Raw genomic sequence first — 60,948 nt, 5'->3', positions numbered from 1 at the left:
TTTACTTTGGTCCACACACACACTTGCCTAAATTCAGTGCTCCCACACACAGGTTTATGAAATTTAGGGAGGGAAGGAGTTAGGTTAGCCCCAACGATAATAGGAGCACAAACAGGTTGTGCCTCGTTTAGCTTGACCAATTATTGAGGGGGTTTTTAAGCATACAAAACCTTTTAGTTTGGTGATATTTTAGTTTAAATATCCTATTCTTTAGTCAAAAAAGTTAAGCTTTGCAAACCCCACCACACACATACTTAAGAAGAGCATAGCAGACACCCCCAGAGTCAAAGTGTCCCACTCCATAAATCTGTGGAGTCATTCTGGGAAGGCCAGAGATATTCCACTGCAACCACAAAAATGTTTTAAAAATACCAAGATCACCAGCACTCACTCACTCAGATCGTCTCCTGCCTTTCTCCCTATGCTACAGTCCAAGGAGCTCTCTTCCTGCGCTGCAGCAGCCCTCCCCTTGCTGTTAACCCCCACATCTTTCCTCTTTGCCCTTCAGGCTTCTCTCCACATGAAAGTCTTACCAGACTCACTTTCCCTTCTCCCCTCCTCCCCCAAACTCTTGCAGTACCGTCTCCTACACACACCCTCTCCAACCCCATTTCCTCTCAGTCCGAGCTCCCAGTCTTGCTTCCTTCTCTGTGAAGTCCTGCCAGTTTCTCTTCCCCTTCCCCAATTCCCCTTCATACTGACCTCATGCCCTCCTCCCGCATTACTGACCCTTAAGTGTGTGAAGGAGGGGGAGGGAGGAAAAGATGCTGCTGCCTCAGCCACTATTGTTTCCTCATGTCCCACCCAGGTCCTTCCAGCTCAGCAAACCCTTAAAGCTGGGGTGGGAGGAACTATGCAAGGTGAATGTGAGCTAACCCCACAGATCTCCTGCCTCCCCACCAGAAAGTCACAGATACCCCTGCTGACAGGAGACTACATTAGTCTCTGACTCCTGCACTTCAAGTTTATTATCTAAACAGTTCATCAGGGGCAGGAAGAGAAAGCATGTGCTGATCAGTTCAGCTCCAAGAAAACCCAGGCTCTCTTCTCAACACTATTGTCTGCCTCCCTTCCAAGCTGGGGGAGGGAACAGCACCCCCAGGTTGAAAGTTGGCTGGGGGAAGACATTCCCTGTCTTCCCACTAACTGTGTAAGGAGGGAAATGGTCCTGCTATTGTGGGGAACTTTCCTGTCTTATACACTACCCTGGTGAAGTGGGCTAGCAAAAGGATCTGAGTCCTCGCTCCCATTTCCTTTACCCAGAGGCCTCCCTGACCTCAAGGGCTCCCCTTCTACTCTTCTGTGTGGCAGAGTCCTCGTAACCCCGACAAGATTGGGCCCAGGATTCCTGGGGGGCTCAACCCCCAACCCTGCTGTGGTCACTTAGGGCAGGGGCTAGGGAATCCCCACTCCAGAGTGCTCTCCCTGCCCTGGATGCTTCCCTGACCCACTGATCATTACATACAGTTCAAAGCAAATACAATTTATTAAACAGCAATCAATTTAAAAAAAATAAGAAAAAAAATGGGAAAGGTTCAAAGGAAAACACGTCACCCCGCTCTGTGGTACAGGGACATCACAGCCAGCCTCTCTGGAATGTCAGGGAAGTTTAGTCTGATCCTCACACGTCCCAGACCCCTTCTCAGACTCTGGCTGTCCTGCAGGGATGCTGCGCGTCAGATACTTGCTCTGATGGTGGCCACATGCCCTCAGGCTCTAGATAGCAGGACCCTTCTTCCCAGCGTCACCCCCGCCTCGGAGTTAAGATCCCCCTCCAAATCTGGCCTGCAGGGCCTCTTGGCTGGGGGCGTCTCCCTGCGCTGGGCCCACTGTCCAGCGTCCCCCTCGTTCTCCCCAGCTGCTCACCACACCCGGCTTCGGACTGCTCCAGCTCCACTCTGCCTCATCACAGCTGCTGCTCTGCCACCAGCTCCCTGGGCTTCTTCTCTGGCCCCTCTGGCTCTGGTTGCTGCAACTCTCCTCCCAGGACAGGTCTGCTCTGTGGGCTGCTTCTGTGACTCTGCTCCCAGGACTGCTTTTCTGGCCCCTCTGGATCTGGTACACCTCTGCTCCCCAGCTCAGCTTGGGACCCTGCTCTCTCCTTAGCTCGGCCCCACTCTGTCCGACCTAAGCAATTCCAGCTCACAGGGAGGACAGCCCCCCCCCCCCCCCCCCCGGCTTCCTGACTCTCTAATTAGCCTGCCCCCCATCAATCAGACTGACTTGGAGCATTGGCCTCTCCCCATTGTTCCCGGGGGGCTGTCAGTCTCAGGGTCCTGATTTCCCATCAACCCTTCCCCTTTCTTTTGGTATAGGGAGCTAGCCAACCAAAACACCTCCACTGAGTTTGGGTAAGGGGACAACAGTCCCCTTACGCTGCATCCATGTTTATGGAGCACTAGTAGAGAAGGCATTTCAGTTGTAACCTACCAACCCATCCAGCCGTTGCTGTTGCAGACTTTCCATCTTCATTTTACATTGACACTGTGGACAGTGTGTTGTCTCTGGATCACGCCCCCTCATGGCACAACATGGTACTTAATGCACCACTCCCAGTTCCCTCTTGCTTTTCCAGAATAACTTGTTCACAGCCCAAATAATTTAACATAACATTCCTTCTTACTGGGGGCCAATTTATTAAGTATTGATAAATATACAGCTTCCCTTGATTCCCTCAGCCCCAAATCCTTTGAGCAGGTTAAGAAACTCCACATTCCTCCCTTCTGAGGCCATGCAGTGGTTAAGGCCAGCTTCCACAGCCTACAAGTCGCCAGGTTCCAGGCCTGCTTCACATAGCCTCTCTTCTCACCTGCCCTTTGATTCAGGGCGCCCCCCCAGCCTCCTTCTCACACAAACAAACATTCTCCTTTCCAAGCTAGCTACCCTCTCTCCCCAGACTCATCTCACAGCTGGGTTTTTACCCTGCTCAGAAGGGAGCTCCCTGATTACCATTCACCAGCTTGTCTGGTGCTCCCTTAAACATCTGTTTCTTTAAGAAGCCAAATCATGGAACAGGGTGGGCTGGCCCCAACCTCCCTTCCTTCCTAAAAGAGCCAGACTACCTCGTTGCATGCTGCCTCTAATGCGCTGCCTGCTCTTCCCAGACTTTCATACGCTCAAGTTGAAGTGCTCACACAAGGTTACCTTGAGGGTTCTTGTAGCCCCTCGCTCCAAAGCATGGCTCTCATTTTCTGGCTCCTGCTCACCATTCCGTTACCATTGCTCTCTTTACAGCTGCACCTGCTGCAACTTTCCTGCTCATTTATGCCCTGTGCATCCAGCTCCAATTCCCCAGATCCACCCTGACAACTTTCCCAGCAGATCTTTCTGTTCTCCTCCTCAGTCCCAGCTGCAACTATGGTAGATGCACCCAACTGTGCCTGGTGAAGCCATTCAGATGGTTTTCATTCTTGACTACTGCAGAGCCCTTTTCCCTGCTGAATTTTGTGTGGCTGCTCTGCTCATGATCCCACTGATACAACAACTCTGTCAGCTTTGAGATTGTGCAATCAGATGACTATCCAGCAGCTTCTACTGAAGCCAATGGGAGCTGCTGACTTGTCGACACTTAGCGTGAGGTGGAGGTCTCAAGATATATTATACAGTCAGTGGTGCAAGTAAAATCCATGTCTTACCAGTGGAGGGGGAGGGGAAGCACCAGCTAAGGGGGGCATGTGAACTTCCCATGTGACCCTCCATGTGACTCCTCACCGCCCCAGCCTGGGGCCCCCACGCTCTCCCCATCCCATCCCCACATCCATCCCGTGTTACCTGAGGAGGAGGGCGGGGGCTCTGTCCTGCTGCTGCTGGGCTGGAGACAGGGCTCGGAGGGGGTGAGGCGGGGGCGGGTGGTAGGTACAGCCACCAGAGGAGCTGCTGGCGTTCTGCTCCTTTCCCGGCTGCTGCCTCTCCCAGCGGGGAAAGGAGCAGAACTCCCAGTCGCCCTCTCCCCCGCCCTCTTCTCCAGCGGGGCTGATACTGTGGTACACAGATGGAGACACAGCTATTTGTAGACTGGAGTATATAGAAAGTGGCTCCTCCAGCTCCCATTCATATCAACATGAGTCTTTCCATTTATGTGACTGGATTTTGGATCGGGGCTGTCGAGCCTCCATAGATTATTCAAATACACAGTACCAAACTGTTAATGCAGGGCCACCTAAAGGCAGCTATCTGTTCAGAGATTCAAAGGCCAGAAAGGTCCATTGTGATAATCTAGTGTGACCTCCTACATACCACATACCATCGAACCTCCCCAAAATAACTCCTAGAGCATCCAGTCTTGATTTAAAAATTGTTAGTGATGAAGAATCCACCATGACCCTTGGTAAATTGTTCCAATGATTGTTACCAATGCCAGAAGGAGACATTAGTAGACTGCAGTAGGAGGTTACGCTTCATAATCCCTATTTGTAATTGGAAGTTCGCCACTTCCTTTTTCTATCATGTACTCCTTCACTCAAAAGCAATTTATAACATATTAACGGTTGACAGTTCAAGATCTGTTAATTGTTTGAATTTCCTACATGCTTGTTTCTCTAATAGGTTTCCTGCATTCAACTTGAAATTAAAGGCGACTTGGACAGAAATAAAAACATCCAATCTTGAGTTAAAAAATTGTCGGTGATGAAGAATTCACAGTAACTCTTGGCAAGTTGCTCCAATGGTTAATTACTTGCATTGTTAAAAAAGTATGCCTTATTTTCAGTCTGAATTTGTCTAGCTTCAGCTTCCAGCCATTGGATCATATTATGCCTTTGTCTGCTAGACTGAAGAGCCCATTTTTTCCCCAGGTAGGTTCTTATAGACTGTAATCAAGTCACCACTTAACCTTCTCTTTGTTAAGCTAAACAGATCGAGCTCCTTGAGTCTATCACTAAGGCCTTGTCTACACTGGCACTTTACAGCACTTCAACTTTCTTGCTCAGGGGTGTGAAAAAAACACTCCTGAGCACCGCAAGTTGCGGCGCTGAAAAGCGCCAGTGTAGCCGCACTCCCAGCGCTGGTAGCTATTCCCCTTGTGGAGGTGCGTTTTTTATAGCACTGGGAGAGAGCACTTTAACATTGCTAGTGAAGACATATCCTAAGGCATGTTTTCTAATCCTTTAACTATCTCGTGGCTCTTTGAACCCTCTCCAGTTTATCAACAACCCACTTGAATGAACAAGACACCCAAACTGGACACAGTATTTCAGCCAGTGCCAAATGCAGATGTAAAATATCCTCTCTACTCCTACTTGAGATTCCCGTGTATGCATCCAAGGATTGCATTAGCCATTTTGGCAGCAGCATTGCACTAGGAGCCCACGTTCATCTGGTTATCCACTTCACCCTCAAATCTTTTTCAGAGTCACTGCTTCCTAGGATAGTATTCCCCAATCCTGCAACTATACATTTAGCCATATTAAATGCATATTTGTTTGCTTGCGCCCAGTTTACTAAACAATCCAGACTGGTCTGTAAAAAGGAAGCTGGAGACTTTGAGAACCTCATTATTTATAGGAGGCCAGAATGTTCCTGTGCATAATATTTACACTGGTTTAGTTCCATTTTCATTTGGACTGCTGCATTTTCACTGGTGATAATTTTTTTCTGTAGCAATTTCATGACCTCTCAAGAGAACGTTATTTTTTGTGCGTGCAGCTGTAGATGCAAGGAATTGTTTCTCACACCAAGGATGTTATTTATATTTTCACAGAATATAGTTTTAAGATTTATAGGGGTTTTTTTCCCCCCCATGAAAAGAAATGTACAGTAAAGTTGCCAACATAAACAGGGAAAGCATTTAAATTAAGAAACACCAAAACTGCTTTTAAATACAGTTATTCTATTATTCACTGTGCCATAGGTAAGATGCAGCAAGATAATACAGCTAATGCAACACCATTTTGATTCAATAGACCTGTAGGTTATTTAGTTTGAAGCTGCTATTTATTTTCTGTAAATTTAGATGTGCTAATGCACAACGAGAGCTTTGAGAACATCACCACATATATACTTTTAAAACTGGATGAAAAAAAAACAGCTGAGGAAAAACTGTCAGTACTTTCCTCTATCTGAACGTCTATCCTTGAACTCCTTTATCTGAATGGCTGAATGCCTTGAACATGGTACCGAATACACCACTCCCAGTTCCCTCTTGCTTTTCTAGAATAACTTGTTCACAGCTCAAATTATTTAACATAACATTCCTTTAAAAATAGTCTTGGAAGTAACTATTGAACCAGGAACAAAGGAAAAATTCTGACCTCTACCTACTTGTGCCTTTCAACATTTCTGTAATTCATTAATTGACTGCTTCTTGCACTGTTCTTTATTTTTCTATCAGGAATAGGATAAAAGTATTTTGTGTATGTAATGCTTAGTGCTTACTTATAAGAATGCACATTGAATCCATCAGTACATTATAAAACAGGACTTACAAGAATCTCTTGTCTAAGCCACTGTACCAAATAGAAGCTATTAATAAAAAATTGAAAAGAATGTATCATTCTTTTGGAAAATCCAACCTTGAATATTAATTTCTAGCCACCATACTGGTTTCTTGAGCAAGAACAGTTGGGTTTTTTGTGTGTGCAGGGAATCAGTGAAATGAGGACGCACAGTGGGGCTTTTAAAGAAGTGGGATATTAAATCAGCTCTTGCCACAGAACAGTAGGGTGGTGCAATTTGCCATAATACAAATCAGACTGACATTTTTCCTGACATTATGAAACCAGCTAATATACAATGCATTTGGGGAAAACGAGCTGTAAAAACGTGAATCATGCTATCACCAAGAGGTCTAATCGAAGTGACACTGCCCAACAGGATAATCTTTCGTACAGTGCAGTGGTGCGCAAGCAGCACGGTGCCTCAACATGCACTACTCCTTGGGCAGAGCGGTTTTGCCTATGGGCAGGCTAGTGCATGCTCTTGCCACTAAGAAAGCCTGCTCTGATCAAGATGGAGACATGCAGGTCAGGACACATCCTCTTCATGAGCTGCAGCAGGGCTCAAGAGGCAGCTGCAGGTTGTACTTTGGACATGCCTACTTCAGTGCTTTTCCAGCTAGTTCTTAAGAATGGACTAGATCACATTACTTTTGTTCAGGACTGGGACGTCAATAGGAAATTGTGATGTTCTGTACCCACAGGCTCTAAGATGGGGGAGCAATGCCCATCTTGCATAGACAGTGGCAAGCAGCAGTACAGACTAGCTGTGCTAAGTTCATACCCCTTGATTTCAGGTGGATTTTGTACTGAGGGCAGCTAGCCCACACTACCACTTGCCTCAGCCATGCTACCATGGCTATCCTACTACAATGACAGCTAGACCAAGTAGGTCTATGTGAGCTGGGAATCATATCCCTTAGTTCACAATGTAGACGTAGCCTAAGTTTGTCTAGAAACCCCAGCGTAACCTGCTTTAGTTAGGAGAGAAGCTGGTATTTTCTCTCAAAATTTTTTCCTTGCTCCCAGCTGTAGGTTTCCTTTATCATCTCCTTCACTCTCCCCTTCCTTCCTTCCTGCTGTTCTTCATTTTTCATTTCTTGTTGCTCCACAGACCACCACATCTTCCACTCAAGCCCCAAGGAAACTGCTGTTGAAAAATATTTAAACCACACAAGCTGACACTATGCTGCACAGATTCCAGATGGCACGCAGGAGACCACAGTCTGAGCCTGTGCATGTGCTCAAGGGCCAAGTCAAACTGACATTACTATAACAATTTTGCTGGAGCAGGACTGTTTCAAGTTTGTGTACATACTCCTTACATGCTCTGGTTTGTGTACTTTGTGTTTACTTTGTAGCTCTCAAGGTTTCCTTACAAATAGGATCAGAAGCATCTCATTGGTTCATTAGGTCATCTAATCTGGTCTCCTGTATATCACAGATCATTAAATGTACTGAGCCCAATAACTTGTTTCGTTAAGGTTTATCTTCCTGAAAGATAACCACTCTTGGTTTGAAGATGTCAAGAGATGGAGAATACACTGCTACCCTTAGTTTATCACCCTCATGCTTAAAAATGTGTGCCTCATTTGAACTTGTTTACCTTCTGCTTCCAGCCATTGATTTTTGCTTCACCCTGCTCCACTAAAGAGCTCTTTAGTACCTACTATTTTCAGTGTATCATCGTTGTATGCTCTTAAATCTATATATTTAGTATGCTCTGCTCTGGGGAAGCAAGGAGACATGAAGAGAATCCAAATCATAATGAACCTTTAAAACAAGAGACTCCTGTGCCAAAGGGGGAGAGTAGCAAAGAATGCTAAATGAGGTCTTATTACTGCAGAAAACGGGATTCTGCCACTGTAGAGGAGTTGTTTAATGGGTGCAGACGGAATAAAATGGCTCATCCCTGGAACTGAAACAGAAGTAACTGTTCAGATGAGATTCCTGTTTAATTTTATGGAGTAGCCTGTGCAAGAGGACAGGGAAAGAGAGGGGGAAAGAAGAGCAAGCCAGAAGAGATAAGTGACTTGGCTTTCTTCAGTTACCTATTCCAAGCACCCACTCCCTCCTCTTATAGTAAGAATCAACTCAATATCCAGTGCCACTATTTATTAGTCAGGTGATATACATAACAGTCCAGTATTATACTCCCTTGGTGAGAAATGCACAGGATTAGATGCATAGAAAAAATAAGTCAAGGTGATAGCGACACAATCCATTAACAAAGACTAATTGCTTTCTGCATTAAAAAATGGATTTTTTTTTTAAAATGGGAAGGATAATCTTGAAGACTTAGTACAACTGTGCATACTGCACTGAATCAAATGGGTTGCAGGCCTCAGGAGAAATGTCCAAAGTTTTGTATCTTTTCGATAAGGTTGACTTTAATAAACATGGAAAAAAAAGCACAGGAACAGAGCTGTGCAGACTTCTGAATGTTTATTCATGGCAGGAAGAAGTCGAAGTACTATATGTATACTGCTCCACACGGCAGGTCTAGAATGGTGTAGCAGACAGTAATATTACCATCATTTCACTCATTTTGACAAAGTTAGATACTTCGCTCTTAAAAGGCAGTTCTACTCTGTAGTCTTTAGTTTTAAAGATAAGGCGTTTTAGTCCCACGTACTCAGATGTTAACTTGAAATGTTGGTCTTAAGTAGTTTTTTAAAAATGAATCTCCACCTGGGTTAACAAAACGTAATCGGGGATAAGTAACTGAGTCTTATTCGACGTGAGGTGTAACTTCATTTTATACTTAACCAGATCCATTCCCATTTCTGTTACGTTGTTTAAAACTCCAAGGTGTCGGCATCCAATTCAGAGTAAGTAAACAACAATGTGTAAGCCTTTCAAAAACAGACAAAACAGATATTGTAGAGCAGCCATATACAGACATCACAAATTTTTAGAAAGTCAAGATTTATATTTTTACAGAACAGAAGAACACAACTGACCCTTCCAAAAATATTTTTAAACAGCACTTTAAAAATAACATCTTCAGGTTTTTTTTCTACCTAAAGTGTTTTGAGTTATCCAAGATCACTATAAACTCATCCAGAGAAACAAAACATTGCTCTTTTTGTTTACTTTGTGCATTAGACCGCATTACATGTAATCAGCCAATCCCACAGGCAGTCAGTCAATTTCCTGTTTGTGTAGGTTTTTCCACACACCAATGGGAGAGAGAAAAGCCATCTAAAAATATTCACCAGATGAATGCAACCGTAAAACAAAGAAAAATTGCCAAGGAGACCTAAAGGTGGGTGTAGTTTCTTTTAACCCATTTTCTGAAGGTAACTAGATTAAGTTTTTGAGAGATGTCAGTGGCAAAGTGAACTAGTCATTTAATCTTTAGAAAACCTATTGCCAAACCTCAACTAGATCACAAGTGAAATTATTTTGTTTGATCATTCTAATTTGTTCACATCCTTTGGAGAGTGTGGACTTTCTGTATTTCTATTAATATTATCTCTGTTTACCTGCTTGATATTATTCTGTATAACTGCATGGAGTTAAGTGAAAGGAGTTTACGGGTTTACAAAAAGGACACTAAACACTGACAGATGTAAGACACCTCCAGAGAGAATACCAAGGATCCTCAACAGAACTACAGAGATATTGAATGGGAAAGACCTGGCTCCAAAAGAGAAATCCACCAAAAGAGAAGGTTCTTGCAAGGGAGCCAAACCAAACTAGCCCTGCTAAATAAGCCATAGTGAGAAAACAGAGGTGTTGAAGCCTAGGGACGCAGCCTACAAGAGATAGGAGGACTCCTTGTGCCACATAGACGTCCAGGGCCTATCACTAACAAGGTGCATTCTTGAGACTGCAGAAGGCATCACATGCTCTGTGCTCCATGAAGCATCTCAAGTCCCCATGACTGAGAACCTGATGCAGAGGCCTAGGATGGAAATAGCAGAGGTACTGCAAACAAGCCAAGATATTATAAGTTGTCAAAAAATTGTTAGGAAGCTTGAATGGCATCTACTTCCACTTTTCAAGTATCAAGATAGGTTGGTCTGACTTTCATGAGCACTAGTCATTTAAAAAAAAAATTAGCAAAGAAGTTTTCCTGATCCACATTTGCTGCTCTTAGTATTTATTTCAAGTCTTTGCTGTTGTTCACATAAACACCTGAAAGGTGCACATTTCAAGGACCTGGCGCTTTCAAAGGAGCATTTTGTTAAAACCAAGCAAAATATAAAGAAACGTTAACTAAACAACAAAATAAATAAATAATAAATACCCTAGTTCTTACATAGTGCTTTGTAGCAGGAGCTGTCCAAGCACTTTACAAAGGTTAGTATGACTATCCTCATTTTACAGATGGTGTAAATAAACTGGAACTTACACTTCTAGGTAAAGTGTATATTTTAAAAGACAAACGGACCCTTGATTCAATTGTGCAACTGCTTTACCGCTATGCTCCTCTTCACTGTACACTCAAATTTATATTTCTCTGGCAGAAGTTCGGTACTTGTTTATATTCTCACATTATATCAACTTATTTGTTATTAATATCAAACTAATTAATTATGCAGATATTACTTAAATTGATCCTACAGCGCTTTCTACACTGTGCACCTGAATTTGGATTATTCTGTGTATGCTCTCTAGCAATCTTAGAGGTATGTGCGCCACTAATCTATGCATAATTTTAAAGGATGTCACGTATAAGTATAACCAGGGGTAGAGATTAAGGCCCAGATCCACAAAGGTATTTTAGGCTCCTAACTTCCACTGAGTTCAATGCAAAATGGGAGACTAAACACCTTTAGGATCTGGGCCTAAGACACCAAGACAGAGCGGTCTTCATTTAAAAAAAGATTCCTGAACTGCAACAGATTTCAGTATTAAAACTAAAACCCTCCTATCAAGTTCTCTTTAAACAGAGTAGTGAAACCAGAGGCACATTGCTAGCATGACCCACAAGAGGACTGATCATTCTGCCCCATTGTCTCAAGGCACAGATTGAGGTACTTCCCCTGAGCCAAATCTTCCTTTGGATACCAACACAACGGAAGGGGGAATAAAAAGGGTACTTTTTTATTGGTGTGAGACAATGGGGCAGAAACCTTCAAGAAGTTTCCAAGAACATTTTAGGTCCCCAGGTTCAGGACAAGATGCCTCGGATTGTCAATAGAATGTTGGTGCTGGTCTCTCTCAAACATCTTAATCTGTATCCGTTTTATCAGAGAGCTAGGAGACTTAATACAGAGAATCTCCAAAAGGTCAGACTAGATAATCACAATGGTACCTTCTGGAAGATGGCCCGTAAAACGGATTACCACACGGATCAGCACAGCCAAGGAGTCAGTATGTCACTGGGATAAAGAAAGTCTTCAGATGTTCCTCGGAGAGGCTGGAAGTGCCGAAGTTACAAACCATAAGTAACATTATTAGTGATTCTCTTCCAAGGCATAAAGTTCCTATTGTTAGACAATCACAAAAGAAAAGAATCTGGATACTGGGAAGTCAAGGCAGTCTGAGACACCTTAACCCACTTGGTAAGAATCAACTCAGCAGCTTTCTGGACAAAACAATTTACAACTATGAATCAGTGTTTATGATCAACTTCTTAATAATGTAGGCCAGAGAAGTTGCAATTCAAAAACCGCCCCTACTGAACTGTAAATAATGGACAACATGAGAGTTTTAGAACCATCAGATTTTACTTCTGGAAAATCTAATAACTTTCCAAAAATGTATTAATTTCTAATATTAACACAAAACAATTTCTAACATTGTTCTTTAACTCTTCCAGAGCCTCAAAGTTTTGTATTTAAGTTACAGTACTGCAAGGCACATACAGAACCTCCTCCTTTCAAATACAGAGCAGATATACTTCCTGAAATAATTTAGAAATCCCCAAAACAATTAGAAATACTACAAATTTAGTTCAGTTAAAAACTTTGTTCCTACGAGACCATGCACGTTTCTTGAAAATGATTTAGCAAACGTGTATAAATGACTCTTTACATTTGTACTCAAAATGAAAATATAATGAATCTGAATAACTCCTACCCTGGAAAGTACTGTAGCAGGTCATGTTTTAAAATTTAAGTTATTGCCTTCGTTATAAAGGTTCATCCTCTCTGCCACCATTAAGATTTCCAGACTTATGAAGGAAAAAATGTGTATGCAATTATGCCCACCTGAAAGCATTCCACTATTGAATAACCATCTCTCTTTTAGAAGAATATGAATGAACTCTCTCCTCTTCCTTTATTCAGTGGATTGAGATGGTACAAACTGATTTAATTGCATTTATTAAATGTTATGCAGCATCATTAGGGATTACATACAAATCTTTTCTTCCCCACTCTTCTCTTTTTTAGCCAAGCACATCTTGCTATTAAAACAATAGGATTTAAGAGGTAGTTTTCTCCATGATGTACTTATTTATTTCAAATAAAACCAAAACAAACAAAATTAACATTTGTTTTCTGAACAAGGATTAGGTCTCAAAAACAAAAGCTTGGTATGATATTTGAAGCAGTTCAGTGGTTTAACAGTCTTAAACAGCCGGGGGAACTGTTTTGGAACCAATGTATTCTAGGTCTTCCTCAAAACACTAGTCTACCAATAGTACTGAATCCTCCTCCACCCCCGCCACCTGTGGGTCCACAGCTTCCTGGGGGATCATTGTCATCAAATCCATTGGGTCGAAAAGAGCATGAGGCCGAGGCTGCTTGTAATGCTTGTGTTCGAGCACTAAGTTCTTGCTCCTGAAATTAAAGAATACAGGCAGTTAAAAACTCCAAAATTGAAACTTATTTCATTTATCTAAACTTGTTTTAAGCACTACTTCAGTAAGAACCAGGTACATCACAAACTAGGAAAAATAAGAAAACTACAAACCATACAATGGATTCTCTATTAAATTGTTTTACTTTTTTGTTTTCAACTTGCAGTGGGACAGTATCCAGGGTCTATTTCAGAAAGCGAACCATTACTGAAGATGAGCAAGGATATCAGAATCTGGCCCTAACTAACTAACAAACATGACTGAAGACAGAGACAGTCTCACCAGGATTTGAGTTTAGAAATACGGTACAGAGCCTATCTTGTCACAGAACCTCTCATGTTCAAAAGATGAATGAAACCCCCTTTTTTTTAAGCTGCAACTGACACCTCTGACATTAAACTGTTGCAGGATATTGGAATTGCACTGGCACAAAAGGCAAAAAACATGGATGATGTATTAGTGCCTATTCATTCAATATGGTTTATCCAACTTTTTCTTAAAGAGCTGTTGTGTGGTAGCTCTGTCAGTTATAGGATATTACAAGTCTCATGCAGGCTGAGATACTGCATCAGAGTAAGGATGGACATTGCTAAAAAGAAAAAGGTTCCAGGGAACTTCCTTGTACCCAGCTACTGGGACCACTAAGCATATCTTGCTAAAGCTGAGGGAATTCAGACAATTTCTTTTGCGCATCACCTAGACCCTTATAATGCAAGAGCATGGGACAGAGCCAATGATTAAAAAACCCTTGTGTTACAGCACCTGTCTAACATTCATATGATAGTGTATGTGTAATTTCTGTGATGCTAAAAATAGCTTGTGCATATTTAAGTTACTCGTACGGCCAAAAAATGCAGCCTTAAATTTGAAGCTATTTAACTCACTCCCTCATCATTAAACATGGACAGAATGGCCTACTTAATTCAGATTTACTTTGCTTTTGGAATTTGAAGGCAGACACTTAATATGAATAGGCAGAGCTTATGCTGGCTATGTCTGAGTGACGACAGTAAACTGTCTCCAGTCACAGAAGGACAAGAATGTAATCCAAAGTTCATAGGAAATATTAAATTCCACATAACTTCTAGCTCAAGTGTTACTGAGAGATACTAAAGGAATGGTTCCAATATGCTGTTGCTAGAGCCTTTGTTTTAATACAATTCAAATGTAATTGGAGTTTCTCATTATGAGCTGTAAATTTACTATAGATTAGCTATCCAAACATTCAAAAGTAAATGTGAAACTCTAATTTAGATTGCAAAACTTCTAGGCTAGTCATGTGCTCTGAATTGAATAAATTTATTGTTTTAAAGCTTTAAACTAGAAAGTTCATTATATAGATTTATAACTAAGGATTTTTATTACAGCATTATGGCAGTCAACTAGAAGCATGAATATATGTTAAGTTGTCCTACTGCAGAAGTTCCTATAGAATTTGAGTTTGACATGTATATAATATAGCTAATAGTTAAACTGGTCCAGATGGGACAAATTTTTTTCCCCCTCCCACAAAAAACCCCAAAACATCTGCTTAATTTAAACTGCTTGTGCAAGCAGGTTAACAGTATGCCAAGTGTCGCATTACTTTAAAGCCTTTAGTACATGTACAAAGTAAGTTACAGTCATGAGAACCATAAATGACTGACTTTTAAAAATCTCATTCATAACACTGTATTGCTGGTATTTTGCTCCCTTCCCTCTGTGGCTGTGGAGGGAGAGGGGATAAAAAGAAGAGAAATTAGCGGTTTGCCATTCCTATGCCATCAGTAACAGTAAGATTGTGCCTTTACCACTAATGCTCCGTATCATCAACAAAGTGTTTTTTTTGTTTGTTTGTTTTTTTAACTGTGGTGTTTCTTGGGAAACACTACTGGCAGCAGCAGAGGTACAGTGATCTCCTTCAGGACCATGAAGTGAATTGTGTATAGGGGACTCTCATACTAAACTGGAACCCCAGAACAGTGCACCGATTTGCAATAAAGAGTATAGAAGAGTTAAAAGAAAGACTCCCATCAATGATCTTGGGAGATATTGTTTAGCAGCAACTACAACAGGGCAACCTAGTTCCATTCATGATCATAGCTTAGTTACTACAGCATGTGCTAAAAAACCTTTGGTACAATATATGTAAGTTACATGTACATACTATAAAATTACCCTTCTATAGAGGCACAAAAGTATTTGAACACTTCTAGATAGAGTACATCTATTTAAAAAAATAAATCCTTTCTAGTGTCTCCAATGCTAAAAAATACCCCCAAAAGAACTGTATGGTTTATGTTCCAACAAAACACTTCACTATGTCTTGGCAATTTTAAGTGTTTGCCTGAAAGAAGAAAATCTATTGGCACAAAATTCTAAATGTAACAATGTTACAACTTGAGAATAGAGCTCTATGTTGAGCAAGTCATCAATACATATTCCTCCTGCTTCCAATATGAGATAGACAATACAGAGAAACAAGTCTCATTAATGCAGTTGTTCCCAGATTTTAATAATCCATCAGATTTTAGGTGAAACATACTCAACTTAATTTTAAATAGGAAAGCAAGTAACATATTAACATCCTATATAGAGTTAAGTACAAATAACTGCTTTCATTCCTCTTTCAGATAATCAGAAGCTAAATTCCTAAGCAAACTTTTTAATTTTGAAGTAAGACCTCTCTTGCTAACATATACTCAAAACATGAACTGGATTTAAATGGACAAGTTTGAACATTCACAGTTTAGAGGATAGCAAAAGGTTATCCTTCAATCCTTCTGTACACCATCCTCTTACATTGAATTTAGAAGCCTAGGCATTAGTTTGAGATGGATGGAAACTCAACATTGAAGAACATGTGTTTTTGTCAAGGAAAGGACATGATCTTGACCTTAACAGGATACAACTTTATGAAAAAGCACAACAACTGAATATTGAGAGGTTGGAGTTTGAGGGAAGGATAAGAGAGTAAAATAACCTCTAAAAATGGTAAAGATATGAAAAGAATAATTTGCTCTTTTTATTCCAAAGGGTAAGTTTTCAAAAGAACCATTAACATGGCTTCCATCTGTACACTACCAACTATGTGCAAAACTGATAGTTTACATGCACCAAACTCCATTTGCACACAAACACTGCTCAAAGTCATCATTTGGGTGATTGTGAATGTATATGGAAATCCTATTTTGACAATCTAGCCATCAGTTTATAGCAGTAGGTTTACAAAGAGCTTTCAGTGCCTGAAATTCTGTAGTATGGTTCAAAATCCCCACAGAAAAGTTAACACTGTATTAAATTCTATTCATTTTTAGAGTAACCTGTAGGGTTCTATAACATTTCAACCCTATTAAATTCTATAGAATTTAATAGCAAGGATCTCATGTTAATTCTGAAACAAAAATAAGTGTAAATGTAATGAGATTATTCAACTGCTGATCATTTTAGCAAGAACATCCAGCTATTGGGTTTATCCCACAATCCTATACTGCCTCTCAGACCTCTGCAGGTAAGAAAACTGCCCTCATCCAGCTACCCAAATCACCTGCTTCCCCCTCCCCCAAAATTTTATGATGCAGTTGTGTAGATAATACAAAAAACAAAAACAAAAAATCTACGACATAGCAAAAATGAAAGTGTGGACAACGTCAAAAACCTATGAATTTAATACCAAATCAACAGCAGGCTACAGTACTCAATGTATTCATTTTCATAATTAAAAGATTCTCTAAAGAAGCTACAACAGAGTTTCCAGTATGTCTCATTGGAGTGCCAGAGTTTGGGACCACTGTGTCACAGAATACACAGGACACAGATTAGATAACTTCCATCTCAGTGACAGAATACTTTCAGACTTGTTTAATGCAAGATTCAGTTGCTTGAGACTGCAAGAAAGCTTCCAGCTAAGATTGCCATAGCAGTCTGACTCCACCATGAGCAGTTTTACTTTCACATGGAAATCTCCAGTTACGTAAAAATGTTATGGCTACAGTATCTTAAAAGTCTGGAATTTGCAAGTGCTAAGGCCTGAGTTTTACTATATTACATCCTTGCACTTATTGCTGCAGCACTGCTTTGCTCCAATAAAGGAGAAGTCTGGAGGCCTGGGACTTAATTCAGTTGCAGTTTGTCCAGGAATTTTATGTCAACATCTATAAATAATCTTGTAGAGGTTGCCTAATTATGATCTTATTTGTAAGATATTTTACTTTATATTGTCAACTCTACAGAGCAAGGACAGATTTGGGTCTCTGAAGCAACTAGCACACTTCTGCACACTCAAAAACAAACAATATTTGTTATCAAACTATATCTGTATTAAAAATGGTAAGATTCATAGTTACATGTCAATAAAAAAATCTTGGAACAAAATGTGCTAAGGTAGACTATACCCACATGGTTGGTCTGTTTTGTCGGAGTTAAAACTATTGCCTATCCTTAATGTTATAAACATTAAGAAAGCAAACTGCTTAATTTTGTCATCCTGCTTCTGGGGCTGGCAGTTGAACTGGACGTAATACGAAAAACACATGAACGGGAGTGGGCAAAGGCCTTGTCCATCTACTGTGGCTAGTATTTAGTTTTGGAACACACCTTTGCTCCCATTATTTTATGAAGCTCTATTCGTAACCTGCTATAGTTAAGGGCTTTTTACCCTTTTTTCTGTCGGGCTAGAGAAGAAAGGACATGGCATTATAATTCAAAAAGGATAAATACGTGCCGTTAGAAAATTAGTAGGAGGCTTTCTTCCAAATGTAATTGTTTGTCTGGTACAGCTAGGAACCCAGACTAGAACAGTGGGCCTGTATTGCCAGAAGCTTTTAAAATATGTCTATGCAAGTCATACAAGAAAATATCAAGATTTCCATTTTTTTACCTACATATTGTTACTATGCAGATTAACTTAATATTCAGTAAATACCCATTATAGATTTACAGTTAGTGAGATTTTATTTTTTCCTCACTGCTGTGAAACAAATTAAAAGGAGAGAGAAAGATAAACAGATTGATGGAAGACAGGACAATCTTGATTCAAAAGTGTCACCAACTATATCTCAGGCAGCTGTAAGACATTTAGAAGCTATATTCTACTCCTCTGTGCTTACTGAGCAGACAACAATCAGCATGTAAACACAGACTGTCAATTTGTGGTAATGCTTTACCACACAAAGTTTTAAAAATAGCGAGCCAAGAATAGGTTACAACATAAGCCCACAATTCTCTTCAGCACCTGGAGGTACCATAATAGTTCTTCACAGTGAGGGCTAGTGGGACTTTTCTAATTCCAATTTAGGTTTAGTAAACAGGATTATACTAAAATAATTTAACCCACTGTAAAAAGGGTATAAATAATAAAACCTTATTGTACTATACAAATAATCAGTGAACCCCAAAATGCAGGGGTTCTGAAATGCTCATAGCATGGACCATATTTATGGTATCACAAATATTTCCCTAACTTTCCTACATAATATATTTTTAGCTTCTTTTAATGCAATTTAGCAGGTAGCAATAAAAAACCCAATACTGTTTGATCATCCAATCCTGGATTGATTACTAGTGGTCAAAGGACAGTTTGAGAATCTCCGCCCTAGAAATACAGAAGGAGGTTAAAACATGAGAGTTCTTCCTATAAACATATTTCACATAATGCTGTGTACTGGTAAATTTGATTAAAATTTTACTATGTAATCCAACAGTTACTAGCGTAAGGGCAGCAGGATTTATGAGCTACAAGATTTTAAGATTAATCCCCAGAATGTTTAGAAGTAACCATTTTAGAAACCGCAAGCAAGTTGATCCACATTTTCCAGTCCTCAGGGAACTGTCACTCTTCACATTAGTTATGTTTTCATCTTACCTGTAAATACAGTTTATTATCTTTTGTAATAGCATCCATAAGCTCTTTCTGCAGAGGAGGGTCTCCGTTCACCCAGAGTCCATTTGCTGAATTGGCATTGAAACCACTACTACAATTCTGTTTTTTGTACAACAGCACATAAGCAGTGTCCTTTGGAAACCTACTGGTAATTTTCTGGACAGACTGAAATGAGGTAAACGTCACTCTGCTGTCATTAAATAGAAACCACTCTTTTGACATCTCATTAGCGTCCAGGTCATTTTCTATAACTGCATGGGAAATCTCTCCTGCCAACAAGCTGCTGTGGGAAGCTAAAGCCATAGTTTTTGATTGATGGCACAGCCCTAAGGAAGGCCCTGAACCAGTGATATTTCTGGCATAAGAATAATAATGCCCACTTTCAGAGGATATACCAGAGTGCACCACAACAGAACTTAATACATAGGGTACCAATTCTGGGCAGCACACTTCTTCAGCACCCGAAGGCTTCAGTTTTTTAGCAAGATTTTCTCCAGTGTCAGAGAATTCAACATCCACAGACCAGCCCCTTGATACTACACCTAAAGAGGATGCAGTTCTTTTGACTGGTAGTTCCAAAATAAGTGGTAGAGACACATTGTCCAGGATTTTGCGCCTTATATGACACTTTGGATCATATGAAAATCTGAGGAGAGTGAGAATGAGGTATTCAGGTTCCTCCATGATTTGCATAATTTTCTCTGCATTCTGTAGAGAGGCACATTTTTCACAATAATACTTGTTGTCTCCATTTAGAATCTCAGGTGCCAGAAAATAATTCAGTAAGTCAGTAACTGAGGGAGTATTTTCACTTACTGGCTTCTGAGACACATTCTTACTATCCTGAACTTTGTACAGATCAGAATCTGTAACATTCTCAGAGCTCAGCTCAGCAGGAAGAAGGTCTTTCAGAATTCCCTCATTCATAACTGTTTCACAGCCATCACTTACTGCCAGAGATGTATCAAGTGCTGATTCTTCAACAGGACTGGATGCTACAATACTAGTTTGCACCATGCAGTCATCTTTCACTTCAGAAGAATGTGTTATGCTTTGCATGTCAACATTTTCCAACGAAGTGGGAGGACAAAATGCCAGCGATAGATCCGTGAAGGGTTCTTCTTTTTGAGAAGTACTTTTGCAGTTCAAACAGCATATACTGGTCTGTAGTTTCCCTCCAAACATTCTCTCTATCAATGTTCTTTCTTCACCTCCTGTGCAAGGTGCCTCAGTGAACACTTGTGCCTTGTTGGCAGTTTCCTGTGCCAAGGACTCGTCACTCATCATAGTCTCAGATGGCTTTGCTGAAGACAAAGCTTTCAAGGTTCTCTCTTCTTCATGCAGTCTGGAAAAAAAAATCCAACAGATGCATTGTTTCCAAATATATTTCTGAACGTCATTTTATACAGCTCTTAAGTTTTTTTTTCCATCTATACTAAATGTACAGTAGAATAAAAAGCTTGGCTAGATGTTGCTTAAATTATGAACATTTGGGTCAATATTTTACATATTAGCTTAAAACTCAAATGTCAATGCCACCAGAAAAGCAAACAGATTATGCCTATTACAGCACAACTCTGTACGCAGACAGTTTTGGATGAGAATTAGAATATTAAAGAATGTACTCATGTCACCAAATACTAATCAAGAGACATGCTAATCAAAAGACGTGGGATGTTGTGAAGGCCAAGTCCATAACATGGATCAAAAAAGAACTAGATAAATTCATGAAGGATAGGTCCATCAATGGCTATTAGCCAGGATGGGCAGGAATGGTGTCCCTAGCCACTGTTTGCCAGAAGCTGGGAATGAGTGATAGGGGATGGATCACTTGATGATAACCTGTTCTGGGGCACCTGGCACTGGCCACTGTTGGAAGACAGGATACTGGTCTGACCCAGTAGGGCCATTCTTTGATATATATTAAAATAAATAACCAATAGCATTTCTGATTGAATGACCCTGATTGAATGACTTCTGATTCAGTAAGAAAGCTAAAAAAAGGTATTATTTATAGTGCCATATGACATGCATAGCATTTTCATGGCTATAAAATTTATCCCATTCCCAAGGAACTTAAAGTTAGAATGAAAATGCAAATATGAAAAAACAAAAAAAGAAGAGGAGAGCACAGGTGGTCCTTTGGGGACACTACTGCACATCTGGAACAGTTTTCCACAAAGTGAGAGGCAAGAGCTGGTTTCATCATAGCTTAAGTATCTCTGCTTGATTCAGAGGAGAGATCTGAATCCACAACACCTACCTCTCAGGTGAGTACTTAATCACCAGTGCATAGATCTGTTCTCTCTCTCTTTTTGGCCCAATGAGCATTCAAGTGTTTATATAAAGTGTAAGCTTCCACAGGGAAACAGAGGCCCATCCAAGAATAGTCTTATCCTTGAGGTCAGGGTGCTCACCTGGCAGTGAGATCAGAGTTCAAATCTCTTTTCCAGAGTGGGGACTCAAACCTGGATTTCCCACATACCAAATGAGTGTCCCAACTACTGGTCTAAAAGAGGGAATGGATGGAAACGTACACATTTGCTAGCCCTGAAAATGTTTCCCTGGGCCAAAACTATTAGGCCAAATTCACAAATAGTTGTGAGTCAACCATAACTGTATTTTGGAGGGGGGGGAGGGGGGGAGGAGAATCTGTCTGAAAAATTTCACCCACCTCTAGTCACAACATCTATGAGGTAGGTAGGTATCCAGATTTACAGTGGATACACTGAGGCATAAAAGTTAAGCGGTACACACATCATGCATCACTTAAGTAGTGGAGTCAGGAATAGGACCCAGAAATCTTGACTCCCAATCTTGCACTGTAACAATCAGATGACCACTCAATTAAAATTAAGCATTCTACAAGCCTAAAGATTATCATTAACTTAATCATTACTGTACCTGTCTAGCAGAAACCTGAGATATTCTGAGCAGTCTTGCTGGGATCTAGGAGTAAACCATGGTGGCCTGGAAGCCTCAAAGAAAATCCGAGGCGCATATGCCTCCCTCTGTCGGCAGTAATAATAAAACAATAAACCAATATATATAAGTCTTACTAAATAACTTGGCTAAATTGTCTCATCACCTTTTCGACATCTGAACTTTGACTCATTTTAAAGGAATTGAAGAATATTTAACATATGGAACACAACATTTCTTTGAAAAAGAACTAGAACTGTCAAGTGACTAAAAAAATTAATTGCATGATTAATCACACGGTCAATAATAGAATGCCATTTATTTAAAACAGTTTGGGATATTTTCTACATTTTCAAATATATTTATTTCAATTGCAACACAGAATACAGAGTGTACAGCGCTCATTTTATATTACTGATTGCAAATATTTGCACTGTAAAAAATTTTTTCAATTCACTTCATACAAGGACTGTACTGCAATCTCTATCATGAAAGTTGAACTTACAAATGTAGAATTATGTACAAAAACTGCATTCAAAAATAAAACAATGTAAAACTTCAGAGCCTACAAGTCCATTCAGTCCTACTTTTTGTTCAGCCAGTTGCTAAGACAACCAAGTTTGTTTACATGTGCAGGAGATAACGTCGCCCACTTCTTGTTTACAGTATCAGTTGAATGTGAGAACAAGCGTTCACATGGTACTGTTGTAGCCGGCTTCACAAGATATTTATGTGCGAAATGCACTAAAGATGCATATGTTCCTTCATGCTTTAGCCACCATTCCCAAGGACATGCATCCATGCTGATAATGGGTTCTGCTCAATAACCATCCAAAGCAATGCAAGCTGCTGCATGTTCATTTTCATCACCTAAGTCAGATGCCACCAGTAGAAGGTTGATTTTCTTGTGGTGATTCGGGTTCTGTAGTTTTCACATCAATGTTCTCTTTTAAGACGTCTGAAAACATGCTCTACACTTTAGATTCTCAAATCTTGGGTCGAGTGCTGTAGCTATCTTTAGAAATCTCACATTGGTACCTTCTTTGCATTTAGTGAAATCTGCAGTGAAAGTGTTCTTAAAACGAACATGTGCTGGGTCATCATCCGAGACAGCTATAACATGAAATATATGGCAGAATGAAGGTAAAACAGAGTAGGAGACATAATTCTCCCCCAACAAGTTCAATCACAAATGTAATGAACGCATCATTCTTTTAACGAGCGTCATCAGCATGGAAGCGTGTTCTCTGGAATCGTGGCGAAAGCATAAATGGGCATATGAATGTTTAGCATAACTGGCATGTAAATACCTTGCAATGCTGGCTACAAAAGTGCTATGCGAACGCCTCTTCTCACTTTCAGGTGACATTGTAAATAAGAAGCGGGCAGCTCTGTAAATGTAAACAAGCTTGTTTGTCTTAGCAATTGGCTGAACAATAGGTAGGACTGAGTGGACTTGTAGGCTCTAAAGTTTTACATTGTTTTGTTTGAGTGCAGTTATGGAAAACATTTGTAAGTTGCACTTACACGATAAAGATAAAAGAGGTTACATGATAATGTAGTTGCACTACAGCAGTGTTTTTCAAAGTTTGGGTTGCGACCTAGTGTTGGGTCGCAGCATGTAAGACACTGGGTTGCCTTGCTCAGTGACCCAGTGGCTCTGGTCAGCACTGCCAACTGGGACGTTAAAAGTCCCGTTGGCGATGCTATCCAGCTAAGGCAGGCTAGTGTCTACCTGCTCCAACATTGCGCTGCACCCTGGAAGCGGCCAGAAGCGGGTCCAACTTCTAGGCAGGGGGCCCACGGGGCTCCATGTGCTGTCCCCGCCATGAGCACTGGCTCCACACGCCCATTGGCTGGATCCCAGGACAATGGGAGCTGGGGGAGGAGTAACGGGGGTGCCTGCGGGCGAGAGCCACGCAGAGCCACTTGCGTACCTCAGCCTAGGAACCAGACTTGCTGCTGGCCGCTTCTGGGGTGCAGCATGGTCTGCGGTGCCAGGACAGGCAGGAAGCCTGCCTCTGCAGCCTGATTGCGCCACTGCCTGGGAGCCACCGAAGGCAAGTCTGCGCCCCAATCCCCTGCCCTGAGCCCCCCCAACCCAGAACCTCTTCCTGCACCTCAAACATCTCATCTCAAGCCCCACCCTAGAGCCATGACGCCCTGCTGCACCCCAACCCCCTGCCCAAGCCCTGAGCCCCCTCCAAACCCACAGCCCCTCCTGCAACCCAACCCCCTCATCCCCGGCTCCACCCAGGGCCCACAACCCCTGCCCTGACCCCCTCCCACAGACCAGAGCCCCCTCTCACACTCTGAATCCCTCATTCCTGCCCCCTTGTCCCACACCCCAGCCCTGACCCCCCCATACCCCAAACCCCTCATCCCCTGCTCCATAGGGTCACCGGCATCAACAATTATCTTCAATTGGGTCCCCAGAAAAAAGTTTTGAAAACCACTGCACTATAGTACTTTTATGAGGTGAACTGAAAAATACTATTTCTTTTGTTTGCCATTTTTACAGTGCAAATATTTGCAATAAAAAAATATAAAATGAGCACTGTCAACTTTGTATACTGTTGTAACTGAAATCAATACATTTGAAAATGTAGAAAAACATCCAAAATATTTAATAAGTTTCAATTGGTATTCTACTGTTTAACAGTGCGAATCAAACTGCAATTAATTGCAATTATTTTTTTATCATGATTATTTAATTTTTTTTTTAAAAGATAATTGTGAGTTAACTGCGATTAATCGACAACCCTAAAAAGAACTAATTTTGTATAGTAGGGAAAGAGGCAAATAGTTCATGAATACTGAAGAACTGCCTTTAGTACAAAAATCGAAGTTCAATAGGCTCTTTATAGGTCCAAAAAAGTTACAACTACTTATTTAATGTTCTACTGTTTGCACTTTTCGTGAAAAAACTATTGAATAAGACCAAAGAGATTATACCTATGAGCCCTATATTTTAAGCTTTTCCCCATTAATAAGTTTGCAGTACATTTCATCCATGCTTCAGGACAAAAAGACATGTTCCTCCTTTCTTTTGCTATTTATCTTAATATTGCTTAAAGTAATGCGCTTTTTAAATTAAGTTTAACTATATAAGTGGCAGAAAGAAAATAGCTATTCTCTTTTCTCATATGTCGTTACTCTATTAGAAAAGTCATTTCCTGAAAAAAAATAAAAATAAAAAATTTAAAAATTCACCTGCAAGAGAATTTAAAGATAATCACAAATTTGCATTGCACCAAATTTTACCTATGCAAGCTACATTATCCAGTTTGAATGTTTAACATTATTTAGGGTCTATTTTTAAGGTTACAGTTTCTTAAGATATATCTTCTTAAGCCTCATCTCACCTCAAAAAAGATTGCCACAATGAAATTTCCCTGACTGAGGAAAAGAACATATGGGCTTCTTTGAGCATATCAATAATATTTGTTCATTTGGTGGCACTGGGTACTAAGAGATCGAGGTAATTTACACTCATTCTCCTCCCAGGTCTCAGCATCACATCTATATTTCAAGACAACCCTGATCTCTCCCAATCCAATTACCACCTCTGCACCATCAAGCCTTGTCAGTCTTGAGTATTACAGCTAGTCTTAAAAAAGCAGATGAAGTTGACCAACACATACCTGAGTATGAGCCAAAAATGCAAAGAGATGCTGTAATTTTCTCATTAGTGAATTGCACCCATTTAGATTCAAAGATAATACATGTCTCCTGAAACTGCACGGACAAAGACAAGAATTGGTTTCCATATTAGACTTTTTAAAAATGACAGCAACAAAGTCTCATTCATGCAAGGAGGATGGAGTTAATTTGACAAAAAAGGGCAAAATGTATACCATCTGGTTAAATGCTCAGTGGTTGTTTCTCTAAGAATTTTGTTTTATAAACAGAAAAAAAGACAACTCTAGAACAAGAGCTGACCTCTTGCAAAACTCTTTAAATAAAAAAAGTTTAAGAATGGAGGAGCACACCAAAAACATTGTCTGCTTTAAAGTATTATAGTTAGTCTCAACATTTAATAGAGTACCACAATTAACTTCAACCCTGCATGTGAAAAAAAAGACTTCTCTTGGGCCTGGAGCTTGAAAGCAATATTGCAGCCCGAACCCAATTTTAGATACTGAGGAAACTGACAAGTACCAACTAAACTGCTACTAAACAGGGTACCTCACTACAATTTGATACTAACACTTCTCTCAAAGGAACATAAAATATGTAACTTACTTTTATGACCACCAAAATTTTAGACTGGCAGAACTGTATTTTAACACTCTTTCCTAGATGTTCTCACTCAGTACACTATTAGCATTTAAATGCAGGGAACTCCTATAAGGCTTTATTAGGAAACATGTAGCACAGGACAGTTTTAATCATTTTGCCTTTCACAAAGTGTAATGTGGATTAATTTGTAATAGATACAGTTTTTTAAAAGGCCGATGGAATATCAAGGATTAAAAGGTTTTACACTTACTCTGTGGCCATAAAAAGTGCCTGAATAACACTGTTCATATAACATGTATTTCCTAGGTTAACTAGACCCGTTTTCCCAGTTTCAGATTTTCCAGAAAGTCTAGACAAACAAGATGGCAACGAACTGGATTGAGAAGTCCAAGCACTCTGATTGAGAATCAACTTAATCTTCTCTTCACTGGGTTTGGGCAATTCCTACAAGGGAGAAACATATTTAAACACCATTGGCAGTATGTTTATTTGTTTTCACAACACATACTTCATCCAGCAACAGTCTTCTATATATTCCCATTACCTGCCATTCTGCATTTCCCCCTCTGGCACTGGTCCCCTGGTAGCCTAGAACATGTCATGCAGTTTCCTTTGAAACTACTGACAATACAATTGTTTGGCCAGTCAAAGGCTCATACTGAGTGGCATGGCCAACATAAACTCTTCCTGAAGGAGCATTCTGTCAACTCTAATAACACTGCAGACCCATAGCTTTGGAGGTCACCTTTGATCTGTATGTTCCTGCTCTCTTTGCCACCAAAGACTGCCTCTTAAGTGTCATGTTAATAGCATAAGAGAACATCCTCTGTTCTGTTAAGTTAGAATCCCAGACTCAAATGAATGAAACTTAAAAACAGCAGTCTTACACTTCAATGTTTATCTCAAAACAGGAAGGAATACGTCCATACATACTTATTTATTAATTGCAGAGCTGTCAATACAAATTATATCTGAAAGTGGTTTCTACCAATATACTTAAAATTCTGTATGCTCTCATGTTTTTGATGTAAAGTGTATAATATAAATTATGTATTTTAAGTAAAGACTGCGTAACACAACAATCTACCCACAGAAGCATCCAAATTGAAGTGTCTTAGACAAATGTCCACTGTATTCCCCCCTCCCTTTTTTTTTTGCTAGCCAGAGATTAGTTAGCATATATTCCTCCTTTGTCCTACAATTAACCTCAAAGCTGAGACAGACACTTCCCTCAGATCAGCAAAGAAACCCACATGCTAGTGAGGAACTTCCTCTCCTTTCACACTCATTCTTCCTCCATATTAAGTAGTTCCCTTTTTCTTCCACCAACAGTCACTGCTTTCCTGATCTCTTTAGGGCCTACTTAGTATTTCAACTCAATTCCCCATGTTCAAGAGAATGCCCTGTTTAATTGCATTCTGTATCTTCCTGAGGACACTAGCAGATTGCAATGCTTCTTTTCAGTACCATGAGCAATCCAAGTTGAGTAACTGGGTTAAACTGGATCGCAACAATGGCATTTCATCTGGTTGGGCAACACAAAAAACCTTACTTGGGCATGTCTGTCCCTCAGGGAAAAAATAATCAGCCAGCAGTATGTTTCACCATCTAACATAAGTGAATACAAACTGAGGCATGACTATGAAAGAGTGAAGTCTAAAGTAAAATAGCACACAATGCATATAAAAGAAAATAAATGAATTATAGTCAAAAGGGAAGCTAACCCCCATGTCCAGAGATTGGGCAATAAAAATGAGAATTTAAAAAGTTATCATTTCTTGCATATTTTAATTACTCTAGTCTCTTCAGCCTCCAGATGAACAGGCTTCACTCTCCCCCAACACCTCATCCCCCTAAGTAGTTTCAGCCAATCTTAATAGCAAAAATTGCTCAAATTAGACACTGGAGATTCCATCTGATAATTTAAAGTTGGGCAATCTGTTGATTTAGAACCAGCTTGCTTACTTTTGTTTAAATTTAAAGTCACTGTTTCTGTAAAGAAAAGTTTGAGAATGGCATGGAGATGGCACACTCAGCTCTTTGAGCAGTGTTGCTGAACTTAAACACCTTAATGGTAACTGTGAATGGTGCTAAGTGAGCTCTGGAGGCAGAGCAGTTCCTCTCTCCCACCTGCAGGATAATCCATTTAAACATGCAGCATCAACACCATGGGAAAAGTGTTTGCACTACGAAAGAGAAAGAATTCAATGGAATCATAGGCTCAACCTAGATTTCCTTCTAATAAAATAAATTAGAAATAGGCATCTCTAATTGGCGTTTCCTATCCCCTGCGAGTGCAGGATGCAGTCCCCATAAGAGATAACATATCAGATACCTGATTTAAAAAAACAAAAAACCCAATAACCACCAAAACCCCTATCCATTCTGTTTTGAAGGGCAACTGTCTGTGTGTGCTGGAGATGGGGTTGTACTAGAGTGGTGTGATAAAGAGCAGCACTGTAGACTTAAGACTCCCAGTTTTGGGGCTCTTCCATATGAGCTTGCAATGAGATGCTCAACACTGACATTGGAACAAGAGTGTATAGAGGTGGTTAAGTGAAACAGAAGGAATTAAATAAGCAGATAAAGATTTTCAAAAATTGGAGTTAAAAAATAATCTTAAGTTTAAGACCTTTGTCTTAATTACTTCACATCTTACTAACCACTGCGGCCATTTTTATTTTAAAAATCATCATCATCACACAATGCTCAAGATAGAATTTTTCTCGTACAAGCACATCTGCAGGTCATATACTAATGATTAATTACTTTCATATTTACTAGTGGTCTACAATCAATACTTAACTCTATTAGATCAAAAGGTTTCATATCTCAGAGAAAGCATTCCCATTACGATACCTTAACAGCTTCCAGAATAGGTTCATAGAGTTCTGGAAATCCCGAATAATGATACATCATACAGTGTATCAACTCAGTCAGCTGCACTAAGAAAGTTGTACTGGAAGGCAAGCCATTGCTTTTAAAGGAGTGAACCAAGTTGACCACATGTGGAACAAGCTACATACACAAAAGAAAAGAAAATGAGTTACAACAATTGCAGCTCCTATTTTGGATCTTCAAGAAAAGAACTTTTACTATTTAATGCATTAGACAGCTGGAAAATATTGACCAGAAAAAAATATAAAGTATTCTATCCCAGCCCACCCAACATTTTAAAACAGTATTGTTTATTCTTCAGTCTCCTCTTAAGCATATTTGGTTCAAGTTTTGAAGCTTTAAAAGCAGGCGTTCTGGAGCATCTCCACATTGTAGGTAATCATTTTAGCAATGAAAAAAGATACATCTTTAGGCTATATTTTAAAATGTTATTTCTTGAATGATGAATACTTTATTAAGGGTATTATTACTTAAGGGTATTATTTTTTTACATGGTCATTCTTATTCAGATTTTCCACCTATATGTATCCTACATCTCAATCATTTTAGTAATGGGAGTTTTTACTACTTTTTTAGTCTGGTGCTGCTATCCATGGTCAGTCAAGGATGATACAACTGGAGGTAAAGTCTGGACTCCACCCCCCGCTCCCCTTCTTCCTTCAACATCACTGTTTGCCAATCACTTGAGTCCAAATTCTGCCCCAAGTTTAATCGGTCATACTACTTAAAAAAAAAATGGTGACAAAGGAGTAGCTAAAAACAGAGTTTGGCCTGCAGATTCTTTATGCATGTCAGTAAAAACCTTACATGAATCACAGATTGAGTTTTCAGGGCCAGAAGTTATAAAACCTGTTTACTTGTGAACAGAATAAATTTAGTCCAGAAGCACTGAAATAAACATGAAACCCTAATCATGAATTTTACAGTCATTTCCACATAGAACCACACCATAAATATTACAGGTGGCCCACTTTAACAAAAGACTTACACAATTTAATAACTTACCACGTGAAAAGCCTCTGGAGAATGCTGAAAACTAAGCAACATGTGAGAAAGGACAGCCAGAGCACCAGGCCTCACAAGAGGAAACCAAAGTCGATTAAAAACCTTAAATAAAACAAGTCAGACATTTAGTTGAGCAAGTCTAAAAAAAAAAAGACTCTTAAAATAAGCAGAAAACTTCCAGGATTTACAAAGAATATTTTGAATAAAACAGGTTTGCTATGCTACAGCCAATGTCTACAAGAGACATTTATACTCTACTACACTGGGTATAAAGACATAATATATTGTGGCACAAAGAATGCTCTGCAGCTGCACAGAAATTTAAACAAATCCCCATCACAACATTATCATCCCACATACCAGTTCTATCTTAAGTAGAGTAACATCGATGAGAATAGTGAATTTCTGGACTGCAGCTAGTCCTTTCAGCAATGCAATCACCCATGTCTCCACATGCTGAGCCAGGGGCCAGGACAGCCAGTCTATCATTCTGAAGGGTGAAGCAAAAGGACAAACACACATTAAAGGATATTTCAACTGTTTTTCTGATCTCAGGTATTCTACATACATTTATATTACTTATTTAATCACACCAGTTACACAGGGGTCTAAATGAAGCAAGCTGGGGCTGGGGGTTAAAAAAAAGCCCAGATCAATTGAAACAGAACTCCCTATTTAGCTACATAAGGAACTATGCATTGTTAAAATAGGCACATTAAATTGTAATTTGACATCTAATTATGAATATAGCTTTTGCAAAAAACATTCCTGTTAGCATAATGATCTCAGTCAGTTTGTGGCTGAAGTTCACTTTAAGAGCTAAAAGAAAGCAAACTGATTATACGGGGGGAAACCATTCTCTTCCAACTTATTACTGAGGCTATGTCTACACTTATGGTGGCACAAAGAGTTCAGGCACTATACCCATAGCTATATGGTGCAATGGAAAAAAAGGCTGTGCCATACTTGCCACTGTACTGGGTAGCTACATACTGCAGGAAAAGACTCTGGTGGGGGAGGCAGGGGGAGCAGCAGGATATTACACTGCTAAAAATGGCAGTGTAGACATGGGAGGCACAGCTTGGGCACACAGAGAGCCCGAGTATATACTCTGGGGATTTAGGTGTGTGGGACACTCCACTTGCCAAAGCTCACTGTCTACACTGTTATTTATACCCACGCAAGCTGAGCGTGCGGCATCTGTACTCTACACACTGCCACGAGTGTAGATGTACCCTAAAACCACACCAGAATTGCACCCATGTTGAAGTAAGTTTCTAAATTAATAGGTAGCCCTTGTGATCTCATGTGCTTCTGAATTACAGGAAACCAGACTCCCTCTAAGTAGGGAAAGAATGGGAAAACTGAGGATGGCTGCACACTCCTACAACAAAGTAAAATAAATGTCAAAAACAGTGTTCTTTGAAGCCTTACATCAGCTATATGCTGCCTGTGTGATAATATGTCTTACCAGGTTCAGTCACATAAATGGTGGAGAATCATAGAATATCAGGGTTGGAAGGGACCTCAGGAGGTCATCTAGTCCAACCCCCTGCTCAAAGCAGGGCCAATCCCCAACTAAATCATCCCAGCCAGGGCTTTCTCAAGCCTGATCTTAAAAACTTCTAAGGAAGGAGATTCCATCATCTCCCTATGTAACGCACTCCAGTGTTTCACCACTCTCCTAGCGAAGAAGTTTTTCCTAATATCCAACCTAAACCTCCCCAACTGCAACTTAAGACCATTACTCCTCGTTCTGTCATCTGCTACCACCAAGAACAGTCTAGATCCATCCTCTTCGAAACCCCCTTTCAGGTTGTTGAACGCAGCTATCAAATCCCCCCTCATTCTTCTCTTCCGTAAACTAAACAAGCCCAGTTCCCTCAGCCTCTCCTCATAAGTCATATGTTTCAGTCCCCTCATCATTTTTGTTGCCCTCCACTGGACGTTTTCCAATTTTCCCACATCCTTCTTGTAGTGCGGGGCCCAAATCTGGACACAATACTCCAGATGAGGCCTCACCAATGTCGAATAGAGGGGAACGATCATGTCCCTCGATCTGCTGGCAATGCCCCTACTTATACATCCCAAAATGCCTTTGGCCTTCTTGGCAACAAGGGCACACTGTTGACTCATATTCAGCTTCTCGTCCACTGTAACCCCTAGGTCCTTTTCTGCAGAACTGCTGCCTAGCCATTCGGTCCCTAGTCTGTAGCGGTGCATCGGATTCTTCTGTCCTAAGTGCAGGACTCTGCACTTGTCCTTGTTGAACCTCATCAGATTTCTTTTGGCCCAATCCTCCAATTTGTCTAGGTCCCTCTGTATCTTATCCCTACCCTCCAGCGGATCTACCTCTCCTCCCAGTTTAGTGTCATCTGCAAACTTGCTGAGGGGGCAATCCACACCATCCTCCAGATCATTAATGAAGATATTGAACAAAACTGAGAGAAGACATGCAAAGGAGTTTTGCAGCATCTAGGTAGTGTGATAAAGATTAATGGAGTAATGAAAAAGTACATAAGTAACATATGTTTTTCTAAATCAAGGTCTTTTCTATAAAGGAATTGCGAATTAGGTTATTTTCACTGGAAATTAAGGATACAAAACATGGTGAGGACAGCTACACTGATTAAAATAACTATGGTCTAGGTTCATTACAATGCACTGCCTCCTGAAAGATTAAAATTCAAATCTTACACTCTGAGGAACCTTACTCTATGGTCACTAGAAGGAAAATAGATTTTTCTACTGCTCTTAAGCACCCCTCCCTTTGGCCAGATGGAAGATTGCTGCAACATGGGGGTAGTTTTTGTGGTGGGAACAGCAGAGGAGAATGTTAAAGGCACACTTCCTCATTTCTCTAATTTTTTTTCTTAGATGGCTCCCTGTAATATGGATTTGGCCCCCTAATGAAAAGCAATTTTGCTGTTGCAATCATTCATTGTCAACAAGCAGGTTAACTTCATAGGCTTCCTCTGTATTAGATCTACATTTGACAACATATTCCAAACCAGTCAGAACGTATTTTACATAGGGTGCTGTACAGTGGTTAAGGCTTTACGCTAGTCCTGCTCTAGATACTATGAGCTTTCAAATACTAAGAAACAAATCAAGTATGGTTCAAAATGTAATTTTAATATTTACAGATATTCTCCCAGTTTGCCAACCAAACACTGCAGAGTTGTTAGTGCACAAGAACAAGTAAAGCAATAATTTTAGAATAGGTATCCCATACTTTCAAAAACAGCATAGCCAGTGATGTAGTACTTTTTACAACAGAGGACCAAACACACGCCTGTCAAGAACGGTGTAGTCCAGGGATCTCAAACTCGAATCACCATGAGGGCATGAGGACTAATACATTGGCCCGAGGGCCGCATCACTGACACCCGCCCACACTCCACCCCTTCCATGAGGCCCCGCCCTTTCCACCCCCTCCCCGCCCCCAATCCAAACTCTTTCCCAAAGTCCCCATTCCAACTCCACCCCCTCCCTGCCCCTATTCCAACCCCTTCCCCAAATCCCTGCCCCTGCCCTGCATCCTCCCCCAAGCACATGGCTCCCCGCTCCTCCCCCCTGGAAAGTGCTAAATGCTGCCAAACAGCCTGGAGGTAGGCAGAGGAGCAGGGATGCAGAGCACTGGGGAGAGGGGGAGGGGAGAGGAGCTTTGGCGGCCTGCAGAAAATAACTCCGGGGAGGGGCAAGGGGGGTGGTGAGGGGAGCTTGGCAGGCTGCAGAAAATAACCCCCCGGGCCGGACGCGTGTTTGAGACCCCTGGTCTAGCCAATATTTAGTCCTGCCATGCATGCAGGGGACTGGACTAGATGACCCCTTGATGTCCCTTCCAGTCCTACTATTCTATGACTCTATATTAGATCAGCTATAATAAACTAAAACTAGATCCTGCACTATAATTGTAGAAAGAAAAATTATATTATACAAATTATAACAGACCTTAACTAACAACACCTACCATTTAATTTGTAAGCCATTTCCAAAGGTTTACACAGTAATTATAAAAAGTCACATCTGGCTGAAGTTTAGTGTCCAAGGCATCAGCAGTTAGTTCAGATACCTTAACACCTGAAAACTGGCTGCAGTACACAGTATGCTGTTCATAAAGTTTATAAACATGCACTGAAAGGGCAAAGTGTATGCTCTTAGGCACTACAGATAAAAAGGATGATTTAAGAATATATCGCCCAGCTCTTTTACTTCCCTCTTTCCTGGAGGGCTTGCTATCTGTGGGGAACAGAAATGACAGAGCCTGAAACCTGAGCTTCAGGTCTCCCAGCCTGCAGTTGAGGACAAAGACAATATTGAGGCTATGTATTTGTATGGGGTTCAACTTCCTACCTACACACCCTACTCTACAGCACTCTAAGAGCTTCTCTATGCTAGAAATGCTACAGCAGCAAAGAACTCTTCCATTGACCTAGTGTGATCTATGTTAGGGGTTAGGTTGAATTAACTACATCACTTGGGGTGAATTTTTAACAAACCTGAGTGATGTAGTTAAACTGACCTAATTTTCTAGTGTAGACCAAACTTAAGTTTCCTTTAAAATAAAGAACTCCATCAGCATTACCACATTAACGATATTGCTCATCAGTAAATATAGTTCAGAGACGTCTCTGTACAGTCACATTTTTTGTGACAGGCTTCCTCTATGCTACTTAAATAAAAAAGCCTGCTTGAAAGTAGGCATTTCAGACTTGCCCTAATAGGCTCCCAGGCAAACGTCAAAGCTGAGGCCTGGTAGACAAAGACAGATGTTAGGACCAATTTTAAGCTATTGAACCTGTTCTGTTGTTAAGGTTCACACCCGTACCCACCTAAAGAAGTAGAAGCTGGGAGATGATAGGTATGTCTGGTATCAGAAACAAGGGTGATGTAATGTTACTCTTCCTATGACCAAGATAAGTGAGCCTCAGCAGCTCCTCAGTGCATCTGGTGTCTCATTTTCGAGACCCTAAGGATGTTGTCTTGTTTTTAAGATGAAAAAATCTCCCCACACATATACACCCTGCTTCAGAGAAGAAATCCTTCAATCCAGCTCTGTGGCCTCAACTGTGAAGCCAGAAGGCTTCAGCCAAGAACAACACTGCCCAAGCAGGGGTGTCATAAGTATCATAGCATGCACAGAAAGCAGATTTGGACACCATATTTCCCTCTGCAACAGTACCATTCACAATTTTTTTTAATCACACCAGGATGACAGCATAAAAACGGGAGACATTCAGCCCCCAAACTGATACCAAACCATCAAGGCTTAGAAGTTGGTGACAAGTCCCCATAGTAGCAGAATTCCGCAAAATTCAACTTTTTCCACATCCTTTCCTACAGGGAATCTACTGTCACTTTTACAGCCCTTGACCTTCTCTCTAGCCAAGGATCCATAGGTAGGGAGGTCAAAACAATGCTAGACCCCTTGCTGAGGTACGTACGCCTTGCTGATACAGGCACCCAGCCTTCTTTGAGCACACTGGAGCTGATGCTGGGAACAGCTACATGTCCTGGGATAGGTCTAGTAATCCTCAACAGGAGAGTAATTTCCCCTTTATTATTCATTTCTATGGTGTCAAAGAAGTAACGAGACTTCTCCTACATTGCTAATCTCCAGCTCCAAAGATTCTGCCATGTGTCCCAAATGTTCTCAGAACTCTGCATTATCTGGTGGTGATAAAAATGAGGCAGCAACACTGTCCTTAGACACGGAGTACTTTTCAATAGCGTTTTGATATTCAGAAGAAGATTTCTCTAGATCAGTCACTACATCTCTTCCCCCTTTTAGTCAGCATTTGATATCTTCTCTGACATTAAGGTGTGGAAAAGGAAGAGAAGCCAGTGCTGGTTGGGGGTAACAAGGGAGAGGAACAGAAAGGAGACTATAGAAAAAGAAGAGGCAGAAGGGGGAAGAGCAGCAGGGTTAGGAGTTCTCTTAAAAAAGTGTCTAGATACACAGCTAATCACCTAAAGGAATGAACTGAGACAGCCTTTTAGCAGCATGAACATTTGGTACGTTATGAGTGTGCTGTGCAACCCTGAAAGGTACTGCTTCTTAGCTTACCAGAGCTCAGTAGTGCCTATTCCACAAGTCAGAATATACAAAGACAATTCTCAAGGTATTACTACACCATCACATTGCGTTCAAACATTGCAAGCATTGCTGAAACAGGTGACCCTAACAGATGTAATACCTAGGCATAATATGCAAGTTATAATCACCTAGCACATTGTTGGAAAACTATTAGTGCTCCTAAAGAAGCTTCTTATTTTAACTTATTTCCTAGCTTTCAGTTTTCGACTGGACACATTCTTTTTATTTGAAAGTTACTTGCTGTTTACAAGCACAGCAGAAGTGCAGCCAGGTTCTTTTAAAAACCTGAAATCAGCACACCAGCTCCCAAGGAGTAAAAGTTTAATATACTGTATATACTCGTTCATAAGCAGAATTTTTTTAGTTAAAAACAGAGGGAGCAAGGAGAGACAGCACAGCCAGAAGAGAAGAGGCAGGGCCAGAGTCTCTCCTCTTCTGGCCACCCCACCCCAGCAGGCTGCGGCCAGGCCAGAGACATCCTCCCCTGGCCCTCCCCAGCTAAGGTGGGGTCATGTGGGGGGTGCGTCACAGGGGTTATTCCCCTGACCCCCAGCTTCTCCCCCGCCCCCGCCCCCCAAAAAATTCCCCACCAGTTGCTGTCCCAGCCCATCAGGGTAAACAGGTGGTGCACCAGGACACTTTGTTTACTTAGGTTTTATCTCCATGCCTGCGGACACTTGAGGTAAACAAACAATCTCGGCACACCAGCAGCTTATCATGATGGCCCAGGAGCCAAAGTTCACTGACCCCTGAATTATAGGTTGGCTTATGAATTGGTCATAAAAATTTTCCATTTTTACTTATCCATCTTGAGGGGTGGGGGTTGGCTTATAAATGAATCAGCTTATGATCAAGTATATACAATATATATCACATGAAATCTAAGTTCCCAAACAAAAGTAAATCAATCCCTGAAACCTAATTTCCTCATAATGAAGCCAATTAAGCCAATATTAATCTGATTCCTCCAAATAGCACCCAATTAAATTTATGATTAAAGATATAGCCAAAGAAACCAGAAGGACTGAAAATAATTAAAATGAAGATAAGTATCAAATTCAATCGTTTTCAGAAATACAGCCTTTCACATTAACTCTCTCAGCTAAAATAAGAAGGATTTTAGACATGCCCATAATTCAGTGTCTTTCTATTCTATTCACTCTCCATAACAAGAGCTGCCGGGTTAGACCTTGTGAAAGAACACATTCAGAGGACTATTTTCTTACAAGAGCTGAAGAAGCCCTTCTATAGTTCTGGCAGTTATCAAGATCACAATTTACATTTCTGTAACTACTAACCAAGTCTGCAATTCAGTAACATGGCAGGTTGACAATTATAGTCCTGAGGATCCCCACTGCTTAAACTGGTGACAAGAAACCTGGTGGGCAAATGATTCATGACATCCTTCCTTCCTCCCTCCATTGCTACAATACCCAGTTAACCCCAGCTGCACAGTATTTGGAGACTTTAAGAGGAGGAGGCCAGGAGCAGCCCACTTCAAATCTTCAAGAATTTTCAAACAGGATATCACAGTGGAAGTCAATTAACTCATCCTCCAAACTGTCTGTCCTTCTCAAAAGGGAACAGGCCACAGATGGGAATGGGAAAGAGAAAGCAGCAATGCATCTAAAAGAGCCAATCTGCTACTACACAAGAGGCTGAATCCAAGAAAATGAAGCTTATGCCCTGTGAGGTTTCCAGGTTTAGCTTCTTGCCTTCAAATCTAAAAGGAATGCAGCAAGCTTCCTCTCATAATTTCCAGCTGAGATTTCACCCTCCTCTTGATTTTGCCATGGCGAAGTATGATCAGGCCACATTAGTGAATAAGGCAACAACATTTCACTGAAAATTTGATAGTGACATATCTGTGGCACTAGAAATACAAATTCATTTAAAGTTCCAGGTAGTGCAACATAGGATTCACAGATTCTCAGTTTAGATTTTTATGGAATTTAAGTGGCAAATAACTTTACAAAAGGCATGAATTAGAAAAAGGGGTATCCCCCTTTTCAATGAGAAACAGTACCTGCAAAGAGCTTGAGTCATACTTGCATCTTTTACATTTGGATCTGTGGTAAGGCTCCTGATGAGTACTGTAATCATCTGTAATGGGATATGCTGCACAAGGCTTGCCAGTGCAACAGAAGGCTCAAATGAAGTATCTATAATAGTTGAACATGACATCTTGTAAGAAACAAAAACATGAACACAGCTATATTTTACTCTTATCCTAGGTAAGTGTTTCTGTAAACTGTTAAAATTGCTGCCATGCCCTGCACAAGATAAAAATCAAATTGAAACTAATGTTTGAGTGGAGGAAACACTGACCCTGTGAGAATATTTATTTACCTGATAGATATGTGCAGAAAATTGACATGTTGCTCAATACATCATTACAGGCCTACTATATTTTGACAGGCTAAGACAATTGAATCATGCTCTTCAGTCCAAGAATAAGCCACAGAACTAATTTAAATGAGGATTTGTTGCACCAGGTGTTAACAGTTAAGAGTCACATTAAGCAGGTACTCTGCAATATGTTGCATCAGCACTTCTCTGGTGGCCACACCAGTTTCTGATATTTTAAGAGTCTGGTTTTTGCAACGTTCTAGAACTTTAAATTGCAAACACAACTTCTGCATGTGAGCCAATACGCAGGCTCATTAAAAAAGTACTGCATTAAGTTTATAGATTTTAAGGCCAGAGGAGACCATTATGATCATCTAGTCTGATCTCCTGCATAACACAAGTCATTGAACTTCACCCACTAATATATGGCTCTGTGTATGTATAATACTTTGTGTATGTCAAGCTTTCTTTGATGAGTATTTGCAAAATGCCTTGAACAGCTTTATGACCTTAGCTAACAGAAACCTTCAGATAAACTAGGATTGAAGACATATCTTGAGATGAGTATTAACACTTTTCATCCTAAACTGACCTGTGAGAGGTAACAAATTGTTAAAAGTTAAGCCACTTAGTTGTGGTTTGTAAACTGTTTTTCAGCAATTACCCACAGTATTTAAAAAAAGACATCACAATGTACCAAGCCATATTGACCATAGTAACGTTACATTTCTAAGAGAGTGTATGTGTGCTAGGGAAAAGGAGTTTCCTTTTAAATTTTTGGGCAGAGGATGAGCACAAGCTTTTTACATTAGAGGTGGTCACTTGGACACAAGAGGGTAAGCATAAGCTCAGTGTCAGTAAGTGACCAAATCCCAGGCACATGTGGGCACATGATTGTTTCTCCACATTAATTCTGCTGGTCACTTCATAAGAGATCCTCTTATTTCTCCCCCACCCCTGCTATGACCACCCACCCCGCAGACTCCATTATTCTAAGGCAGGCCACTTTCCATAGGCAATCTCTTCATTTTGATAAGTGGGTCCATTACTGTGGTACCCAAAGCTGGCAATGCATGATTCTTATGAATCATGATAATTACTATTTTCCTTAAAGTCCCCGCTCCTGGAGTCAAAGGGATGTGTGAGGACTTCTTCCTTTGTTCTTAAAGGAAAAGTAAGCTTCTAGTCCTCATTTCTCTGGAGAAAGCTTAAAAATGTGACCCCAGTACACCCTAAAGACTCAAAAAGCAGTAGGCAAATAAAAAACACCAAATCTATTATTTTTACATAATCTTATGATTTTAAAGCCACTCATGATTTTGGTGAGCCTGACTCATGATTTCTGAACATTTAGGGCTGGCAATACCAGGTATCCGAGGACTGCCATGGCAGCACCAGGGAAAAGCCAGCCTCCCTGTGGTGCCCAGCGCTGAGCAAACAGATTGTGTGTGAGGACTTGCAATAACCATTCCAGTTTCGTAATGTGCCCGTGCTCCAATCCTCTTCCACAGCTCAGCTCTCACCTGTGGAGGAGATGACAGCAAAGAGCTCCTGCAGGGAAGACAACAAGGTGTCGGGCTCGGCCTTCCAGATACTGCGCAGGAGGCTGCTGACCTGGGTGACTTGGGAAACGTAGAGGCGCAGCTCGGGCTCCAGGCTGCCCTGGCTCTGGAAGTGGGCCATGCTGCGCACCAGCTGCTGGCAAAAGGCGAGCGAGAGCTTCCTGCCGCGGGGCAGGCACTGCGGGAAGTCGCCCAGCAGCTGGCACAGGCGGGCGCAGAGCGGGGGCGCAGGCCGCTCACACACCATCCGCAGCGCCTCTACCTGCAGCAACGCGAAGAGCTCCAGCACCGAGGGGCAGCTGATGATGAGGCGCAGCCCGGCCTGGACGTAGTCCAGGATGGCGGGGTCGCGGCTGCCCAGCCCCCCGTAGCCGCGCTGAAGCAGCCCCAGCACCAGGCTGCGGTTGAAGAAGGCCTCGAACTCGTCCCGGTGGAAGCGGGCGTAGGCCTCCAGCACCTGCCGCCCCACCTGCCGCTGGAAGGGGTCGGGCCCCTGCAGGATGAGCCGGGTGCTGAGCGCGAACATGGCCCGGCACTGGGCCTGGCTCAACGGCGTCTCCGCCGACTCTACCACCCGCCGCACGATCACCCGCTTCACCGGCAGCGGGTGCGACGAGCTCACCAGCCCCTCCAGGATCTTGTCCATGACGGGCGCCGGGGCCGCATCGACCGGGCCCAGACCGCACCCGGGCCTGGCCGCCCGCCCCCCGGATCCCTCCCTAAGCCCCGGGGCAGCCGTTCCCTCCTGCCCCCCGCGCCCGGCGGCTGCTCGGCATCGGGCTCCCCGGCTCGGAGGCCCTGACCCGGAAGCAGAGCGGCGCAGGCAGGAAGTAAGAGTGAAAAGGCCACAGGGGCCTAGCAACGCGCACGCGCCATCTTGCCTATGCGTGCGGCGTCATTGCCGCTGCGCTGCCCAATCACAGGGGACAGAGGTTGGGCGGGGTAGAAGCGAGGGTGGGGAGGTGGGAAGAGCGTGTAGGCGGGGCTGGGGCTGTTGGGGGAAATCGCACGTGCCCTCGTCCATTGCTTGGGGCGGAGCCAGCACTCAGGTGCTGCTGGAGCAGTTGTGCAATAAAGTCACGGCAAAGGTGCCAAGCCTCACCCAGCCTGGGCTCTCTGCCCGGGTCACAAATCGCTCGAGCCAACTGAGGCCAATGTATTATTTTGTAAAACGGCAACGTTTACGCCTCCCTTTAATTTTCCAGCAAAAAGTGGTGAAACGCATTGGTGTGGACGAAGCTCCACTGTCAAACACAGCCAGGAGTGAACCCAGGCAGAACAAAATCTAAGAAAATGTTTGTTCAACAGTGGGAAATAATCCTGCCAACTGTTGCACAACTCTGGGTGCTACATCACTAAAAGAACTTACAATTTTTAAGGATGCAAAGAGTCCTGTGGTACCTTATAGACTAACAGACGTATTGGAGCATAAACTTTCATGGGTGAATACCCACTTCGTCGGATTCACCCACGAAAGCTTATGCTCCAATACATCTGTTAGTCTATAAGGTGCCACAGGATTCTTTGCTGCTTTTACAGATCCAGACTAACACAGCTACCCCTCTGATACTTGAATTTTTAAGGACTATCTGATTTAGTTGTTGTTGTTTTTGGTCTGTAAAGCATTAAGCCCATAACATCAATAGGAATGTAAAATAAATGATGGTGACAGTGACATTACTTGTTTCAGAGTAGCAGCCGTGTTAGTCTGTATCCGCAAAAAGAACAGGAGTATTTGTGGCAGCTTAGAGACTAACAAATTTATTTGAGCATAAGCTTTCGTGGGCTACAGCCCACTTCATTGGATGCATAGAATGGAACATATAGTAAGAAGACATATATATATATATACATACAGAGAACATGAAAAGGTGGAAATAGCCACACCAATGGTAAGAGGCTAATTAATTAAGATGAGCTATTATCAGCAGAAGAAAAAAAATTTTTGTAGTTATAGTCAAGATGGCCCATTACTATTATTTTAGAGCACCAACCCACCTCCTAAATGAGATAGCGAGAATTTGATCCTACAAGAACTCTGCACAAAGTAGTGTAGAATTTATGGGCCCAATAAGCATAAAAAAAACACAAATGATTTTTTACAATGTTTAAACCAATATTTTATGCCAGTTGGCTGAATCACCATTTATGCTAAGCCCACCACTAAATGATAAGCTGTTCCATAACTGCTTAATTCAAGCTGCCATGTGTTAAAACAATCTAAACAGTTTTCAGAGTAACAGCCATGTTAGTCTGTATTTGCAAAAAGAAAAGGAATACTTGTGGCAGTGTTACTCTAGAAAGCACAAAATTCCATTAAACGCCATTCTTACCCCAAAAAACAAACAAGGAGGACAAATTATTTTTTATGTGAATTGGATGTAAATAAACTATTTTTCTTGTTAAAATCTTGATATTTTTCAACAATGCGTAGCACTGAGGTCTGGTTTGTTAGAGCACAGGATGGAGCCACAAATAGCAGCATTTTTTAATCCTGTCTCATCCACTAAAACTCTGTGGCTTCCAGCAACTCACAAAATGTCTCAGTGTCTGTTTTTCCTGGTCTGTAGAATGGTAATAATAGGGAAATATGAGGATTAATTAACTGACTGCAGAACACTTTGAACATATATGTTATTAGTAATATAGTACAGGAAACCAATGTGACTAATGTTCTACATGACTCCAAGTTTCAATGATGTTACTAACCTTTTCAGCTTCATTCGTTGAGTACTGTAGTGTCTTCAGAAACCTGTGATGTGGGTGAAGTGCTGTATATCAATATGTAGTGTGTGTGTGTGTATATATATGTGTTAAAAGAACATAACAGTTGCAAAGTCAAGCACTCACAAATTAGGAAATGCCAGATTTAAATTTACCCATTTACACTGTCATGGGATAAGAAGAAAGATCCTTTTGTGGATTAAGAACTGGTTAAAAGACAGGGAACAAAGGGTAGGAATAAATGGTAAATTTTCAGAATGGAGAGGGGTGACTAGTGGTGTTCCTCAAGGGTCAGTCCTAGGACCAATCCTATTCAATTTATTCATAAATGATCTAGAGAAAGGGGTAAACAGTGAGGTGGCAAAGTTTGCAGACGATACTAAACTGCTCAAGATAGTTAAGACCAAAGCAGACTGTGAAGAACTTCAAAAAGATCTCACAAAACTAAGTGATTGGGCAACAAAATGGCAAATGAAATTTAAAGTGGATAAATGTAAAGTAATGCACATTGGAAAAAATAACCCCAACTATACATACAATATGATGGGGGCTAGTTTAGCTACAACTAATCAGGAAAGAGATGTTGGAGTCATTGTGGATAGTTCTCTGAAGATGTCCACGCAGTGCGCAGCAGCAGTCAAAAAATCAAACAGGATGTTAGGAATCATTTAAAAAGGGATAGAGAATAAGACAGAGATATCTTATTGCCTTTATATAAATCCATGGTCTCCTCATCTCAAAAAAGAGATATTGGCATTAGAAAAGGTTCATAGAAGGACAAATAAAATAATTAGGGGTTTGGAATGGGTCCCATATGAGGAGACATTAAAGAGGCGAGGACTTTTCAGCTTGGAAAAGAGGAGACTAAGGGGGGATATGATAGAAGTATATAAAATCATGAGTGGTGTGGAGAAAGTGAATAAGTAAACTTATTTACTTGTTCCCATAACATAAGAACTAGGGGCCACCAAATGAAATTAATGGGCAGCAGGTTTAAAACAAACAAAAGGAAGTTCTTCTTCACACAGCACACAGTCAACCTGTGGAACTCCTTGCCTGAGGAGGTTGTGAAGGCTAGGACCAACAGGGTTTAAAAGAGAACTAGATAAATTCATGGAGATTAAGTCTGAAGAAGTAGTTTTTTACCCAGGAAAGCTTATGCCCAAATAAATCTGTTAGTCTTTAAGGTACCACCAAACTCCTTGTTGTTTTTGTGGATACAGACTAACACAGCTAGCCCCTGATACTTGACACCATAGTGGTTATAGCTCTTTCTCACTTCATGCCCCTACCCTGTCTCTGTACTTGTATGCACCTATCCATCACAGCTCAGCTCCTATCAAAACAACGCCATCCTGGTTCCCACCTCCCTTCTCCTTCTCCTATCCAACCTAATTCACCTTGGCTTCAGCCCCACCTCCTGTTGTGTTCCTATCAAAACCCTCTCATCTCTGCTCTTTCCCACCCTCTGCTTCTACTTTCCCACCCTTGAGGCTCCCCTCTTCTGTCTGGCTCCTGTCCCTCTCTTATTCCTCTTTTTCCCCACACTCCCTGGCTCCTGCAATCCCCACTTCCTCCTCTGCATTCCAATGTGGCTGCTTTCTCCTCCACCAGGGTGCCTAAGTACCAACAGGGGAGAAATATTGAGAGTATAGGAGAAATGGGTTTCCTGATCTCAGTTCCTGTGTCTGGCACTACAGCAGCTGCGAGGAGTAATTGCAGAGAAAGTCCTGCCCACCCCCAAAATGAGGCATGATCAGTGCAGACAAAATCTGCAGAGAATTTAGTTGCAAAACTATAGCAAGTCTCTACTGAGCATGTGTGAACTGAGATTTTTTTTCCAGAGGCCTATAACGTGGCCAAATGGGAGTGAATTGTTCATGAGGACAGCAAAAGGCACAACCCTGACACTGAAGCGACTTCTATGTTTTATTTCAAGACCTTGCTCCAAAGCAAGTAGCACAAGAACTTCTCAATGAAACAGTTGAAAGAATATTTTAAATTGATAAAACAACATATTTCTCCCTAAACTTGTTCTTAGAAACGGCTGGACTATTTTATCTGAAACTTCCCAATAAAATTTAGCCTGAGGCAGACACCCAGCATGGAAAATTTCAGCCCAAACAGCTAAAATTTGCTAAAGTTATAAACTGAAAAAAGAGTCTTATAATGACAAGTGTTAGGCAACCGTGAGGTGCACTAGCCACTCTGCCTATACTAAGTTTATCAACTTTCCATCACCTGTGACACCCTTCCTAGTCAATGTTATATCGTCAGTCTCCAGATGTAGGATGTCCATCCACTAAACCTTCAAACACAAGAACCTCGTCCAATTATTAGAAAAACATTCTCAGTCAAGGTTTCCTTCACTAGTATTTTTCTCTCATTGGTCTTTTATCTCATCTGCTCTTGAAAACTTTGCTTCTTAAAAGAATATCACTGTCCTTTTAAAAGACCATCACCATGATAGTATAGTGACCACCTTAATATCTTCAAAACCTACTCTTCCAAAACAATCTAGTCATCTTAGATCTGAAACTGTTCTCTGAATAACCTTCTTTCATCTGAATCTTGCTCGTAATCTCTACATGTCCGTCTTGACCTCACACTGCATTTAAGACCATTGACTATGACATCCATGTTGTTTGCCTAGCAGCTGTCTCCTGGGTCTCAGGCATTCCCCCCCTCCCCTCCAGTTTTGCTTCTTCATCCTGTCCTGTCACTTCTTTCATGATGGGTAATTTATACCTTTTATCACTAGTTCTTTTCACTAAGCATACAATCTCCTTCTATTGTTTTCGCCTCTTCCCTGGCCAACTCTTTCCTTCATTCACAGCTTATGATATATGTGGAAATGATACCTGAACCTACCGTGAAAGTATTCCAATTCCCATTGCAGCCAATTCTTCACTCTCTCGTCTGGCTTATATCAAATTTTCAGCTTCAACTTTTTGTTTAGACGGCTTGTATTTTCAAACCAGAATATATGGCAGCAGTGGAAAAGAAAAGGCTGTACAGCCTGAAAGTATTGAGAATGTCATCTCCAGAGAACCACTTAACGAAGTTCATAAACCCACTGATTAAAGATATCTCCAGTGTTAAACATCCTAAAAATTATACCCCACCTCCTAATTAGAAGAAACTAACTCAGGCTGACTTATTAGTCACTCGGTCTGCATACACCAGCAGGAGGACTTCTATTTGGCTGTGTACTATTCAGTATGAACAGATACATTCCACAGTGTAGCTGAATCATGTCTACATTTATCTAATCAATCTCTTGGCAATATCTGCAGTGCAACCGGTGCAGAATGTAAACTGGAGTTAAGTCTGAGAGTAGATATCAGTAACTTAAGGGTAAAGGAAACTTACAATAATGCTGTAGCTATCAAAAAACAAGCATTATGGACCCATGAAATTCAGAGTTAAGGTTAACCTTTAAAGGAGGTCTAACATTTATAGAAATATGGATATGCACAGTTAAGAAGCTGAAACAACCTAAACTCTGCCCTTCCAGCCTCCAAACTTCCCTTTTTGGTTCCTTTCATACCTGGAGCCAAATTCTATAAACCATTCTACACACAAATGAGAGTTTGCAGCATCATTCCATTCCATTACAATATGTATGGGTTTTAGATCAAGGCCTTTTTCTGGAGGACTTTATGAAGTTCACAGACGATGGCAGTGAATACCTAAAATATCTTACATTTGTAAAATACACTGTACTGGAACAGTGACCATACCACCCACTGCTATCCCTTTGTCATCCTCTTTTCAAAGGGACATTGAGAAGTTTGTAGTCTATGCCTGTAGAAATCTTAAATTTGAAGAAGATACTGTATTGTACATCTATATAGAAAGTACAAACCATGACAGTTGCAAGTGTGATACTTTGGCTCTATGCTAAAGCTGCTTATGTAAGTGCCATAATTTCATGATGTGGAACTAGGAATTTTGTATTCTATAATACACTTGTTTTGTATTTACATTTAGAACTATTCATGGCACACTAGGAGGAGATGGAGACATCAGGGCCTACAGTAAGAGGGGGAACCAGGGTCCGGGGTTTTGGTGTCAAGGAATCAGGGTGTCAAAGACATATTGGGGGCAGAGGCACATGGGGGAAGAGGCATGTGATGACGGGGGAGTCAGAGGTACATGGAGTTAAGGGGAGAGGAACATGAGGGATGGGAGAGGTCAGAGGCACATAAGAGAATGGGGGTCATGGAGGAAAATGTGGTTTATAGACCCATGAGGACACTGCAGGGGAGGTCAGAGGCAAATGGGGGGTTATAAGCACATGGGAGGATGAGGTACAGGTCAAGGGCACAGGAAAAACATGGGTGGGCATAAGCAGCTGCAAAGCAACAAGTTGTGTAAAATCACCTTGATCTATAGCTCAGTGGTTTGAGTATTGGCCTGCTAAACCCAGGGCTGTGAGTTCAATCCTTGAGGGAGCCATTTAGGGATCTCAGGCAAAAATTGGGGATTGGTCCTGCTTTGAGCAGCAGGTTGGACTAGATGACCTCCTGAGGTCCCTTCCAACCCTGATATTCTATGATCAGTCCTCACAGAGAGTGTGCCGATCACAACCCATCACTTGTGTTGTTCTGGGCAGTCCTTCAGCCACCCTCTGGTCAGGCTGTCAGTGGCATCAGACTTCTGATTGGCATAGTGCACCGCAGCACAGAACCCCTGAGCAATCCACCAGTCTCAGACTCCCAAGTAGCTGGGATTACAGGTGCATGTCACTGCTCCCAGTGCGGGTAAGATAATATCTTCTATTGGAACAACTTCTGTTGGTGAGAGAGACAAACGTTCAAGGTTACAGCGCTCTTCTTCAGGTCTGGGAAATTGTGTCACAGCAAAAAACAAGATAGAACAGATTATTTCCTATAAGTAGTTAACACATATTTCAAGGGACCATTGAAGGTAAAGTGGCCCATTAACACCTCTCCAATCACAGGGAAGAAAGGAAGAGAGGGGGAAGCAGCTGGGGGTTGGGGGGTATTAGTGGGTTATACACTGTTGAGGCAGGGGACATCTGCTTCCTAGTGGGCACTGAGATCAAGGGGCTGAGCAATTAATTAGCACTCAGCCCTCTATTTACATATGTGGGCATGGGAGGAGATGCAGAGCTCTTCCTGCAAAATAGGCTGAGGAACCAGACTGTTCATCAGCCTATATAGGAGCTCTGCCTGGCTTCTCTTCCCCAGGAGGTGAAGAATTGGGGAAAGGGCAGCCAGCCAGTCACATTGATTTCCCTGTGGATAAGGGGTTTTCTCCACAGAGCCGTAGATGTATGTGGAAACATGTAATCTTCCGGAAACCCATGGAGTTGGCAAATCTGTAGGAGAGTGACACCTAGTGGCTCAGTCATAGGAACATGGAGAGAATGTTTTTCTGTTTGTATCCAAGGGAACCTACTCTTTATTCCTTTGACTCATTTCATCCAATAGAACTGAAGCATTCAAATAAACTGGAAAGGAAGGGTGATGATTGGTTGAGTCAATTAGTGTCATTATGACATCAGATGTAAGAATCACCTAAGCTTTTGGGATGGGCCTGATTATACACATACAATTAGACATTAGGTCATGGTGGATAATCAGCTGAACATGACCTCCCAGTGCAGGGCCATCCCTAGCTATTTTGGTGCCCAACGCAGCCCCTCCCCCCCACACAGGGGTGGGGGGAGGTGGTGGTGCCAGGCCACCACAGGGGGGCTGGCCCTAGGTCTCAGTGGGGGGGCAGGAGCAGTCTTGGGGGGTAGGGGGGATATTGCCCCCCAGCACGAGCCAGTGGAGCACAGCAGATTGGGGCAGGTTGCTCCAGTTCCTGCCGCCCGGTGAGTGCAGGGCAGGCCCGACCCCGCACTCATGGGGCAGCAGGAAGTGGAGTGACCTGGCCCCAGCCTGCTCTGCTCCCCTGGCTCCCAGCCTTGGGGGCAGGGGGAAACCACCCCCCAACACTCACCGGCGGCACAGCTGGGAGCCAGCGGAGTGGAGTGGGCTAGGGCCGGGTCACTCCACTTCCCACCGCCTGGTGAGTGCAGGGCAGGCCCAATCCCTGCTGCAGTTCTCAGAGGCCTAGCTCAGGCGAAGGGGTGGAGTGGGGGTGGGGCTGGGGCAGAGGAGGGGTGGGAAGAGGCAGAGCTGAGGCGGAGCAGGGGCGGGGGCCATGGGGAAGAAGCGAAGCAGAGGCTGGAGCAGTACGCTTCTGTGTAGGGCACCAGGAAATTTGGTGCCCCAAATTTCCTGGTGCCCTACACAGCTGCGTACTTTGCATATGGGTAAGGATAGCCTTGTCCCAGTGTGACACTCTGGCTAAAAGATGTAATGCGATCCTGGGATGCATAAACAGGGGATTCACAAGTAGGAACAGAGAAGTTATCTTGCCTCTGTATTTGGCACTGGTGCAACTGCTGCTGGGATACTGTGTCTAGTTCTGGTGTCCACAATTCAAGAAGGATGTTGATAAATTGAAGACGGTTCAGAGAAGAGCCATGAGAATGATTAAAGAATTAGAAAACATGCCTTATAGTGATAGACTCAAAGAGCTCGTTCTATTTAGCTTAACAAAGGAACGATAAGGGTGATTATAGTGACTAAGTACCTGAATGGGGAATAAATATTTGATAATGGGCGCTTCAAACTAGCAGAGAATGGTATAACATGATCCAATGGCTGGAAGTTGAAGCTAGACAACTTCAGTCTGGAAATAAGGCATAAATTCTTAATGGTTGAGAGGCCAGAAGGGACCATTGTGATCATCTAGTCCAGGGGTGGCCAACCTGAGGCTCCGGAGCCACGTGCGGCTCTTCAGAAGTTAATATGCAGCTCCTTGTATAGGCACCGACTCCGGGGCTGGACCTACAGGCGTCAACTTTGCAATGTCCGGGGGGCATTCACTGCTCAATCCCTGGCTCTGCCACAGGCCCTGCCCCGACTCCGCCTCTTCCCATCCCCTCCCCGAGTTTGCCATGCCCTCACTCCTCACCCCCCACCAGAGCCTGTTTCATGGCATGCAATTGTGTCACAGCAAAAAACAAGATAGAACAGATTGGGTCTATCAAGATCACCACAGCTGCATGCCATGAAACAGCTGACTGGGAGGTGGGGGAAGGAGAGGGAGGTGTTGCCGGCACCCAGTGCCGAGAGGCATAACAACAGCAGGGGTTGGTTCGCTACCCAGTATGCTTCACCCAATAATCACAACAGGGTGGAGAAGCAGAAAAGTTTATTTGAAGCTTCAAAAAGGTACAGAGAGAATAGAATCTCAAATCCTGTACACAGAGCAGGAAGTTAGACAGGATTTTATACATCCTTTCTTCAGCATACTTATGCAATAGCAAGCTGCCCTAAGTATCCATATAGCCAGCCAAACCAGTTACCAGCTAGTTCCCTTGTTTTTGTATCATTTGTTAAAGTATACATAAAGCTGCTTTATTCAGCATTTTTCTTCCATATCTGCCCTGTTTGGCCTTGTTTAGTTTCAGGCAGTCTGACTCTGCAACATATTGTTGCAGACCCTCAGCATAACTGCTGTGAGTGCCTCCAGGCGGGAGTGGGGGGCCAAGGACACTTGGGCCTATTACACAGAGCTGCTGCGAGTGCCTCCAGGCGGGAGGGTGGGGGGCCAAGGACACTTGGGCCTAGTGCGAGGGGGCTTCATCGACACTTGTGGTCTTCCAACCCCTCGAGTTACCTAGTGGCCATACCCCAGTGTCCCCAACAGAGGCACTGATCAGTAGGGCTGCCGGTGCATGGGAGGCGCTGGGGGGGGGAACTGATGGGGCACTGCTGACGTATTACTGTGGCTCTTTGGCAATGTACATTGGTAAATTCTGGCTCCTTCTCAGGCTGGCCACCCCTAATCTAGGCTGACCTGCTGTATTACAGGCCATAGAACTTCCCCAAAATAATTCCTAGAGCCTATCTTTTAGAAAAATATCCAATCTTGAGTTAAAAATATCTCCATCTGTAAAATGAAGATAATAATACTTAGTTACTTCACAAGAACATTGAGAAGAATAATTAATGCTTGCAAAGTTTAGCACATAATTATTAACTTCATAAGTGATCAAATATGCTTAAACATTGAGTCATCATGTTTTGGCATTTACAGCATGTTATCACGTGTCCCTCAAGCTTAATCACCCAAAACACATTGCCCCACCTCTTCCTATAGTGATGAAACCTGTCATCACAATGTACATACTGATTTTTGAAGAGGGGAGTTTTATTCCACCGTGAAAACTATTTTTCCCTTGTGTGGGTGTGATGCATCATGATTCAGTTATTTACTAGTGGTATGGCTCTTTAAGACTTGCATATACCTGGGGAAAAATGTCCATTGAGTCAGGCACCAACATCATAGAACATGCCATAGCTTCTGTATTAATTTCCTTCTGTCATAATAGCAAGAAATGAAAGTGGTCCAAATAGTAAAAGACATCTCCACAGTATGTTGATTCAAAATGGAACAAATACCATGTTCTGATCTGATCTGACACTGCTTACCTAGCCAAAACTTGACTTTAATGTGTGTTTTGCCTAAGAGGTGTAGCACCAGACTAAAGTAGTGAGTTTTTACCTCTCTGTGAAAATTGACTAATAAAACTATGTTATAATTTATTTCTGTAGAGTGTGGAATATATGAGTGAGTAAAATTGCCTGTTAACATATGTCACATGGATATTTGCCTCATCACACACTGTAAAGAAGATTAATACGCCAGCTATAGCTAGACAGTGGCAAATGTTAAATTTGTATTTGGTCTATTGGATTATCTGCAAAGATTACCTACTCCTCAGTGAACGTTATGGACTGCATTCTCCTCTCATTTACACCACCTGAAATTCATAGTTACTCCAGAAAATCACTGGAGTTACTCTGGTGTTAAACTGGTGTGAGAAGAGTATCAGGCCCTAATCAGTATTGATAAAAGCTGTATGGCTGGCATAATATCAGGAGCTGTGTTTCTTCCACATATGTTTTCAAAATTGTTACCTGAGTAAACAAACTTGGCTGTAAGTTTTTTTAAAAAATAAAGTATTAATGAATCTGATTTTTCTTGTGATTTCGTGGCAGCATATACAATACATTTGTAGCTGACGTACAGTACACCATCCCGTTGGGAAAAAGCATCTTTTTCTATTACCACATTACTTTAACAAAATCCAGATGAGATACTGCTGTGCCAACATTTCTGCATATATTATGTCTTCTATGCAGAAACAGAAGAGGCAGGTGGAATTGGACAAGTGGGAGCACACTATACTACTATAGCAGCATGTCAGATTCAGGACAGCACTTGTGCTTAAGTCCTACTGAAACTAAAGGTTGTGGTGTACCAAGAGACTCACAGCAACACCACCGGGAGTCATTTACATGGTCATGTACGTTTACAACAAATTCATACTATTCTAGAAAATGTTTCAAAAGCCCTGACATGTCAATCTGGCAAACACAATTAAACTTGTGGCACCATGTCTCTTTCTTGTCCCACACCACTCGGAAGTTTCAATCCAAATGTCTTTTGGACAAATGCCGTATTTTAAATATCTGTTTGGAAAGTGAGCATAAATTGTATTATATTCAGGATATGTGGGGCCAGATGTTTAAATATAGAGAACCAAAGTAAGTTATGCCAAAAAACTTGCATTTGGGCGCTCAATTATACACTTTGCACATGCAAATGTCTGTTTTGCACACGTTTGCTATTTATGCACAATTTCAGTGCCGGCATGTAAAAATGTGGCTTATATCGGATCTTATATTCAGTGGTACATATATACTTTTCCAGAAAAAATTGTAATGCTGATACAAACTCTTTCAAGAGCACATTGCTTTAAATGCAAAGAAAAGCAATACTTATATGAAGTACTTCTCTTGATGAATGATACATTTGACTGAGCTCAGGTACCGGCTGTGAAAATCGCCTCTTTATATAAATGGAGTTATACCTCAGCATAGCTATCTGTCAGAAAATAGTAAAAATAGATTGGCTGCAAAGTCATCTGTGACTCAGAAATTAAACAGAATGCAGACTGTGGAAGAGCCGGCCGAGAGGCCATTGCTGAGAATACATTATTTGCATGTTCCATTGAATTTGTACTGAAAGATGGGTCAGGTGTCCCACCTATCTCTAAAGGAAATAATTCATCAAATGAAGAAAAGATGAAGCTTGTCTATTGCTGAGTTTTATGCACAATGGACTTAAAAGGTTGATTATTATTAGATATCTTTATAAAAGTTTGGTTGAAATTTGTGCTGACCATGGATGGATGGATGTATTATATACATGTGAGATCATGCAAATATGACAAAGCATACTGCATTAACTAGGTTTAGTTAAGTAGAAGAGCACTCTTCCCTTTATCAGTTTCTAATGAGACACCAGACAGATTTGATATTGAAAGTGTGTCTGACAGTTACTGAAACATATAGTGTCAGGCTATTTAACTAAGGAGTAAATAGTATCTTGGATCTGCACTACCTATCTTCCAGTTCTTAGTGTAATTTCCCCACATAAGGAGTAGAAATCACTTTCCTTGTCTATTTTCCAATCTTCTCTAACTCTGTCATCTCCAGCTCCATACACTGTACATGTTTCTGGTAACTGATATCCACAAAGGCATGTCTTTGGACCAAGAATAGGCAGAGTTAGCAAAATGCCAAAGGTCTTTGTGTTATCATGTCTCACAAGCAGAGTTGTGGACATGTTACTGCTGACTTTTGACATAATAAACAAGGGTCAAATGCACCCTCTTGCTGAAAAGGAGATTTTAGGGGCCCCCGGCCTCCCAGGGATCAAATCTTCCCTGTGAGAGAGTATGCCATGGAAGAGTTGGGGGCAAGGGGGAAGGCTAATGCCTTAACTCCATGGATCCTGAGGATTTGCAAATAAGAAAGGAACCAAGTCCTCTGGGGAATCAGCACCTCTGTGTACCTTCTCTGGTCACCCTCTCCCAATTATAGCATGTCTTCTTGTAGAAGGTCTGCTTCCATTAGCCAAGCACTCCATGCCTGCACAAAATCCACCTCTTAGAGGTCTCAACTCAGCAAATTACTTTATGTATTTAGCACGAGTAGTCCTAGTGACTTCAATGGGATTAGTCTCCTGCTTAACGTTAACCATATGCTATAAGTACCTTCCTGAACGAGGGCCTTAAGGAGGTGCAGGTACAAAGCCAATGTTAATGCTGGTTCAAGCAGCATTAACTTAGGTGGATATCTGCTTACAGATCAGCCTGCTTCCTTAGAGTAAGGCAGGGGTGGGGAGAATGGCATGGAAAGCAGCTCCTCCCTACAGTCCTATTCTCACTAGTTTTGATGTAGCCCAATCTCTATGGAGCACAGATGGATTTTCATTGTGTAACGGTATGGAAATTTGTCAATGTCTATTGATACATCTCTGAATAATAGGTGTACAGCTTGTGGAATATTAACTTACATCTCTAAATGGATTACACTGCTTCATTAATTTCGTAGTTTCATCTGTGAAAGATCTGATCTCAGCTCTCTAGTCTCCATTTTCCATAACTTTTCACAACCCAATCCATGAAGGAATCACATCTCAGTGGAAATTACTTCTAGAGAATGCAGCCATGAAAGTACAGTATATCAGGTTCCTGGCATGGTTGGAGCATTTTCCATTTACCTTCCAAGCAGAGCTGAATAGGATATGAGAAATCAGGACACATTCTGTATTTTGCATTTCCTCCAACTCTTTTCAAATAATCTCTTCTCCCTTGTTTATCACTCTCTCCCTCTGTCAGAATCTGAGGGTTCAATTCCACTGACATAGACTAGGGCACAAGGACCTCCATGATAGAAAAGAATGCCGAGGAGGGGATTACAGCAGTAAAAGACACCTTTGACCACTGCTCTCCCGAGAGGAGGACAGCTGGTCAACATACACCCAGAGACATTATCCACGGAGGTAAATGGCCGCGACAGACGCGGTACTTGCTGATTCAGCACATCTCCCAGGCAGTCTTCACCAGCTGACGAAGCCTCCACAACCCTCCAAAGTTGCCTTCGCCTGACAGGGCACCAGTGTCTTTGCTGGTGCAGTTGGGGGGCCAACTGACCGCACCACTTAGACTGTGTCCGGTGTGAATTAAATCCTGTAACTATTTTCTGAAAACTATTCTCTGGAACAGACTTTAATGAAATGCCCCTGTGCATTGCTTTCTCTCAGAAGACAAAGACAGTGTTTTTACCAGTGACCACACAGCTCTTCCAAGCAAGCACATTTATTCCTATGGCAGAAGCATTACAGAGAGAACATATAAAAATAAACAGATTTAAACCCACACTAAACATACCAGAAATCACCCAGCTTCCACATGGGGCATCTGGTAGACCAACATCCGTTCCAACCCTTCAGCAAGGGTCGGGGTGTCCCCTTGAACAAAATCATGTTTGTCTGCTGAATCAAAATGAAGGCCAGGAGTCAGTTCAAGCTCATCCTTTTACACCAAAGCTCTTTCTCTCTTTTCTAGTCTCTGGAAATCTGAGCCTGAACCAGTACATGCAAACCCCCCCATGGTCGGTCTTCCCTGGAGTTGTTTACAATCTCAGGGGTAATCACCCCTATTGTTTTAGCTCCTATAGGAGCCGTGATAACCTCCCCCATGGAGTAGAACACAGTCATATATAAATCCATCGGTACTGGAACTAGGGATGCTGGGCATGCAGCAGCGCCTCCTGGCTTGAACTGGTTTCCCTCAAATATTGGGTTTACAGTTTGATTCAATGGCTCTCAGTTTCCCCACTATACAAATTGTTCCAGCATCACTGCATAAGCCATTCATAAATTTAATATAATGATCCCAAAGATAATTCATGGGATTGCAATATGTGTTACAGACTGTCTAAAGTACAGCTGCATTGTATTTTGTTGTTGAGACAATGTCAATCCTATTAATCTTTGTTTCCTTGTTGCTTGCCAAAGATTAAATTGTGTAATTTGTCTGTCTACAAAACATGTATGTGTTGCCAATCCAGTATTTTCAGATACTTTTTTCAGAGCGGATATATTTTCAGAGCAGACAGATATTTATGGCCACCTTGAATCACAATCTACTAAAAATATCAATGTTTGGCCGAAAATCCAGGATTTGCAAGATATTTATCCAAGTTACAATTCTGTACCTTTAACTATTTTCCAGTCTTTTGCATTATGTAAACTAAAGGGTTAGCTTGATGTTTCAGACAATTGTTAAATACTGTCAAATGATACTCAATTCACAGTGGGTGAAATTCACCCAAGAGCAGAGGGTCCATAGAAAACCTATGCGTCACTTATGTCCCATAGTAAGGCTGGGAGTGGGATAAGGCAGCATGGTCAAGATGGCTTCTGCACTCTTTTTCATGCTGCATAGAAGATCTCTGCACTGGATTTGAACAGAATGGCAGAGAGAGGCCAAGCTAAAGGAGAGGCCACTGAACCCACACTTCTGCAGATCCAAGTGGGGAATGACACAGCAGCCCTGTCCTGCCCACATGATGAGGATAAATGCTAGTCCCCCAACTCCCTTTACCTGCACAAAACCCTTTTATCAGAGTTTGTGCAGGTGAACGTCACCTCATAAGAATATTATTGAGAATAAGAAAATCCAAATAATTGTTGGTACAGGCAGGGAAGGGACTAAAAAGCCTGTTGTGGACAACTAATAAAAAGTCTTTCATATATATTTATACCTTTCAGCTCAAGAGATCTACAACACTTTACAAACTATGCATCGTGTATAAAGGAATCATTTTCCCCAACAACAAAATACTATGAGATGAAGGATGACAGCCCCATGCAATAGTGTAGGACAAGAAGAAAGGAGTACTTTATGGAAATAGAAGTCAGAGCCAGATCCACCAGCATAAATCTTCCAAAGAGCAAGGACAGCACACCAAGTGCATTATACTGCCCTTGTACTGTGCAGACATCCTCAAAGATTTTCACACTTAAGTGCACAGATCACAAAAAGGGTGGAATTTGGCCCTAAGACACACTGTAGTCACCCTGATAATCAGAGTACATAATTAGTTTCTTTTTCTGCCAGGAACGTCCATGCCTTTTAATGATATTGTGGAGAGTTCTCAGCTCTGTTGCATTTTCTTATTAGAGCTCTCTTTTCTGCCTTTTGAAGTCTGCTCGAATTTTAGAATTATACAAAGTTTTTATCAACAAAATAGTTCACCCATCTCAGGTTTTTTGACCTGGAATCTGGGAATTCCAAAAGTACGCCAGCCTACTTTTAATTTAACCGTTTGGGCAGAATTGTATGCACTTGTTAAAGTGAAAAGCTGATAACTCAAAGAGCTATAATCATTTTGTGGTGTGATGGCATAGCTGAATTCTGTACTGAAAATCTGACTCATTAAGAAACTTTTCTGTAACTCAAAGTTGCTTAATATATCCTTGAAGACAACATTTGAAAAGAGTTCATTGAATGTCTGCCGTTGACATGTACGGTGCGTACAGAAAGGTGCTGCAGTTATAGCTCTGTCCATGTTGAAATCTGAAGCTGTGTTAGCACCTTTTTTATTTGAATGTCATTTCAAATCTCAGCACAGATGGAAACTGTGATAATTCAGGAGAGAGAAAATTTTGTCTTCATCTTAAACCATATTCTGCACTTACAGCTGCTTCTAGGAGAAGCTTAGGTTAATGTGGATGATAACTGGTTCTTTGAACCAGTTGGGCACACTCTCAAGCAGCTTCAGCTTCAATATCAGATTTCTCTTAATCAGAGATGAGTACAATCTTTTCCTTTTCTTGCTTTTTCTTTTTGTATGCTCCATACGTACTGTAATTTCTGTACTGTAATCAGTTCAATGATTCCATGGAAACAAATGCTCAGCATTGTAAATAACTTGTGATCAGACAAAGATAGAGCTTATTAGAGCTGAATTGTGTGTCAAGATGAACTATGCACTTTTATGCCCTTATTTTGATGACTGCATATTTCAGGGAAAGGACCTATTACAGTAAATCAGCATAGCATAGATTCACAGCAAACAAGTAATGACTTATTTCATTGCAATATGTATCCAGTTTTGAGAAGACTGAAACTGTTCAGGTAATCCACAAAATATGTTAAAAATATTTATACAGATTTTTCCATTTTTTGCTTCTCTATAATTTAAGAAGGCATAAAAGAACACATAGGTGCTGACTTTTACTTTTCCCTGGGGGTGCCCACCCCCACTCTGCCCGAAAGCCCCGCTCTCATTCCGTCCCTTCCTCCAAGACTCCACCTTCACTCTGCCTCTTCCTACCCCCGCTCCACCTCCTTCCCCGAGATCCCACCCTCACTCCACCTCCTTCCCCCAGGCTCCAGCCTCGCTCCGCCTCTTCCTGCCCACTCTCTACCCCCTCACCAAGGCCCCACCTGCCTGCTGCTGGCTGCCTTCTTGCAAGCCCCATTCTGAGCTGCCAAACAGCTGCTTCGTGGTGCTGTGTATCAGCTATTTGGCTGTGTCCCCAAACAGCTGTGGCTGGTGGGAGCTGAGCACCCACTATTTTTTTTCCCCGTGGGTACTCCAGCCCCAGAGCACTCAGGGAATCGGTGCCCATGAAAGGAAGTTTTTTTTAAAAAGAAAATACATTAGTGATAGTACTGCAAATACATGTGTTCTGGCACTTTTTTAAGGACTCAAGCACTGCTTATAATGTCACAGCTACCAAAGAATCAAAACCCAATTCAATGAAAAGTTATTTTTATTCAGAATGTTTGCAAATTATTTTTGTTTTTGTTAACCCCTATCTAACTCAGACATTTAAAAACAGTTGAGAGAAAAGCCTCTGTTAAAAATTCAAAACCTCAGACTTTCAACTAACATTTGGCTGATATCCCTCCTGGTTCACTTCTTTGGGTTGGGTTCTTCAGCAAATGTCTAAGGATCTTGTACAACTCAAAACACAAGCCAGCAAAATCTCTGGCCATATTCCGTTCATACAGTTTACCTGTCTGAACTTCAGACAACAAACAGGGAAGGTCTGATGTCTTTAGGGCTCCTTATCTTGTCTTCTTGATAGCAAATCTCCATTTCTTCCTCTCATCTTCATTGCTATTGTAAGAGTAGCTGACCCATTTTTAAGAGTCTGAATCCAAATAGATTTAGCTGCATCTGAATGCATCATTGCAGGAAAGGAGTCATTCCCAGCTGGGACTCTGAATTCCTTAATGGTATTTTAAATAATTTAATCCATTAATTCCCACACTTCTATTCACCTTTGCACTTAGGGGCAGATTGTAGTGTCCCCTTCAGTGGGAGATGCATTATCCCCAGTATGCTTTCATGTGGATAGTAGTGCGGAAACATATGTGAGTGGAAGGGGTAGGGCAGGCTCCCAATGTCTGTGGCATGAGTCATCATGTAGGTATAGAATCTGAGGTCAGCTGGATGGTGTCAGGACATAGCCAGGTGCTGCCTCGTATCCATCTGTTCTGGAACTTCATCTGGTGAAGGGACTTCCACACATCCCCCTTCACAGTTTGTTTCTGCTGCCTCTGGAATAGCCCACACTGACTTTTTGGGTATGCTGATGATCTGACTATTGTAGGAGAGACAGAAAACATGGTGCAAAGGTTGACTGAAGTCTTGAAGGAAGAGGCAAGAAAAAGATTTACAATCAGTGATAATAAAACCAAATATATGCTTGTGAGCCGAGGAGCAGATCTTGGATAAACTTACCTAACCATTGATAACCATAGTTTTCAACAAGTTAGACAATTGATATACCTCTCCTCTTCTATCTCTACATCCTGTGTCTGGGCAGTTTCATTCACGTACAGCTTCAATTATGCTGATGACCCACAGACCTATGTCCCCATTCCTGACCTGTTTTTTTCTGACCAAACTAAAATCCAGGCCTGTCTCTCTGACATCTCCTCATGGATATCCAGCTGTCAGTTTAAGTTCAGCATGGCCCAAATTGATCATTTTCCCAGCTCAGCTCTTCAGCCATGTCACCCCTCTTTTTCCCTCTCTCCACTGATTCCCCTTTCTTCAACACAGCAAACACAAACTACTTGTCTTCACTTCTAAAGCCCTCAAGGCCTATCCTTGCCCGCCCTTCTAGTATGCTCGTATATGCTACTGAGACATCAGCTCCTGCCTCCACACTGTCAGTGATGCCAGCCTCAGTCGTTGTCTCTTGTCTTATATTTAAGTTGTCATCTCTTTGATTATGTGTTTATACAGTACCCTAGTACCAGGGTACCTAACCCATGACTGAGGTCCCTTGGTACAACCACATTACAAATAACAAACAAACAGAAAGTTGCATTGACTTTCCTGAAACATTCTGCAGCAGGCAAAGGGTAAGTAATATTCAATGCACATGTGTGTTTGGATCAACATGTCAGTAAGGAAACCCATGTGAGTATGGCATTGTTTTTCATGCAATACACTGAGAGCACTTCAGGAAAGTTGGCTGCAAATCAGCAGCAGTACTTAAACAAGACTCCCATTGCATCTCAAGTAGGAGTTTTGACTGAGTTCGCAAAACAGGATTGGGTACTTATGATGACAGTGCAGAGGCAAATGAATCAAAACATGGTTCCACCAAACTAAACATTGGAAACAAGCATGAATATAAGAGCTTAAACAACAAATAATTTTTTACTCAGCACTGCAACATGTCAAAGTGACTCATACACACTTCCTGAACTCCTACAAGGGCTCCAGCTCAACTCTCTGCAAATGCAGTCAGGACACTTGGGATTCATCTGCAAAGGCTGAAACAGAACTGGTTTTTCTTGAATGTGAACGGGTAAACCAGGAGGCAGTTAACAATTATAATGCCAATGACACAGCTGTTGCCACAATGAAAATGAATCAGAATTAAGATTTAATGAGATTTTACAGAAAATGAGATTAGTTTCCACTCCCATTGGTGAAAGAGAGAGAAGTGTTACCAGATGTAAAAAAAAAAAAAAAAAAAAAGGTAATTGACAAGATTGATACAGGTTTAAGAAATTATGAAAGTCATATATTAAAAAGCAATGCAGGAATATTGATGAGTTTAGCTGATTCAAAAGAGAGCAAGCAATGATTCAAAGAAAGAGAAGATATTACTTTCCA

The 60,948-nt window shown here is 41.7% G+C and overlaps 1 protein-coding gene across 4 annotated transcripts; it reads right to left on the bottom strand.

Annotated features, from left to right (window-relative positions):
- Nucleotides 1-8,531: 8,531 nt before the first annotated feature.
- On the bottom strand, nucleotides 8,532-40,896 carry USP38 (ubiquitin specific peptidase 38). 4 transcript variants are annotated; one of them, XR_013345930.1, is made up of 12 exons: nucleotides 40,088-40,896; nucleotides 38,242-38,377; nucleotides 30,476-30,605; nucleotides 30,116-30,217; nucleotides 29,072-29,230; nucleotides 26,463-26,656; nucleotides 25,615-25,708; nucleotides 21,953-22,059; nucleotides 19,031-20,393; nucleotides 12,596-13,168; nucleotides 11,698-11,802; nucleotides 8,532-10,341 (listed from the first exon to the last, which is right to left on the bottom strand). XR_013345930.1 is itself a non-coding variant. In XM_077815295.1 (10 exons), exons 1-10 carry the CDS (start codon nucleotides 40,770-40,772, stop codon nucleotides 13,007-13,009), a joined length of 3,132 nt encoding a protein of 1,043 aa, XP_077671421.1. In that variant the 5' UTR covers nucleotides 40,773-40,896; the 3' UTR covers nucleotides 12,094-13,006. The 4 variants fall into 4 exon arrangements, 1 of the variants encoding a protein (XP_077671421.1); XR_013345931.1 differs by having other exon boundaries at nucleotides 8,532-9,286; XR_013345929.1 differs by having other exon boundaries at nucleotides 8,532-11,802.
- Between the last annotated feature and the right edge of the window lie 20,052 nt (nucleotides 40,897-60,948).

Source organism: Eretmochelys imbricata, chromosome 4 (assembly GCF_965152235.1).
Source record: "Eretmochelys imbricata isolate rEreImb1 chromosome 4, rEreImb1.hap1, whole genome shotgun sequence".
Classification (NCBI taxonomy): Eukaryota; Metazoa; Chordata; order Testudines; family Cheloniidae; genus Eretmochelys; species Eretmochelys imbricata.
This window is presented reverse-complemented; position numbering and strand designations above follow the sequence as displayed.

Bases quoted from the DNA above. Each gene is read 5' to 3' on its own strand.
- USP38 (XM_077815295.1), bottom strand. From the start codon at position 40,772: ATGGACAAGATCCTGGAGGGGCTGGTGAGCTCGTCGCACCCGCTGCCG. The intron at 25,709-26,462 runs GTAAGTGTAAAA...TTGTCCGTGCAG, and splicing joins GCACTTTTTATGGCCACAGA to TTTCAGGAGACATGTATTAT. The intron at 13,169-19,030 runs GTAAGATGAAAA...CTTTAATTTCAG, and splicing joins ATAATAAACTGTATTTACAG to GAGCAAGAACTTAGTGCTCG.